At 46.8% G+C, this 72,089-nt stretch overlaps 1 protein-coding gene across 1 annotated transcript; it reads right to left on the bottom strand.

Moving 5' to 3' along the window:
• Positions 1 to 14,281: 14,281 nt before the first annotated feature.
• Positions 14,282 to 41,333, bottom strand: LOC119440448 (uncharacterized). The gene is made up of 2 exons (XM_037705354.1): positions 40,722 to 41,333; positions 14,282 to 14,347 (listed from the first exon to the last, which is right to left on the bottom strand). The coding sequence occupies exons 1-2, from the start codon at positions 41,331 to 41,333 to the stop codon at positions 14,282 to 14,284; spliced, it is 678 nt and encodes a 225-aa protein (XP_037561282.1).
• Positions 41,334 to 72,089: the final 30,756 nt, after the last annotated feature.

The raw sequence follows: 72,089 nt of genomic DNA, 5'->3' as shown, positions 1-72,089 counted from the left end.
AATGGAAGACCGACATAGCAGCAGGCATGGCTGGTGATTCACGATTCGAGACCCGGCCACAGCGAAAATTAACAATTCGACCGGTGCGAAGTGGTGAAGTGACCAGGTGTGTGCAAATGACCACAAATGGTCGGGCTGATTCGGTGACAATTCACTACCCCACTACGAGCAGCACAGGTTAGAGAGTTGATTGTGCTCATCCTTGACCTCAAGCCAACACGCTGAGGCAGCACAGCAAGGTAGTATTGATTACAGCAAATCGTTGTTCGAGCGCTGTCATTAAAAGCTACATCAAGCGAGCAGCGCACGAGCTCGCGCTGCAGCGTGATTCGCACGTACGTACGTTACTGCGAAATTATATGCATTGCATCAGTTATTTATCAATTGCTAGAGGGACACATGGCCGCTACTACAGCGCAGGCATAATTACTTGTCTAGCGGCATGCAGTCAAGAAAGATTGCAGGAGGCCCGCCGTTTCGCGGCATGTCGAAAGACCGCTGCCGTCGCGGCGCGTACGATCGTGCGCTCGAGCAGTTCGTACACCGCGGCATGCTGAAAGACCGCTGCCGTCGCGGCGCGTACCGTCGTGCGCTCGAGCAGTTCCGTACACATGTCTGCTTATCGCTGCTGTGAATTCATTTATAGAAAGCATTTCCTCGCGTTTGTGCGCCTGAATCTAGCAGCGTGCAAACCTTACCTAAGTTCAACTTCACACGTGCGTGACTCGCTTCACTTGCGATTGACACCGCGCTAAAACTTCGCCGCTTATTTCTTGAACGGCGTACACGTATTCGGCGTTGCATAATTTCTTGCCTTTACGCAGCATGCCACCCATGGAAAAATCTTCGGCGCCCGATATTCGCTGCAACCCGTGGTACAACACAACCGAAAGTGGCGAGTCCATATTGTAAACGTGCTTCCCGAAGCAGACGACCGAGCTTGGTACTACCCAGTTTCGGATTGAGGGCGCTTTTTAGCACCATTTTTGCAGCGCCCCCTGGGCAAGGCAAGAGCCCCATACCACACTGGCAAACGCCAGCCAGAAGCGCAGAGGCTCCAGCGCAGTGTCAGACGGCGACTGGACAGCGAGCGCGCGCCGGCGCCAGTGCGTCTACCACGGCTACGACGTCACTCCTCTGGAATGCGCAGACCGGCGCCGGTGAGCCGCGCGCGGCGGCGGCCACGGAGCAGGCGGCGGCGGAGTGCGCGAGAGGTGCCGGCTCCGGTGGCTCCGGTGCGCAAGCCGTGTGACATCACTGATCCTTGCGCATGCGCAGCACGGCTCTTGATGTGACGCGCGAAACGGGCTTGGCTAGGCCAGTGTAGCTAACGCTACAAAAGAAGTGCTGATTTCTGCGGGGCGCACTCCAAGCCACAAGAGGTGGCGTAAGTGTCCACTATAGAAGCAGCCTGTTGAAGGCGCTGCTCGATTTGAGCGCGGCTGCCAGAATTAGTCCAGACGGTGATGTCATAGGTGTAAAGTGCGTGTTGGATACCCTCCACCTGGGCGAGAAGAGCAGGAAGGCGTAGCATGGCCAGATTAAAGAGGAGCGGAGAGAGAACCGCTGCCTGAGGTGTGCCCCCCATGCCCATGGGGTACGGCCTGTGTTCAGAGTCATCGACGTAGATAAAAGCAGAGCGGTGAGAAAGAAAAGCGCGGATGTATGCGAACGCTTTCGAGCCGTAATATGTCCTGTTGAGATTAGCGAGGATACTACTATTTGTGACGTTGTCAAATGCACTTGCAGGTAGAACGCAAGAATGGCTGTGTCGTTGTGGCGCATAGTAGTAGGATCAATACTGTCGCGGTGAAGGTGGAGGAGGACGTCCTGCGCGGACAGATGCGGGCGCAAGCCGTACATTGCGTCCGCGAAGGTCCCCTCCCGCTCCAGGTAGGTGGAAAGGCGATCCCTAACCATCGCTTCCATGAGTTTCCCTACACAAGAGGTGAGAGAAATGGGGCGGAGGGCCTCGATGTGAACGGGGTTGCCAGGTTTTGGTATAAATGTAACGAGAGAGGTGGTCCATTCCGTGGGGAGGGGGCACCCATCCCAGAGAGAATTCATGAGGTGAAGAAGGGAGAGACAGGCCGAGTCGGGAAGGTTGGCCAGCAGGGTGACCATGATTCCATCGCGACCCGGGGCCGTACCCCGTCTCATTTTGGCCAACGCAGCCTGAAGGTCAGGCAGCGTGAAGAGAGCATCAAGCTCAGAGTTGGGACGGCCCGAGTACTGATACTCCGGCCCAACCAGGTCCACCATGCGACAGAGGTACCGGTCGCGCAGCTTGGCTGCGAGATGAGCCGAGGTACCAGGGAAACCGTGCAGAGCGCGGAGCAGTTGTTGTGTTTCCCCTCGCATGGAATAGGGATCCAGAAGGCTCCTAAAGAGGCGCCACGTCCCCCTGGAACCCATCTGACCTGCGGCCTTCGTGCAGGTTTCGACCCAGTTTGTATCATTGAGGTGGGCAGCATAAGCAGCCGCTTCCTCTGTGCGGGCAGCAATGCGCGCTTTGGGCTTGCGATTCAGCTTGTGGCGACGCCAGCGGTGCAAGGGGCCGCGGCGAGCGTCCCAAAGGTGGAGAAGGTGCGGGTCCACGGCGGGAGTAGCCTGAGTTGTCTGTATGACACGGGCATGAGAGCGTTGAGTCGAGAAGGCATGGGCGGCCCAGGCGGAATGAATGAATGAATGAAAAACTTTATTTTTACAAAGGAGGTTTCCCGGCGTAGGTGGAGCCCTCAGTCCAGGGCCCCTGTGGCCTTTGCCATGTTGCGAGCTCTGTCGATCAGCTTGAGCTGTTCTTCAGGCTTCGAGCAGCATAGCGCAGCCTCCCACTGCTCCGGTGTTGGTGTTTTGTGTACTGGCGCTACATTTGGTTTTTGGCAAGCCCATGTAACGTGGTAAAGCGTCGCGCGTTCCCCGCATAGCGGGCATTTATTGTCATATGTTGCCGGATAGATTTTGCTGAGTAAACTCAGATTGGGGTATGTATTAGTCTGCAGTTGTCTCCAGGCGACCGACTGCTCTCTACTAAGGTCTTTGTGGGGAGGGGGGTAGATCCTCCTTAGGGCTCTTTGATTTTCTAAAGTTGCTCCATAGCGTCTGGTGACTGTGTCCAGTTCCCCGTCGTGGTGCGCCCCCCGGTTGGCGTATGCTCGGGCGTTGGCGTCGGCACGCTGGTTCCCTGTCACAGTCTCATGGCCTGGTGTCCACGTAATGAAGCATCTCGAGAAGGTGATTTTTCTCCTCTTGAGTATGCGGATGGCCACAGTGGATATGCGTCCACTGCTGTACCTTCTGCACGCTTCTTGCGAATCCGTAAGTATTTCTGTAGTGGCCTCTTCGCCCTGGTGGGTGATGGCGAGTGCGATTGCCGCTTCCTCAGCCTCGAGGATGTTGTTGCCTTTGATCGACGCGCAATTGATTTCCCTAAGCTGGTGATCAACAACGCTGACTACCGCCCCGGAGTGTTCCTTGTATGTGGTCGCGTCGACGTATAACACGTCTTTTCTCCCCACGAAATATCTTTCGTGTGCTTCCGATCTTGCCTTTCTTCTGGCCTTGTGTATTTTAGGATGCATGTTTCTCGGTATCGGACTGATCTCAATGATCTCTCGAATATCTTTAGGTATGCTTTCTGTGCTGCTAATTTCTCTGCAAGCATCCCTCATGCCCACTATCTTCAGCGTGTTCCTGCCCGTGGGGGTCTGCATGAGTCTCATTTTCTGCGCGAGAAGGTGAGCTTCGATGTGTTCTTGCACGGTGTTGTTTATGCCCAATTTAAAGAATTTCTCCGTCGAGGTGTTGACCGGCAGTCCGAGAGCGCATTTATAAGCTTTCCTAAGGATTGCCTCCAATTGTTCCTTTTCCTGCTCGAGTGGGGTTTGATAGGGGACACTGTATACAATCCTACTGACCACGAGGGCCTGTACTAGCCTACATGTGTCCTCTTCCTTCATACCTCGTCGTCTGTTTGAGATTCGTGCGATCATCCTCGTGATCTGCGCTGTGGTGTTTGCGAGCTGTCTGATTGTGTGATCTAAACGACAGTTGCTTTGTATCCACATGCCAAGGATCTTAACTTGGGATACCTCCGGAATCTTCTTCCCCCCTATGTAGATGTCTATGGAGTTTTGCAGATTGTATCCTCTTCTGTAGACTCTGAGCACTTCGGATTTCTCCGGGGAGCATGCAAGTCCGCAGTGTGCGGTGTATGCGTGGACTGTATCTGCTGCACTCTGCAGAAGGTCTTGTTTTTCTCCTAAGGATCCCCTGGTCACCCAGATTGTGACGTCGTCTGCGTAGATGGCATGCCTGAGTCCTTCAATTTTTTCGAGGTTCCGTGCTAAGCCGATCATAACAATGTTAAAAAGCATAGGGGATATCACAGAACCTTGCGGTGTTCCCTTTGGGGGCGCGTTGAAGGTGTCAGTCCTGATGCCTCCTATACCAATGGTGGCGGTTCTGTTACTGAGGAAAGCTTTGACGTAGTTGTGTATTCTCTGCCCGCAACCAATGTTGCTGAGCCCCTCCAGCACAGCTCTATGACTTACGTTGTCGAAGGCCGCTTTAAGATCGAGCGCAAGCAAGATATGTTCTCCGTATTTCGGGATGTTAGCAAGCACCTCCTCCTTAATCTGCAGGAGGATGTCTTGTGTTGAGAGGCATTTTCTGAATCCAAACATAGTGTGCGGCATGAGCTCGTTATCCTCCAGGTAGGTCTCCAACCTCTGAAACACAATTCTCTCGTATACTTTTCCCAAGCAGGACGTTAGTGAAATGGGTCGCATATTTTCCAGGCAGGGAGTCTTTCCGGACTTCGGAATCATTACTATTTCCGCATGTCTCCAGTCGTCCGGGATGGTCCCCCGTTCCCAGTGTTTATTGACGAATTCTGTAAATCGTTTGATCGAGTTTTCGTCTAGGTTCCTTATCATGGCGTTGGTGATGCCATCCTTTCCTGGCGTGGTGTTCTTTGTGGCAGACATCACAGCGTGTCTGACTTCTTCTGTGGTAATGGGTTCATCTACAGCGGGATTTGCTTCACCCTTGTATGCCAAAGTGCAGTTGACGTCCGTTGTATCCCCAACATAGCGCTGCTTGATGTTCTCTAGCATTTCCCGATCTGTGCCTTGGAATCCGTGCGCGATTCGTTGAGTCGTCTTACGATTTTCGGACTTGGTCATGGTTAGGTCTATAAGAGCCCTTAGCAGTAACCGTCGGGGGAGGACAGGGGAAGGAAAGGCTGGGTTCGAAAAGCAGGCCAGTGCGGGCCGTACCCCATGTTTTGCGCACTATCCGCTTGGAGAAGGCGATGCGCAGCAGAAAGGGGTCTCTACCAAGAGACTCCTTGAGGTTCTCCCAAGTAGCGTCCCGGATATGTGTGGTGAGAGAAAGGTCCGGACACGTATCACGAGTAACCGAGTTCCCCCCCGCGTAGGGCAAGCCGGGTCCGTCAGCAACGTGAGACCGAGCGTGGAGACAAGCTCCTTGAGCTTACGGCCCCGGGCCTTCTCATAGTGGTAGTGCCGCAACTAAACGTCGCCTCCCCTCCCTCCCGTCTCCCCACGGCCTTTCGCGCGACGGAATAAGTCGCGTTTGCTCTCTCTCTCTCTCTCTCTATATATATATATATATATATATATATATATATATATATATATATATATATATATATATATATATATATGGTGATTGTAAAGGAGGAAAGAGACGCTTAATTCTACGGCCTTTCGGGGAGCACGGCTCAGAACGCGTGTTTGCTCTCCGCCGTGCGGTCGCTCCCCGTGAAAGCGCGCGTCCCTCGCGCGCTTTCACTCGCACAAATAGCATACGGCGCGCGGCGACGATTTCATCGCCGTTGACGTCATACGGAACCTCACGGCGACGGCGTCGCCAATGGCAGAAATCCGCTTTGGGGTGTCCATATAATTGCTATCGCAATAAAAAATAGTCCGTGCAAGCTTGTAACTCGCCGCGCCGAGCTCCGCCTCCACCGCCGGCTTGGCGCATGCGCTCTCCGCAGCTGGGTAGCCGCCTGACCTGAAAGACTCACCGCGCGCCTGGCTAAGAGGAACGTCGCGCTCGCTCTCATCCTGCTCCCGTGTTCGTCGTCGTCTTCCACAGCTGGCTGCGTTGCCGCTAGTAATTCGAGCGTAGAATTTCACTTCTGTCGCCGTAATATGGAGGCCAAGTTTAGGGGGGTATGAGCCATTGCGGGGGGGGGGGGGGGGTATGAGCCTTTCATGAGCAACTGACGATGTGTCCTCATGCGTTTGAGCAACGCCGCCGCGAACAGTGCTCGCGAAAGGGCTCGTTGTCAACGTGCAGATTCTAGCCTGAGGGTTTTCGAAGCCCTCACGCTATATCGAACGCGGGAGCAGGATGGGAGCGAGGCCGGGCCGTTTTCTCTGAGCGTTGCGCAGGAACGGGAGGCTTTGAGCCGTCGTCGGCAAGTGGCGTATGACCACCCCGCTGATATCGCCCGCCGACCTGCTTCACTGGAAAGGGTCCGGAATGCCAAGCGCGTGAAGCTAGCGTCGGAGACTGAGGAAGAGCTAGCTGTTCGGCTCGCAAAACGCCGGAAGCGAGACCACAGTCGTAGACAAAGGCCGGCTTTGGAAGAAAAAAAATGATTAAAAAACGAGCTCTCGCTTTGCATATCCCGGGTAATTAGCTACGCTAAGCCACGGCAATTTTTTCTTTGAGTGATGAGCAATGAAAATTCTTGAAAAACACTTGCTTAAACAACGTGTGAATGGCTGAAACTGCACAATGACAGAGCCAAGCCAGTACGTTTAATATATTTACTGTATTCGTGCAACATTAATAAAAGCTGGCAGGGAAGTAACGTAAAAGCAATCCATTATTTTTTGCTAGTCGCCCAGTTACTGCCGTGGAGCAGCAACTTGTAACTGTAGTCAATTGCATTTTTGACGGAAGTAATTGTAATTGTAATCGCTTACTTTTTTTCCATGACGTGTACAAGTCTGGCATTTGCAGACTGGCAGCTCCTGGCACGGAAATGGTCAGTCGTCGACAGCGGCTTAACGCCTTCCCCCTTGGAAACTGTTTGCAATGAAACCCGAGACAACCATCTGACGTCACTTTCCAAACAGTATCAGTGCTCCCCACTCTTCGATTCAACTGTCATTACTGGTAGAAGAAAGCGGGAATCTAGTACAGTGATAATAGAAGCCGGACGGATTGCTGCTATCGTGAAAGCATGTGTCAGTAAGCCGTCGCTGGCTCTGTCCGATAAGGAATTGGGCTTTTCGAGCATGTAATAAGCTATCACTAAAGCTTTTGTTGCTCTGATTTGTGGGACATGTACAACTGACTATGACTCATCTGACTGGATATGTAAGTACAACGTGAGTAGCCAACCGGAGATAATGTCTGGTTAACTTCCCTGTCCTTCCTCTACCTTTTCTCTCTCTCTTTCTCTCTCTCTCGATAATTAAACATTGTTGGAAGTTAGTGCCATGTGTGGCCTGTGTGTCTTCTTGTGACCAGTCTTATTCGCGCTAAAGAACTTAGATCAAGATCTAATACCAACAAGCCCACATTGCTACGCTGGTTCACTTTCCTCGCATCAAGATCAGAAAACCACTTGCCAAATGGTGCATGCAGATCACCGAAGATCCTTGTCGCAAATGGGGAACGAAATGTCATATTATTATCTACACTAATCCTTGAATAGCAGCGGATATGCTAACACTTTCTATTTTGTACCTGCTTCGGAAAAAAAAAAAAAGGGGGGGGGGGGGGGGGAACACAGCAGTTCTGCCCTAAAAGGTTTATGTCCATATACAGGTCATGAATGAGGTGTGTATCTCCTTGAAGCTTCACGTCGAGCTTAATAATGTGGCCCGTTGAGTAGGTGCAAAAGGCCAATTTCCACAGCCACTCGAATACGAGGCTACTTGACGTGGCTCGGTGCAACCCTTTTGTGCAAAGAACACTGCATTTATTTCCTAAGGCTAAAGAACCGCGGCAAAATCTTTCCGCAGATTAGCCATCAAACTGCCGGGTGTTAAGTCACGTCTATGAACACGGATTCCGGCGCTTTTACAAATTTATGAAACTGGTGATGATTGAGCCCATGCAACCTCATAACATTAGAAACTGAAGCAACAGGTTTACGAGCAGAAGACATTCCCTCGCATTTCCTACAATGGGACTGCTCATTAATTATTTACTGCAAAAGCATTAGCTTTGAGAATTCGTCAACATCAGTAGCTTCAATGATTGCCCCTACGAGTCCCTCTTTTAACTCCGGGCATGTTTTCCCCCCATGAATTCTAAATAATTTTAGCTTGCCCCAGTATTAGCTGTACGAGGACAGTCTGTTCTAGTTCTTTAAAGATGTCCTCCGCTGTTATCGTGCCATGAATGCTGCGGACTCAAGCTTGCTACATGCTGCGGATGGAATAAAGAAGTTTCGTACCACCTGAAGCTGTCTACATGCCGTAGTTTCATGGGCTAAAAGCTGGCGAAAGCTCTCTGGGCTCAGCCAACACCACCTTGGCTAAGCACGAGTGGGCGAAGTCGAGAAAATTAAGCTATACGGCGCGTCTCCTGACGTGGTGGCTGAGACCTCAAGTGAACATCACGTGAGGAGCGTCATGGTCGCATCAGGCTCCTGATTAGTTGGCGCTGCCTCTGACAAGGTGGCACCGTGGTGGGATCTTGTAACTGCCATAAAGCCGGCTCCTGCGCTTGAGCATACTTCGCGAAACGCGTGCACTCCGAGATTGCGCGCGTAAACCTGCCAGCGCGCCAAATCTTGGATTCCATGCCATAAGGGTCAATAGCACTTGTGCGCACAGCGCTCATGTCAGCATCCGATGGCAGAACGCTGCCCTTAAAAAAGCAGGAAATGCTCGAAATGCGCGTCCTTTATAAAGCAGGAAAGGCTGAGGGATTCAGCTTGTTAGACGCTCACAGAAACTTCGACAAAGTGAGCAACAGTTGTGCTTAGTCGTGTCTAGATCACGAGGGTCTGGTTGTTATAGTTGTATGGTACAAAACTGGCACTTCAGAGAAGAAGGCCTGGCGTTGTCGTTGAACTGGAAGGCTTAGAAGAGTTGGGTAAGAGCGGAAAAGAGTTCTGCGCCTACGCTCTTACACTCGCACTCCACGTATTTCGGACGTCAGAACAAGCAAAACACCCTAGAGGCGCTACAGTGCATAACAGCTACGTCGCGGCGAATTCCGCTCGGTTTCACAACGAATAAACCTGGAGGGGCTCCACCAAGAAGCGGCTCCCCCACAGAAGCTGAGAAAAGGCAGCGGGCCAACGTGCACTGCACTACGACCCGACTTATTTAGCGTTCTAAGCCTCGCGGGTAAACGCTCGTCGGTGCTTCGTTCCCGGACATCCCCTTGTATCATTGCGCCCTAGTCTCGGTGCGCGCACACCAGTGCAGTTTAGTAACAAAGAATAATGTACTTTGCAACCTTCTATCTATCGCATTCTAGGGGATCAGGGGCCAGTTTCACAAAGCTTTTCTTTCGTAAGTTAGCGTTGCCATAGGCTGGCCGCCATCGCTAATGATATGTCTGGCATCCGGATTGGGTAAAATATTTTTCTTACAAAAAATTCTAGCGTAAGAAGTTTTTGTGAATTGGGGCCAAGGTACACCGGCAGTTAAAACTGTAAAAGACAAAACAGAAAGAAAGACGTCCAATCTAAACGCTGTGAACTTACTACACAGTTATTTTTAACTGCCTAAGAGGAACTTATGCATACTTCCCATCAAGGTTGAAAAGGAAATTCGCACAAAAAAATTTTTTTGGGATGAATTGCCAGCCCTTCTTTGTTAATTCATATTGTCCTTTTCGGTGTGGTTAAAAGAAAAAAGCGCACGCCACCTTTTTTATAAGCTAGTTTGTTCGGTTTACCAGGCCACTTTCCCTGTACTGCGATGAGACTAAAAAAAAACTAATTCGTCGCCTCCTTTTTCTGCATGCTTATCAGTTAATTTAAGTGCCTTCGAAACATTGGTGAAGTTTTGGATTCCGATTGCGGTCGTGTAGACCCTGTCGTTGTTAACATACATAGACAATGGACCGATTCTGTTTTTGCTTACTGACATAGCCCGTTAAATTATGCTGTCGAAAAAGACAAAAGCGAGTGGCAGGAGCGCATTAAAATCGAAGCTCGCAGATTTTCTGCAGTTATCGTCAGTACATAATCATACCACTGTCCAACAACTCCATACAGATGGTTAACCAGCGAAGCTGAAACGTGCGGCCCCGGTGTTCATCACGGGGTTAATCCCAACGGTGATTTCACAATCATTGGTTACGTTTTTGTGTTTCTTAATGAGGTTGCACACACGTTCATTAACTTACGTGACGGACAGATTTAATTCGGAAGCAATTTAATTTTGAAGAATCGCAAGCGGCAATGCAACAACGACGAACTGTGGACACACCGTCAGTGACGTCGTTCTCTCCGTCGCAGCCGAACGTGTGTGTAACCTCATTAAGAAACACAAAGACGACACCAATAATTGAGAACTTTAACTAACTATCGGGATTCACTAAGTGATAAACACCGGAGTCGCACGTTTCAGCTTTGCGGATTAGCCATCTGCACGGAGTGCTTGGACGGCGATTGTTTATCTGAAAACGTAAACACAGAGTTTCCGTACATCGACACAACTTCAAAACACGCTCTTTTACATTGGCGTGGTCAACTGATAAGGCACGTGACTGGAAGTTCCTTTGCGCAGCAGGCTCGCTAATGCTATCTCGTGGTAATTTTTTTTTTAATTTCTTGACGAGGGCGAAACGATCTAAAAGCGCAAAACGGTTTGCGTGCGGTGAAGGCCGGCGTTTGACAGCGTGGTCGATATCAACTCTAAATGCGACGCTACGTGTGTCGAAGCCCCGAATTCGCTTTGAAACGTAACGATCAATTAATATAAAAATTATATTTACCTTGCATATTTCTCATTGCAATAGACAAAAACCTATATGTGCGTCTGTTTTAACAAATATTCAGTAATTTTTGTTTCTCGCGTCGCCTTAAACGGCTCCACGTTAAGGTCCCTTGTTTTATCTAGGGACCTTACTCCACGTTGGAGGTCCGCCAGTAGTTGTTACGGCTTCGCCGTTGAATGCATGCGGGTCGTCAGGTAGCGAGCCATGACCGCACTCGAACGCAGCAGATGCGTTCATGCGAGGCCGTGTACGAGCGAACTGAGCGCTCCTATAGCACTTCTGAAGGTTGTGAGAACTCGCCAATAAAGCTTCGCTGTCATTGCTTAACCCCTCCCCTCCCCCATCACCTATAGAAAGAAAGGACACCTTCAACCGAGAGCTCTTACTTGCGACATTAACTCCACGTGAACAATGCAGCGAAGAGCGGAAATTTCTGCCGCATCTTCATGGCGCTCTTACAGAGCAAATAAAGGAAGCAGCATAGGCGTCAGCGAATCTTCCGGCTCTGCACTTATTTATAACAAATGCGGCAGGCATTCATACAGAGGACAGCGCCATATTCGGCGCGCGTAACGTCACCTTCGTATGCTGCAGCATTAATTTTGTAATGTTTAAGTTGCCTAATGCTTTTTTTTTATTGGCCCCATTTGCCTTTTGTTGGTTATATTTTTCATTACGTCCAGTAGTGGCCAATCTCCCTCATAGTTAAGAGCCATGTTTTGACGCAACAACAACAACAAAAACAACAACAACAATTAACTTGCTGCGGTCTCGGAAATACGTGTACGCACGTCACCTCCCATTCTCTGAGTCGATGCGCTGTGCATGAAACCACGGACACATTGTAAGTTGCGAATATTCGTGCTCAATAAGTTGTATAGCTTGGGGAAAGTAAATGGCATATTAATATATGAAATACAACACACTCCCGCTACAGCAAAGGGTCTTCTTCATGATATAGTGGATAGCAAGTCATTGAGAAAATACAGGAAACGTCACTGCAGAGGACATGGCGCGCGAAGCTCACAAAGACAGAGCACTGTCGTTACTATATAGCGGCAAGTGATGCGCGTTGTGTTTTGAGCACACTCCGAGAACGAATGTCAAGAGAAACTTGGTTTACACACGGTGCTAAAAGCTCCACATTATATGCGATCGACTCCAAGAAGCGATTCACCCTACCAATGAATACCAGCCGCCTATACAAAATTATTCTTGTATAGTCAAACACGCACATATCGAATCTGAAGGGGATCACACGAAACTTTGATATATAGGTAATCGTACATAGGCATAAAATAAGAAATTCATACAAAATTCAGAGCCCTTCCACTACTGTGAAGATGGAAGCCAGCGAAGATGTGACTATGGTGGGTCTGCTATAGTGAATTTGTGTATTAGCATTATTGACAATATTGAGCATCTTCGGCATGTTCGTCAAAGAGCAAGGCCACCGGAGTCTTGTTTTCGCCCGCCACAATGGCCAAGCAGTCCGTTTGCTGCGCCAAGTCTGCCCCATCGTCGTAGACTAGCGTATGAGCCACAACGTTCATAGACACGGCACACTGCACGTGTCACGGCATCGTAAGGATCCTGACGTCAGGATCCTGGAAGATGTGGTTAAACGAGCGTCCGTCCCATAGCGAGTCCAAAGGCCAATGCGGATAACAAAGCGCGATCTCTACTTCACGAGACAAAGGGGCACAGCGATTGGTGGGAAGTGCCGCCGCCGAGCATCGCGACACTTGCGGAAAGACACATCGGTGGTGGCAAGGGGTATAACATGGGCCATCCATCCGTTTTGACACCTGCGCTAAGGCACAACTGGCGGGAAACCGCCAGGCACATGGAGCCGAAAATTGTTGATATACTTCCGGTATATCTATTTACGTTGCCGGACGCGATCTCCTGGAACCTAGCCTATAACAGCTTCGCTGTAAAAATTTTCATGGGGTTCTTACTGATGTTCGTTAAACACAATAACTCGTTACATGTAGGTTCGGTATATCCGGGTTCAATTGCATAAGGTAGGAAAAACCGACAGTGATGTGTACTGTTGTAAAGAGAGTGCAGAAGACATAGAACGTCTGCTATCACACTGCAACAATTATGATACTCACCGTAAGAGGTCATTTGCGAAAATTCATGCTCTGGATAGGAGGCCAATATCACTAGATAAAATGCATGCTGGGTGCATGGCCATCGCAACACTTACAGTACAGTGCAGCGCGAGCACGAATTATTATATTTTATTATTGGAACTTTGGTCGAAGTGAATATTTTTTTAAACATTTTCATATTTACGTGTCTCGCGTATTCGCTGACATTGCATGTCCTGTTCGTGTGATTCTTTTTGCTTGTATTTTGTGCACTCTGTTTTCCACCAAAGAGGGTCCCTTTGTTTACGTCGACGCAAACACTCGAATGCTCAGAAACAGCTTATTTTGCTCTATGTATGTGAATGTTTTAACTGCTGTTACTACAGCCTTATCTCTATTCTTTCCCTCACTTTTTTATTTTAACTCATCTGTGAATTAAGAGAGTCGCAGGCGCCGTCTAGCGAGCACCAACATCTCTTTGCGTACAGTTCATAATAAAAACATTGAGCACGAAAGTTTCATGACAGCTGAATGACTTGCACGTCCTACTTACAGTTACGCATTACCGCACCGGCATGACTTCGATCGGCAATAGTTTTCCTTTTAAATGCGTAGGCATATCTATGCTTACCCAACGAGAAAACTGTCCCTGTGTCCGCCCGTCCATCCGTCTGTCCGTCCGTCCGATCCGTAAGACGATCGCTTTCAAGATAGAGCACGCAGCGGCGAGCGACTTCACCTTTGAGCTGCCTCTCGCTTCTACGCGAACGCAACGGCGAAAACACAGCGCGCGCAGCTATCGGCAGACGGTACGGCACTCTCTGTTCATTGGCAGATCGCTTTCAAAATACGGTCCCCGCGGCCGTGCCAGAGTAGGTTTGATTGGTCTACGCCGCCGCTAGAGTCCTTTGATCAAGGTTCATAATGGTTCGGCACGAATGGACAAGGCGCTAAAGAGCAGCGATGACGGCATATCAGATTCGGAACGTCATCAGCGCAAGGCCTGGCAGTGCCACCTGCAGTACTTTCCTTGCGTTATCAGTGCACATGGCGCCGGCGTCCGCACCAGTTTGTGCCGCCGCAGCGCTGTCGTTTGTACTGGCCAGATCAAGTGTCATAACACAGATAATTGCACCGGGCTGCGTGGAGATGAGCAAGTGTCACAATGCTTACGCATACTTAGACAACTCCCAGAGGAGTTTCTGCGTGAATTTGCTTTTTTTTCTCTCTCACGGCGTCTTCTCTGCCATAAGTGGCATGCGGGGCAGGGGCTGCGGACGTAGGTCCGGCGAGAACTGCATAATGGAAGGAAGAGACGAACGGGAGGACTCCCGAAACGCACTTAGCGCGCTCTTAGGCCGCAGTAAAACGTTTTCGCCCCATGGCGCCTAGATCGCTTGCGATCATAGGCGTTTGACCAAAGCAGTAAAAAGTGAGAGCTACACGCGACGCACTCACTTCGCTGTGAACGCTATTGCATAAAAGATGAATGTCACGTCTCTCTTTTTTGAGAAAGCTAGTTCTCGGAGGGTACGAGCGGTCTCAGTTCGCGCTTGAGAATCTTGCGAAACAGCGAATATTTTAGAGTTGAAGAAAGAGTGCATAAGTTCATTCATCTAACGTATGGTGGATTTTTCAATATGAAAAGCAGATTGAAAATTGTTATACGCGTGTCTGTTATACACAATGTAAATTTACAAATTGTGAGCGATTTATCATCTCGGGTGTAGCGCCCTGCACAGCGTTTTTCATTTAAGTGAACTTGGACCCGTGTAAAGGCATAAGTATATCATGCAGTTTGCAATAAAGCTTGAGCAATAGCTCTCTGTTCTATGACAAACGCTGCGACCTGTGCCCCAGAAGGCAGAACATTATACTCATGATTATCTCTCTCTCTCTATCTCTCTGCCAAAAGGATGTCATGATGTCGAAAGAGACTTTGGGATTGACCTGAAGTGAGCATAAACGTGGCATATAAGCTCCATTTTCTCATGCATTGTGCACGAATAACTTGAGGAAGAAGTGACAAATGTCTTATCGTACTTACCGTTTTGTCGAACAGTAATCCAATCTAATACGGGAATAGCCGATATTCTCGTTGACATTAAGCGGGGAAAATGGAGCTGGGCAGGCCATGTAATGCGTAGGATGGATAACCAGTGGACCATTAGAGTTACAGAATGGTTACCAAAAGAAGGGAAGCGCAGTCGAGGACGGCAGAAAACTAGATGGGTCGATGAAGTTAGGAAATTTGCAGGCGCAAGTTGGAATCAGCTAGCGCAAGACAGGGGTAATTGGAGATCACAGGGAGAGGCCTTCGTCCTGCAGTGGACATAAATGTAGGCTGATGATGGGTCCAATACCTTGTGCGTGCTTCGCGCTAAAAAGGCCATTTCAACTTGATGAAAACGTATCAGGGCAGACAAAAGTTCAAAATTTAATGTGATTAACCAGGGCTGACAGTCCTCTCAACTACAACCATCACTATAGTCGATAGATAACAAGTACTACAACGTTCTTAGTTAAAACGCCACCATTAATTAAAATTTACTACTATCTTTTTGTCACTCAGGGTCAACCGACGTTTTAAAAGATAAGCAACTATACTGGGACATTCCTCAGGGCCTTCCGACATTCCGTCATGTTGCAGCATTAGGAGAGAAATATTTATCCGATCACGTAAGATAGTCCGTGCATCGGCTCCTAATTATTGTTCGCGTTCCATTTGTATTTTCCGGGACCAGAAGTAATTTCCACAATACCTAAATATACGACAGAAAGCTGTGTCACAAGGACGATAAATTCATGGCAACTTTTAAAACAACAGAAGGGCGACTGCGCTCTGTATGTTCCACGCTTCTCGGTGAATTGAACGAATGGAAACTACAGAACAACTTCAGTGGTCGGCCACATTAAGAATAGCGAAATTATAGTACGACACGCTCAAGTTAACCTATCTTTTTATGCAAGTCCAATGCACCTGACTACAAGAAGCAGTTCTGCACATTTGGTTGTTGTTGTTTTTGCGTTAGAAGTCATTAGCCATTGAATGACAAGAAAAGTGCTTCACCATTATTGTGCACGAGATACTCGGTCACGCGCTTTCTAAGTCAATTATTTGCCGACTTGGCATTTGTGTCATACGGTTTGACAAACGCGGAATGCCGGGCGAGTATTGTGACCGGCTTGAAATGTTCAAAACAGTTAGCTGGCGCGTGCGCAGTTCTTAAGAGTCTTACAGGGCGCTAGCGTTACTGCGCAACCTAAAACAAACACGAACCTCAGGCTAATGTACCCTTTCGCAAGGAAAGGCAGTACATTGCGCGATCTTTCTGAGACTTTAGCACTCAGAGGGCGAAGAGCTGTTGCGCAAGGGCGTGTTTATTACCCTAACAACTACAAAGAAGTATTTTTTAAGCGTTACATTAAACAACTATCATCGTAAAACGCCGCAGGTGGCCTTTCCGACGAATGCAGAGATGCTTAGCAACACCTGCTGAGCATCAGGCCTGACCACCACCGCATCGGTCAAACGGAGGCTTTTTTTGGGATATCCACAAGGGAGACCAATTACTGTTCAGACTCGCAAAAGTATTGTTGAAGCTGAGTGGGTCTACGTAATTTGGTTGCACCTGGACTCGTATAGCTCCCTCGCGACCGGGCAAAACTAGAATGGAGAATTAGGTCACGCAGCACTCCTTGATGAGCCAGCTCTCTGCGAAACCATTCCCTTCGCTTTTCTTCCTGAAAAAAACCGGCCCGAAAGGGAGGGTGATTTTCTGCATATACGTCTGCCATTTGCAAAATAAACTTAGAAGTTGGTGTTGGCGGTCCACAATGTGTTCTTACTCTAATTTGTCCTTTTTTTTCTCGCACCATTGCATCTATTATTTATGTATATAGGTCAAGCTTTTTTCAACCTTGATGGATGTAACTTTCCCATAAGACTCTTATAAGCCATCTTCTAAATGCTCAGGAAGCCGCAGGAGCTTCATTTTCACGGCTTTTTGCTCGGGGTCTATCACCAGGCAGCGCCGATTTTTATTTAAGAGCGGTCCATCGTACACAAATTTTGTTTTTGCCACAGTGATTTTGCAAGTTGCCATCGAAACATGCGACATCTGAAACTGTCCGATAGAGCTGGTCTCTTTCAGGTCAATGGTGCTACGTAGAGCATCTCTTGATGTTAGGTAGAGCCTCTCTGAATTATTTGACACGGTATGGACGTCCAGCAATGTCGGCATGAAGAAAGATGGAATGCAGAACAATAAACGGGGAAGAACGATCAAGTAACTATTAATACTAGCTGACGCTTTAGTAGTATACCTCGGCCTCAGGCCGATTGATCCTTTTCGGCGAAGTGCATCAGAAAAACCAGCCGTTAGAAACGGCATCTTCAAGTCTAATTCAAGATGATGGCTTCCTGACGGACGTTTTGACACGTTCTAAAGCGCGTTCAATTTCCTTCGCTACGTTTTCTTTGGGAATCTCAGCTTCTTAAGGTATTTTTCTACTGTCATTCTGGACAAATTATATACGAGACATGGTTCTCTGACGAATGCGCAGCCTAAGGTTACCACTCAAAGCCCTATTCTTTTCAAAAACTGTGGGTGAACGCTGTGTTAACCAAGAAGGTTGGTGTTAACATTGACGTGCATTGCTTGCATCTTCTACAGCATGCAGTCGCTGCAGTTTACTCCCTGCCGCTTGAAGAAACGTCTACATTTATTATGTTTGTATACTTATTTTTAAGGGTACTAAAGTTACTATGGGTGTGCTATTAAAAATAAACATAATGCAGCGGCATGTTTCAGGCATTCCCGATGACGCAACGTTGGTAGCCAATGGGATAGCTCGCCCAACTGACGTCACGCATGCCCACTATGTAGCAGGAGACGAGGCGGCTGAAAACTCAGGGGAGCGGCGCCGCTGCGATCGGTAGCAACGTCCATTTTTAATATCCTATAATAAATTACACGCTTTACGCGGAGCGCCTAAATGTCTCACTTAATAATCAGAAGGACCTGCCCTAACGACTCGGTACGTTTGTACAAAATCTTAAAAATCATTTAAGGGTCCCTTTAATGCTAAACGTAATTGGTTACGGGTGTTCGTGTCGAACCCTCTCACCGCTTGCGGCTTACGGCGCAGCGATGTACCCGCCGCGGTGGCTTAGCCGCTGTGGTGTTGCGCTGCTAAGCACGAGGTCGTGGGATGAAAACCCGGCCACGGCGGCCGCATTTCTATGGGGGCGAAATGCAAGAACGCCCTTGTCCCATGCACCGGGGGCACGTTAAGGATCCCCTCATGGGCAAAATTGATCCAGGGTCCGCCACTACGCCGTGCCTCATAATCAAATCATAGTTTTGGCAAGTAAAACCCCAGAATTCAATTCCATTCAGCATTGCGATATCTCTCGTTAAGAAAATACGAAGGCGTAAGCTTGGTGGTAGGTTTTTTAATTTTTTTCTGTTTTTTTAGGCAGTCAATTTCGAAACCAATGATTCAACTATCCATGAATCATTTGAATCTTTCTTCTTTTAGATACTGTATATATATATATATATATATATATATATATATATATATATATATATATATATTACCAATATGTAGTAAACTTTAGGCTTTCTTGTGCGAGCGCCTCTGCATTTCACATGTAGTGCAATAAGTAAATAGGAGTTGCACTATGTACAGTGAGCAATTCCTCTTAACGTCCCGAAGCTTTTATGCAGGCTACACGGACTACTGAAGCCGTATCGGAGTGTTTCGAGTTAGGCTTAACCATCTGTTATTGTTGAGCGCGCTCCCAATAGAGAGTTTTTACGTGGGGTCCCATACGCAATATTCTTGTCCTATTCCCAGCTTCCTCTCCGCTGCTGGCGATAAGAGCATCGAGGTAACAGCTACTTTTCGCCGTGCTGTCTTTACAACAGTGTGGTGGGCTAGATGACCCCCTGTAGCAGTTGGAGCACAGCTAAAGCTTCTTCTCGATATTACAGTGCCCGCGTGACCACGTACCACAGGGACCACGTGCCCACTTGCTGTAACTGTGACCACATGCCAGGCCAATACGTGAGTCCCGCTTTCCAAACGAATATCATTCCCTACTAATACCACTTGTGCGCGCGATGCCTGTCCACTGCAGCAGAAAAATCGCGTTCAGTGTTTCCTGTGCCCTGTCCGCTCCATCTGGAAGCCCCTGCAACACCGTCTGCCTTAATTGCGGTGAGCATGGCCGTCGAGTGTGCTGTTTTTTACCTTCTTCGCCTCCGTACCAGTTTCTCTTCGCCCTCAGCCGCAAACAAATGACATGCAGCCACTATTGTGGCGGCGGTAGCTGATGATAGCGAAAAGAACTGCAGCGCCCCCGTGCTTATATATACGGCCAAGCAAGTCCCGCTGGGGCACCAAAAAGGCAAGCGTGTTTACTGAGGCACACACGGCAATATTTGGCGCTCAGAAGCATACGACCACTAGCAGTACGGTGGTCGGCATACATAACGCTCGCCTGTTCGTCTTTATCTTCTTTTTTTTTTCTTTTGTTCTCTCATTCTGCAGCACCAGTGCGGCAAATCAACGTCGAACGTATACGCCGTCACGCGTGGCCTATTTCCCATACGACCAAACACAGAACCCGCCGGGACGTTAGCGTGTGTGGAGCTCAGAGTGCTCGTAAAGCTGCGTTAGGTTATTGCGTTTGTCCGCGATGCTCAACCGCCCTGTGAGTAGTGCATGTGTTGGACTAAGGATAAGAGAGCACGGGGATGGTGTTCTCGCGGGGCGAAATGGTTCGCTGTACATTCCCGCAGCTAGAGAAACAACTTTTCTTACCACTCTTGCGTGTCGCTTCGAGTAAGGTTAGAGTGAGTGTGTGAGTGTAGTTTATTAGGCACCAACGTAAGGCACTGACGACACTTCTCGGGACATCTTAAGATACCAGCTTGCCCTGTAAATGGCCTAACCGATTTGCAGCAGCTACAGAGTATCATTCCACTCTGACGAACGCTACGAAGTAGTAGGAGTAGAACAGTTTGTTTTCAATTTATATTTATATAGACTGCTAATATTCCATCTTCGTCTACACCCGGCTTCCTGAAAATTGACTCTCTTCGTATTGTTGTAGCTGTTTCTTTTCGCACGTCACTGTAAGAGATTGCCTGTAGAGATGTTTAAAAAAATACTGCATTTGTGCGGGCTCTCAGTGAGTGATTGCCTTCTCTTAGACCGCATTTATTTCTAGAGCGTTCAACACCAACTTCCCCATTCTTGAGTACCCACTTATGTCATGGGCTACCTATGAGCGACATTACTTCATTTGTATGCTCTGCAATGTTCTATTCTGTCTTTCTTTTTATTACGATAGCAATTATAGGGGCACTCCAAGTGCATTTTTGCCGTCGCCGATATAGTGATGTTCCGTATAAAGGCCAACGGCGATAAAATCGTCGCCGCCCGACGTGCGTTGTGTGTGCGAGTGAAAACGTGGGAGGATGAGCCGGTAACCGCAGCTTTATCTCGCGCACGCGAGAGAGGAAGCGGCCGGAAGCGCAAGGTCTTCGTTCACGCACGAGACCTGCCGCGGTGGCTCAGTCAGCTAAGGCGTTGCGCTGCTGAGCACGAGATCGCGGGATCGAATCCCGGCCGCGGCGGCCGCATTTCGATGGGTGCGTTCTGCTTACGCGGCTGCTGCTCACGAAGCTATCTTGAAAGCGATCTACGCGGCCGAAGTGTGCGCACGCGGGCGCCTCAACTTCAAAGCGAACTGCGATGGGCCAAGGAAGGAAGGAAGGAAAATAAGAGGTGAAAGGCAGAGGGTTAACCAGGCTAAGTGTCCGGTTGGCTACTCTGCATAGGGGGATGGGGTAAGGGCAGAAAAGATTAGAAAGCAAGGGAAGATTAAAAAAAAGAAAAACAAAAAAAAAACATCAGTCCGCACATTTCCATAGTTTTTCACGAAGTCCTGTTTCCTTTAAAAAGCGTACTAGCGCTTTTAAAGCAGTTCGTTCGACGTCGGCTGGGACCAGGGACCAAGAATTCTGGCTTCCGTAAGGGGTCGACGGCTGTCTATCTTGTCGAGCGTGGGTCTGAGCACTTTCCTTTGTACACTAAAACAACGACAATCACACAGAAGATGTGCTATCGTCTCTTTGCACCCGCAAGTTTCACAATCTGGACTTGCTGGCCATTCGATAAGGTAGGAGTACGCGTTGGTGAAAGCTACTCCAAGTCTTAGGCGACAAATGAGAGGTACCTCCCGTCGTGGTAAGCCATGTGGAAGGCGGAGCGTCAGATTAGGATCCAGGGAACAGAGGCGCTGGTTTTTAAAGTCCGTTAAATTCCAGTGGGCTAACATAAGCTCCCGATCAAGCGCACGGAGCTTTCGTGCTGCGTCTGTTCTGGACATAGGGATAGCGACGCAATCGGTACTGGTATGTGAAGATCGAGCGGCTGCATCCGCTTGCTGGTTTCCAAAGATACCACAGTGACTTAGCAGCCATTGAAAGACGATGTCATGTCCTTTGTCAACTGCCTGATAGTAAATTTCGCGTGTGTCCACGACAAGTTGCTCGTGGGGTCCATGGCGTAGTGCAGAGAGCAAACTCTGGAGGGCGGCCTTGGAATCGCAGAAGATAGACCCTTTCTGGGGCGGTTCCTGGTCGATAAATTTCATTGCTGCACACAGAGCTGTAAGTTCCACAGCCGTCGTCGATGTCAAGTGCGATGTCCGGAGATTTATTACTGTAGATTTTGCTGGGACAAATACTGCAGCTGCTGAACTGGAGTGCATGACTGACCCATCTGTGTAAACATATAAGCGGTCACTGTGGACCTCATGTAGTAGCAATAATACTGCCTGCTTCAATGCTGCTGACGGCATTTGTGCCTTCTTATTTACGCCTGTAATGGTGAGGCATATTCTAGGTGAATGCAGAGACCACAGTGGCAACGAAGGCCATGCTGCAGGGACGTAATTCGATGGTATCGATGTTCCGTGTATAGTCAGGAGACGGCTAAAACTGGTATTCAGCCTAGTTGTTGGCAGGCAAGCAAGATGGTGAAAGGGCGTCTTTGCTACATGTCAAATGTGCACTCTTAGAGCGTCGACTGCAAAGTACGTTGATACAGGGTGGTCACGTGCTATGGCGATTGTGGCTGCTGTGGATGCACACTTAGGGAGGCCAAGGCACGTCCGTAGAACTTGGGCTTGCATACTCTGAAGTGCTCGAAGGTTCGTTTTACTGGTGCTTCCCAGCACGGGCAGGCTGTATCTTAGGAAGCCCATAAATAATGGATGGAACAGCTGTAGCATCGACTGCACAGATGCACCCCAAGACTTTCCGCCGACAAATTTGAATACATGTGCTATTGCAGTCAACCTCTTTTTCATATATGAAATATGTGGCGTCCAAGACAAATTACGATCGATGACTCCAAGGAAGCAGTGTTTTGTTTCGTAAGCAATAACTTGTCCATTTATGCATATAACATATGGAGTCATTGTTTAGCGCGTAAATGCGACTAATCGGCACTTTTCGGAGGATAATTCTAGGCCTTTCATACGCAGATAAGACGACGTTTGTGTGACCGCCTTCTGCAGTCTCGCTCGTATCTGCGGACGAGTTACGCCGGCCGCCCAGATGCAGATATATATCATCTGCATCGATGTATATCTGGACCGTCCTTGGCAATGATCCAACAAGGCCTAGCGGTGTTACGTTGAAGAGCGTGGGGCTTAACACTCCGCCTTGTGGCACACCTTTGCTGGTGTGCTTGGCATCGGTGGGATGTCATTCCATCTTCTGTGTGTACGAAGAAGGATCTATCCTCCAAATAGCTGTGAATCCAGCGCAGTGCACGGCCACCAATGCCCACATCGATCAAAGCATCGAGGATTGCTTGGTGCACTACATTATCATATGCGCCTTTCACATCAAGAAATCGCCACCGTTAAACATTTCATGCTCTTTTGGTGTTGAATGGATGTTACCAAATCAAGCACGTTATCGACCGATGACCGACCACGCCGGAAGCCCACCATTCCATTCGGATATACCTCATTATGTTCCAAATACCATTCAAGACGCGTCAACACCATCCTTTACATTAGTTTCCCAACGCAACTGGCAAGAGCGATGGGACGGTACGATGCCAAGTCTAATGAAGATTTAGAGCTCTTAAGTAATGGTATTAGGCGGCTGACTTTCCACTCACAAGGAATCAATCCTTCGTGCCAGGATTCGTTGCATCTCTCCAAGAGTACACTGCGGGCTTTGTGGCCAAGATTTCCAAGTGCCTTGTATGTGACTCCGTCGGGCCCAGGCGATGACGACTTCCTACAAATCGCCAGCGCAGCTTCGAGCTCCTCCATAGAGAACAAGAGATCCATGGGAGAGTCCTTGGATGCCACAACATCACGTGCTAATGATACAGGTCGTGATTGTAAGCCAGCTATTCTTGCGCAGAAATCCTCAGCAACGTCGATCTCACGTCGTCCTTGATGCAGGGCAAGAGACTTAAAAGGGTGGCGCTGTTGCGGAGACGATTGTAGGCCACGCAGAGTTCTCCATATGTGGGACAGAGGCTTTCGAGGATCTAAGGACTCGCAAAAGGATTTCCACTTCTGAGATTGTAGCGTATCGATGCGGCGCTGGATTTTCTTTTGGATCCACCTCGCCTCCCTCAGATCATGAATACATTTGGTGCGCCTGTATCTTCTTTCCGCGCGTCGGCGAATCGCTCGAAGCCTTTCCAATTCACCTTCATATTCATTATACTTTGCAGAAGGCCTAAAAGTGAACATAGCCTCTTGCAGTGCATTTCTAATCTGATTCTCCAGAAATGATGGGTGGCCTTCTTGACATTCGTCTTCCATAAGTGATTAGAACTTCGTCCAGTCTGTTCTACAGAGGGCAGTAGATAGAGACTTGGCCGCTCCCTTGATCTTCAAATAGGTAGGAACGTGATCACTTCCATAGGTTTCTATGTCTGAGAACCACTTTATACTGCTTCGAAGACACTGAGAGACGAAAGTCAAGTCCAGACAGCTGCTGTAGGTTAGTCCCCGTAAATATGTCGGGCTGCCATCATTGAGACAACAAAGCTCTTGGCCCGCGAGGCAAATGCGACTAGTTTTCTTCCCTTGCAGTCCATCATCACATTGCCCCAGAGCGGGTGGTGTGCGTTAAAATCTCCACTAAGGATCCAAGGGCCAGGTGTCGCGGATAACAAAGCACCCATTCGTTGCGTGTCAAAACTACTGGTTGGAGAAATATATGCAGCGATGAGAGTAAATGTAAGTTTTTGTTTTTACAGTTAAACACACGTATTGGTCGTCGTCGTGAGGCACAACTGAATGTAGCACGTAAGTGAGCTTCATAACGCGATAGCCGGATTGTATTTTGAAGGTTTGGTTCGCAGACAACGATGATGGGAAACTTGTTCGCAAAAATGAAAGGTCGAAAATCCGAAATTCTTGATCTGAGGCCTCGAGCATTCCACTGAAAAGTAATGCTTCCTCGACATTTATGTTGTTTGATACATTGAAGCACATAAGTAACTGGAATGGCATATCAGAATAGTGGCATATCAGAATATCCGAACGGGGATATCTTACTCTCGCCATGCCGTCGTCGTCACGCTTTCTATCTCAACTCAATGATCAATGTTTTCTTATAGCTTGGGTCACTATGTGGTCGTGATGTCTTTGCGGTCGTTGTATCATCATCATTCCAGCTTTGTCATCCGATTCTTGTCATGCCGTCGTCATCCCGCCATCGCCGTCAGACAGTCGTTGTCGTCACACTGTCGTTTTATCAGTGTCATCGCTTCAGTAACGTCATCTCATTGGCCTCACGCAGTCGTCGTCACACCGCCTTCGTCATTGCATTGACGTTCTATATTTCTTCGCCATTGCATTGTAATCACACTGCCGTCATTCAATTGTGATTATACCACCTTTGTCATGCCATCATATAGCCAGTCGCAATCACCTTCATTGTCACATTGTCGTCGTGAGGCCGTCGTGGAGTCTTGCCATCATCGTCACTCCAAGTTCGTCATCCTGCACTCGTCATGACTCGTCGTCATTCCATTGTCCTCGTGCCGCTGTCGTGTCATCGTGGTCATACAGTCATCGTCATGCATTCGTTCTCATAGCATCCTCGGAATGCCGTCGAGGTCGTTTTATCGTCATCCTTCTCCTTTATCGTTATACCGTTGTCTTCATGCCATCGTCGTCACGTTGTCGTTTCACCATTGCCATACCGTCGTCATCATGCTATCTTGATCGTGCCACCGTCATTCCCGCTTCTTAATTCATCCGGTTGTCATACCGTCGTCGTCAGGCCATCGCCGTTGTGCACTCGTCATCTCATTGGCAGCATGTCGTCGTCGTCACGTTGTCGCCGGTTTACCATCGACATAATTTAAATAACGACCTCTCATTGTCGTCGTGCCATCGTCGTTACACGCCTTTGTCGTTCGAACGATAGCATTCCTCCATCATCATTCCATCTTCAGTGCGTCGACGTCATACAAACGTCGTCATGCCTCCGTGCTCATGGGCGACCTTGGCAAATGAGTCCCATAGCAAAGTGGGACTATACAGGGTGTCCCAGCTATCACGCAGCACGATTTAAAAAGAGAGGAACGACGTTACGCGAAGCCAACCTAGTGCGTATTGTTTCCAGTACAGTGAAGTAGCCACCAGTAATTTTTTCGTTACTGAGGTTAAATTAATTATTGTAAATAATTATCTAACTCGAGAAGTACTGTTCTAATTATCAAAGTGTCAATGAGAAAGTTGTAGAGCACCATGAAAAACTCCCGATACAGCTTCTCATTGCTCAATACGTACTACATAAATGTGTTTTTCCGATAATGAAACAAGCCCGCGAATACGCGCAAAGTGCCTCGAGCGGCCAGTCGCGCGGCAATTCTGCGTGTATTCGCGGGCTTCTTTCACACTCGGAAAAACACATTTATGCAGAACGTATTGAGCAACGGAAAGCTGTATCTGGAGTTTTTCATGTTGCTCTACAACTTTCTCATTGACACTTTGATAATTAGAACAGTACTTCTCGAGTTAGATAATTATTTACAAATAATTAATTAAATCTCAGTAACAAAAAAATACTGGCGGCTACTCCACTGTACTGGAAACATTACGAACTATGTTTGCTTCGCGTAACGTCGTTCCTCTCTTTTAAATCGTGCTGCGTGATTGCTGGGACACTCTGTATATGTGGCATATAGCCGAAGCAATGAAATTCTCGTAATTTCCACTACCCGTGTAAAATAAACGTGACCTCAGGAAAATGGTCCGTCGCTACCCTGCTCGATTGCGATTCGCATTACCATCGACACTCATCATGAGATGAGTTCTGCCGTAATTTTTTTTATTCTTGTTCTCTCCAACTTTTTTTTTCTTTTCAGGTTAATGCGAGTTTGGACTTTGGAATAGCGGGCCCTAAGAATATATTCAGGTATATGTGTGCTATACGCCATGCTATGATATGTAACATGCGGTAGATGCGGGTTATATGGCCACAACATTCTATCACTAAAGTTGCTCAGACCAGGTCTTACATCTTTACAAAACTATTTCTCATAATTTTGAGAATGATAGCCCACAAACAATTGTCATGAAGCAAAACACCGACAGCGCATGCCTTTTATCTTAAATCTTCTAAGGCTTAAATATTACAAGCGCGAAACAATAACAGAGTTCCGACCTGAAAATGACGTAATTTTATTGGCGCGGCTGTGCACCACCTTCGGGATCGGCCCAGGAAAGAAGTTTGAAACATACTCGATGCAGAAAAGTGGTGGTAAAGTAGCTAAGAAAGAGGTTGGCTTTAAATAAGAAACATAAATGAAATTGTCCGATTGCAGGATTACGTTTACTTCAATTGATACTGCCACTACAGCTACGAGTCATGAACTCGTGTAAGACTATTACACAAAACGTGTAATATTCTAAAGTATTGCTATCACATTCATTGCTTCGCCCTCGTGGTGAAACTGTCACATTTTTTTTCTTTTGGAATTATAAAAGCACTAACACAGTTGAACTTCTTCTCAGGCTAACTTTAGTGGCTTTAATGTATAACCAAAGCACACTTCAGGAGCGTTTTTTTTTTTTTCATTCCGCCGCCATAGGTATACGTTGCCGCCACGAGCGGGAATCGATCACGCAAACTCATGCTCAGTGGCAGAACGCCAAAGACTCTGAGTCTCCTCAGTGGATAAATTGAAATTTTCGTAAGCTGTCTGAAACTAATAAGGCACAGCCAATAGTTTAGTGTACGAACTACATAAAGGCCTTTTTTCTTTTCTTTTTGGTTTTGTTTCTTGTTCTTGAATGTGAAGGCCGCCTGTGTAAATATAACATCATTGTGTCATAGCTCACTGTAAACCCCCCCCCCCCCCCCTCCCCAATCACTCTGTCAAAACTACTTGCTAACGCGCTAAAAAAACTGGACGATCGGACGCTTTCCGTGCAGGTGCTGCTGGAACACCGCCCCCATCGCTCGTCGGCCCATAAAGCGGTGAAGGCACTTTTGTGCTTCTTGAGGACGACGGGCTTGTGTCAACGTCTGTGACTATTAGTGCACTAACACACGCGTCAGCGAACTAACCGCTCATTTCTCTTCTTTCCTTCCCTCCTCTCTCCACCTGTCATCTTTGTGTCCCCTCTTCCCATTCCCCCGGTGTAGGGTAGCCAACCGGACGTTATCCTGGTTAACCTCCCTGCCTTCTGCCTTTCTCTTATTTCCTCCTGTCAAAACTTTACTTTTTTATTGCCTTTTCATTCTTTGTGGCTTAGAAACTCCAAACTTGCATGACAAGTACGACGAATTGAAGCAGCCGATATGGTGAGGCATCGTCAAGTGCAAATCAAAAATGCGCAAAACAACTAAAGAAGGCGTCACTTCTTTTTATTACTTTGCGAAAAAACTTCCATGAGATGACGAAGCTATTTTTCTTTGCTTTCTACGTGCCTCTAGATGATTGGGTTCTGGCAAAGACAGCGCAGGCTTCCCAGCGCATTAATATTGATCCCCCTTCCCCGAGAGAGAGCTTGAATCCTGGATTTCTCCTCACTGGGGGATTACTAAAATGCGCTCCAACAAACTAGTTCGGAAAACTAGTTAGGTAATTCATTTTTGAGCAGTTCTTCTCGGGAACTAGTTAAATCACTCACTCGTTGTGCCTGCATCTGCCTCAAACACGTGCGCTTTTTCGAAACCTAATATAGCTATCGGATAATATATACAGTTATGCGGAAAGTTTCAGAAAACTGTTCACAAGGTATTCGTAACAACTTAAGAGGGCCAGAATACACACACGCATGTACGCACGCAGCCACCCAAGAAAGAACCCCCTTTTACATAAACGCTGTAAAGTTGTTGCCAAGATGAATTACTATCACAGGCCAGCTACAAGTTCTTCTATATGTTCAGTAGATTGTTGTTTCGATGGAGTATGCGCACAGCCTGGCTGCCCGCGAACTAATCAAGACGTGCGTCCGTCTATGCCACTACGCCCGTCTTCTCTTGTACTGGCTGTAAAAGCGCATATCTGTACAACTAGTTATTTAAAATGTTACCTCATTAGGAAATAGAATGAATTATATATTTCGTGCGTATGGAAAAAAGGAAAAAAGAAATATATGACGAAATTTTAGGAATACAAACACTGTTACCCATCAAGAAAAAGTAGAACAACGTGTTCATTTTTCAACGAGCCTACACTTCAATTAAAAGCTATAGAAATGTTCCGCTACGATTTCCTTCACTTCATTACCTGTTTGCTTCTTATGGTTGTGGCAGCTCCCTTTCTAGTCGTTCACTGTGCACCTTTAAGTTGCTTAAAGGCAAGGGTGAAACCGCGGCCTCAAGAATAGGAACGAAAAGGGCCACACGAACTCCGACTATCAACTGAAAGATCGCACAGTGGCTCAAAAGAAGGAAAACTAAAAGATACTTGCCTAAGCAGATCAGTCTGACGTCTTTCTTCTTTTCTAGGCAGATAATCTTTGTGTTTTCCTTCTTTTGTGCGACCTTTCACTTGATAGCCGGCGCTTGTGTCGTTCCGTTCATTCCTATAAATGGTGGTCGTGCTTGCCTCTGTCTGGTCTGCATTTCAGTAAAATAAATCCCTAACTTGCTCAGCCTTCAATGGTTCTAGTGTTCACCTTTATTTCTAGCCATGAAACAAAAAAGCATTACAATATTAGTTGAGTTCAAACGTAATTGGTAATCTAATTATTCAGTACGTGGTTTTCTGAACTATTGACACCCAAAACTTCACTCTTGCATACTACTCGTAAAAACGGGACTACGGGCTTTGCATTAAGCTTCCCGTGCTTAAATTGGCATTTGGAGGTGTCACACTCAGTGCGTAGCATATGTGATACGTTGGCCATTGCAGGGTTAAATACGGTTGAATACCTGATCTTAACCTAGATACGCAGATACGCCAACAGCAGAGCTGCCCCAGAGGTTGCTATAGAAGCTGTGTGTCACACCACAGCGATAACGGAAATTCGTACATTTGTAAATCAAGCGAGGAACCTGAATCAAGTATATTCTTCAATACTGCTGCGTATCTTCGGCTTTAATATTATTTTCGCTTCATTTAGTTATTTCATATATAACAGAACATTTGGAACAATGCAAAGAAACACCAATGAAAAAAGTACATGAGCACAGAACGACGTGAAAAAAATAGCGAATAGAACTTTTTCGCGGAGGTCCGGAGAAACGAGATGTTGCTTTGGGCGGTGCGCCGCACGTTGCCTCAGCGAAAGCGCATGAATACGAAACCATGACAGCTTCGTCCTGCTTCTGTCCAATCAGCTGCTAGAAATGCAAGTGGGTGTTCGCTTACGCACTGTGCTCCATTCATGCTTGAAAATGTGCAGCGGTAGAGGGACGACGTGCGCTGTAGTTGGTTGCAAAAATTGTGACTGGCATGTCAAGAAATTGAATTAATCTGTGTGACGAAGTTCACAGACTGCCGCTACCTACCTAAGGGCTGCCTGTGTGGCATGCTCTTCGCGATGCACGGCTTTTTTTCGCTGATAAAAAGAAAGTCCCAGTTTCGCCCGAAAGGCGAAGCATCGATTGTGATCGCATATTAGTAGACAGCTGTACGGAATAAGGATAGTAGTTTTATCGGCCGTATAAAGTTCTAAATATTTGCTTACTATCTAAATAAACAAGCACGGTGTCACGCTCGTAAAGGTAAACATGAACACATCTCTCTCGATGACCGCGGGAGCTTGTCAAAACGGTGGAGTTAGAAAGCGCGCCAGCGGCAGCGAGCAAATCGACCTTTGCGCTGGCTCTCGCTTCAACGCAAACTAAACGTTGAAAGTGCAGCGCATACGAAACTACCGGCACTCGGCGAATGCAATTAGGCCCATCGAAGTTCGCTTTGAAGATAAGGCTCCCGCGGGCGCACACTTCGGCCGCGTCGCAGGTCGCTTTCAAGATAGCTTCGTGAGCAGCAGCCGCGTAAGCAGCGAATCTATCGCAATTAAACACACCCGCGAGCAATTAGGCAGAAAATAAACAAACACATTAGTGACCGCACCGAGAAACCTTACTGAGTCACAAACATTACAAGCCGCTGCTTCAAAGTGTTTGTCAAATAAAGAACGAAGATCGAAGCACTCCGACTGATTTAATTCATAAGCGGAAATTTCGGACAGCTTGAAATACATTTCTAGCCCCGCTTTTAGCCCAAGCACCGTATACGCTGCTCACTCCATCTGGACAAGGCGTATCGAGCTCAGAAAGCGATTTTACATTTCCTCTGAAGCTGTGGCCAAAGCTTCGTGTCGTTCGCGCAGTCGCCGTCCACGATATCCACCGAAACAGAGGTTTGCCGAGCCGCACCTTGGCACAGTGCACAGTCATTGTAAACACGGAGGCCGCTGAGGCAAACAATGGACGCTTCACCACGTGATAAAACACGCCCGCGAGATCACCGCGAAAAGGGTCTATTGCGTGCGGGAAAACAAACGGCGAATAAAATGTTCACGAATACATCATAACTACTACCAAAGCGCAGTAAGTTCGGCCGGCAAACCGTTACACATCTCAAAGACATTTGACAAAGAAATTGTTTCCATGTGCCGTCTTGTGTACTTCCAGGAACTCACTCAAGAGAGATGGCAGGGTATGAGATGATGAATCACTGTTTTTAATGGTACTATATCTCCTCGGTTTGCACTGCATGACTGTTAATTTTTTTCTAGCCATAAATAACTGCAGTGACTGTATAGCGGGAAAAGAAAGTCTGGGCACCCGCGCTAGCTCGGAAACAAAGCGTGCGCACGGTCGTAAACAACTACCTTTCGGAGCGTATGGGGGACGCAGCGTCTGCGTTATCTGCGCTTTGCAAGTCCATTTTAGCGAGCGAACAGAGCAAACAGCTGTGCAGTCTACCCACTCAGATCTGTTCTCACGGCGCGTAATGAGTTTCTTCGCATCTAGTACGGGCTGACAACTAGACAGAGAAATTACAAGTAAAAACTTAGTAAAGGTTACAAAAATGGAAGGAGAAATAACAAACCAGTGTGAACAAGTAGCACTTGTGCTGGCACTTCGTTTTACATGGTGATTTATATTATACAGCTTTTCTTCACATTACGGGATATTTATGGTGCGAACACCAAACCCAAACCTCTCTCTCTCTCTGTCTTGTCTGTCTCTTTGAAGTGCTGTTGATGGTAAAAACGTTTTTAGCATGGTTTCAGAACACCTCCCTGCGTAAGTTAATATTTGCGCATACGGGCCAAAATGATTAAATATTGCCGTGGGGCTCAAGGCAACAAAGACGTTTTGGTGTTTTCCTCAGATGAGGAACGGTGCAAGAGAGGTCACTAGGGCTCCAGCTTTGTTTCTGTTTTTCCTCTGTCATCTTAAGTTTACAAATAGTTGTAAATAGACACTTCCTAGTAACTATGTGTTGAGTTTCCTGTGCTCTGTTAATGAGCGCGAGAAGTGAATGCTGTTGAAGTAAATGTGCCATGGTGAACTCTTTCTTTTTTTTTAATTTCGCCGACTTTACTATAATGAGGGTTCGTCAAAACAAAACGAAAGCGCCTCCAGAGGCGAATAAAGAAAGATAAATTTGGGGGTTGTACGTACAAGAACCACGATCTGATTATGAGGCGCACCGTAGTGTTAGACTCCCTTTTACTTTTGACCAGCTGGGGTTCTGTACCATGCCCCCATTGCACGGTACACGTTCGCACGTACCCCTGCATACTGACACAGTATAGGAAACAAAGAGAAGCGTACCCGCAACCGCACAAATAACTAGACAGATCTCAAGAAACAGTTTGGAGAAGGTTGCAAACCATAAGCTTCCGAAACCCAATACACTTAAACAGAGTAAATTCCAGACAATACCCAGAAGCAAGCTGTGATCTCTGCAAGCGCTAACACGCAGACATGGCACACATCTTACGGAAATGCACAGAGATAAGAGCAATATACAGAGAAGACAACATAGAACAGGACCTTCTCAAGGAGCGATGGCTAAGCGCTCTGACTAGCTCGGATCTACGCGACCAACTATGGACAATCCAGCGGGCCCGGGCAGCGATGCAAATGCTGTGCCTCACCGCACATAATGCCCGCGGGTGTACTGAGCCCGGGCCGGCAACCTCGCAGGTGCTTTTCTCAATACAAGTTTTTTTTCCCGTCTGTCCGTTCTTGCATTTCACCCCGATTTAAATGTGGCCGTCGTGGCCGGGAAATGAACGCGCGACCTCGAGCTTATCTGCGCAACTCCATAGCCACTAAGCCACCATGGGTGGTGGGTTGAATGGGGTGCAGTTATTACGAGATGTACTGCGCCGTGGCATCATTTGGCAGTTGTCGCTGGGAGCGAGATTGCCCCTATGTGCGTTTAGGCGGCAATATGGTGTTTCGCTACGTTCGTTTAATGCTCATCGCATCGAAGTCGACATTCCTCTTGCAATGGGATCTACCGGAATTTGTTTTCTCGGTTAATCGTTAGAGCTCTTTACATGACATAAAGCTGCACATAAAGTCCAACTCTATTTCGGTTCAACTATCTAATTCTCAGTCCCTGCACAGTAACGTCGCTGTTTGGCATTGTGCCTTTGATAGAATGCTTCTCGAAAACTGCTCTTCTGTATATCGGAAGAAATTACTAACGCCTCCTCTATTTTATGAACGCCAGTGCCATCGCTCGCTCCGCAATGGGACCATTGGTACAGTGTACTACTAGTACACTGTACCATTGGTGCGCCTTAGTTCAGTGAATTGCCGCGATGTGACGCTACCTAGAGGGTACGACTGCTTGCGTCACGCGTGCGTCTGAGCCACTGAGCGCTCGCCGCTGCCGTTCCGGAGGAGATGCGGTAGAGGCTTCACGCGTCTGTCAGGATTACTTTCTCCGACTTCCGTCGTGAAGCGCCACCTAGAGGGTACTCTCCCCCACGACCGTAAATTAGACGCGAACGCTAGCCGACGAGGGACAGTAGGAAAGGGCGAACGGAAAGGGTGGTGAACGGTTGGATCGGCCGCATTTGGCTGGCATTGAAAAAATAGAGGAGGCGCTGCAACTAAGTACAGTGTTGAGGAGGATCTGCAGTCATATAAACCATATTATTCAGCGTCAACAAAATTATTTGACCAGACATCCACTGAAAAACATAGCTAGCTCGAAACGATGAATTCTCCATCTAAAGAAAGAAAACGGGTTGAATAATCATATGGAGAACTGCATTTACCGAAGACAATATCATGAACCATTTCCCTCTGTGAATGTGGATGACCAGCGAAGCTGTTTAGCGGATGACACAAAGGTGACACAGAATTTTGAACAAAGGTACGAACATACGTATTGTCGTGATCAGAGAGTGGTCATCGGGATGATTAGTACGCACACACATTCTCATGTCACCTCTGGTATTAAATCTGTCTCACGTAAGACGGACCTACCCCCTTAAGCAATGGCTCATACCTCCGTGAACGCGGCCTGCCCATACTTTAGAATAAATAGAAGTCGGATACATTAGAATGGCAATACTCGATTTAAGAATTAGACAGTTCCATCGCATGCGACCGAATGTATCGGTTTGCCGCAATAATTCTAGTGAGCCAGCCATTGAAGAAAGGTTGGTTCATGTGTCGGCTGCCCAGCCACTGCTGCCTGCTTGTGCATGGTGCAGGCCTACCTTGCCATAATTTTTTTGAAGCAGCGGGGGATGAGGAGACGCTGTTTCGCACAGGACACGTTTACTGGGTATGCTTAATTTGAGACATTTTTATGGCAATAACAATCCCACCTAAACGATAAACTTTCGCTTCAACCTCCCTTGACATTTATGATTTTTACTGATGCACTATTTTAGTTTTTCATAATGAACTTCGCAGTTACAGGTTCCAGCAGCTACTTTATGACCCTGCCGAGAGCTACGTTCCTTTTCCTATAACCAACCGGCAAGTAAATTTGAATCTTACATTATTATGTTCCCGTCATAAGCTTCCACGTATGCGCCTGTACAGCCGCGTGACATATATATATTATCCTGCTAATGTTGCTTTTTTTTACCTTTCCGTGAACAAAAACCTATCATACTTACCTCCATAATCCAATTCGTATTTCTCACGTATTTGTGTTGCCCTCGACAATTTCAGGATTTGAACCACCGACGATTGAAGGTTCCGCGAATTTTGCCGCGATGAAACTATACGAAAATATTTCTCCAGCAACTGCACTTTCCCGCTTGTTAAGTATTCTCGTCTTAAGGGATAAGATTGCGCTAGATCGTAAGACAGGAGAAATTTATTCGCTGTCAAGTGCGCATAATTTACGATCATTACCAAGCAGTATATGCACCCGGGTAAGAGCCGTACGTCTCCTCGTATGCCTTCGGAAGGGTGCGTAATCGCGGAAAATACTCGCGACACGAAGAACGCCGCGTTTGGTTACGGTCACAGCGTCGTCGCGTGCGCCTATATATATAGTCTCTAAGTGTCGAGAACGAGAACATATCGGGTAGCACGTCGTCTCCACCGGCGCAAAAATAATGAGGTTCCTTTGCTCTCTGCCGCCACCTTGCTTAGAGCGCACAGTGATAAAGGAGTCGATCCAGCGCTTCTAAGAAGGCAGTGATGTGTGCTTGATCCATCGAAACAAAGTTCCATATCAGGTGAGCTGGGCATAACTTAATCCCAGCACTGATTTTGGTGAGCATAGCAGAGAAGTGTTTCCTCGCGCCAGTGATAACGAGAGGAACCGACGGGCTTCATTTTTGTTAGTCACGACCCTATGAAGCCAACAGAGAATGAAGCCCCGCAATGCATATGTATAGGGGAAGTTAATTGCCACGTTTAATTGTAATCCAGAAATTATAACGTAAATGGAAATGAAAGAGGACGAAAAGACAACTTACCGCTTGTGGAAGCCGAACACATGCGCATTTTTCGCATTATGTGTGTGATGCTCCTCCAATTTAAATATGATAGCGGAGGTCCTCACCTCCACATTTTATTGCGATAGCAATTCTACGGACACTGCATGCGCATCTCTGCCATAGGTGTCGCCGTCGTCGTCGCCGTCGCCGTGAATTTTCGTATAAAGTCCAAGGACGATAAAATCGTCGCCGCGCGCTGTATGCTGTATGTGCGCGTGAAAGCACGCGAGGGACGCGCGCTTTCATGGGAAGCGAACGCACGGCGGAGAGCAAAAGCGACGTCTTCCGTTGCGCGCAAGGCCGTGGGGGGATGGGAGCGAAGGAGGGGGGCGACGTTGTGCGGCGGCTCCAAATGCGTATCTTGCGACCAGGCGCAATGGGAACTAGAATCTCTCGCACGAAAGGAGGAAAGCGGGAAGGCAGCGCGGGAGGGAGGGTGTGCGGTTTGTGCTTTGCGAGCAACTACGTACATGTACGTTGGGCGGCTGCGGGCGGTCGCGCGCACGTATCTTGAACGCGATCTGCAACATGAATCCTACCTTTGTATGCGCTGTGCTTTATCCGCTCAGTTTCTGTTGAAGCGATAGACCGCACGAACCTTCGCTTGCTGCTGCTGGCGCGCTTGCTCATGCCAGCGTTTTGACAGTGGTTGTGTGCGGTCGTCGAGTGTGATCTATTCATGTTTGCTTGTGCGCGCTGACACCATGCTTGTTAATTCAGTTAGTAAGCGAATGTGTCCAAGTTTATACAGCCGATTAAACTACTATCCTTACTCCGTATAGCTCTCTACTAATTTGCTATCGCAATTGATGCTTCGCCTTTCTGGCGAAACTAACTTTTTTGAGTATTTCTGTGTAAGTTTCGAGTATTTGTTATATATGAAGCGTCATTCATGGGCCATTACATTGTATGTGGAACATCATAGGTCGCATAACGTAAAACTATTCCATTCAGATCTTATTGCAATCTCCTGACGTCAAATTTATGAAACCACCGACGCAAATGATCGGGCGGTGACCCGCAGCATTGTTTTAACATCCTAATCAAATGCTCTGCTCGTTTGTAGAAGGTCACTTTTGTTGCTTTCAAAGCGAATAGCAGTGCTTAACGTGACAGATTTTCTTTATCTAATTAGATAACCGTGAGAAGATAGTGGTGCCGGCGTCTTCGATTGGTCAGTTTCCTCTTGCATAGCTAGCTGAAGGCTCGTCGACGGTTGTGGTAGCGTGCAACAGGGCGTTAAAACTTAAAAGTGCCGTGAAAACGGATCCTCGGTGAAGAAATTTTGACAGAGAGATGTCGCATACGTGCCGGAAGAAATCGACAACGTTATCCTGCCACGCAAAATTTTAATTATGCTGAAAGAAATGAACTCGCCGGCAGCTCCGAGTAGCCAGTGCCAGAGCAGTCGGCGGGCAGCCATCTTCTATTCCTTTCGAAACAGGGTACTCTCTGGCTATTCTAAAAAAAGTTATGTTTTGTTTAGCATATTATTGATATCTTTAGTGTGTACACGTCACCTTGACGTGGTGAGTTTTCATGGATTTGTGACGGCGCGTGACATACAGGGTATAAGTAGGCGTGGCGCGAAAACACTGTCACATAGCCGTAGGCTAATGGTGACAAAGGCACAGAACATGACATATTTTTTTTTCGTTTTGCTCGACCTAATCATGCACATGTCAGTGTGTACACGTAATCTTGAGATGAGGAGTTCTCGTGGTTTTCCTGACGTCTCGTGACAAACAAGCGAAGTGGGCATTGTAACAAACTTTTGACGAACGCGGAGACGTTGCAAAGGAAATGGAATAGAAACGTATTGGAATAGCTTTACCCTGTACATATAGCCCCCATTTTAACCGCAGGCGCCACGCAGTACGCGAATATCGGCGTATAGGCAACTGACCGACTCCTTGCAGCTGGCCTTCGTTTGCTACCCGAAAGCATCAAGGCTACTAGAGTCGAGACACGAGATAACTTATCGGCAGCGCAAGCGAAGCGCTGGTTCGCCTCCTTGTCGCTCTAGATGTATTTGTTAAGTTTGCTTCAGCGTAATGGGTAATAGTTGTAGTGTAATATGATGTGTCATGCTACCCCAGCCTCCCGCTGTACGTTGGAAGCGTGGAGTCTTTCTAAACATCCTTATTTGTCTCGGAACAAAGTAGCAGATCGATTGATTGATTGAATAATTGATTGATTGATTGAAAGAGGAGGCAGTGTTCCCGCAACATACTCAATAATTAGGGACATTTCATCGGATGCTAACTGTTCGACCACTACTCTGCACTTCGTTGCCCTTAGAGGTTCAATTTCACTCGATGACGCAAGCGTGACGTATATCATCGTGCGCGATAAATCGGCGAACTGAACAAACAGATGCGGTGAACAAAATTATGCCTCGGTGATGTAGCGATAGTTGTGCATCGCACAATGAAGGGCCACCTTCGAATGGTAATTTCAGATAATGTCCTCTCAGCACTCCGAATATTGTAAACATGTAGCAAGAAGTTGCACTAAATCGACGAGTACGTCAGGAGACCACGCGTTCCTGAATGGCGGGCATTCAGCGTGTTGCATCTGAATTGCGGCCCGTTATCTGTTACCACTTCTAAAGGCAGACCATGCCCAGCAAACAGCGATCTAACCACTGCAACTGTCATAGTGGCCGTCGTCGTGTTACACACTTTAACTTCCAACCACTTACTATAAACATCAACTGCTAAAAGGAACATTTTACCTTCTTTCTCGGCAAAATCAAGATGCACCCTTTCCCATGGGTGCTCACACGTTTTCCAGGGAGTCAGAGGCGCTGGCTGTGCAGCAGTTTGCACACTTTGACAGATGCTGCACTTTCGCACCGTTTCTTCAAGTGCCTCATCAATTCCTGGCCACCAGATCATTGACCTTGCTACCATTTTCATCTTTACGATTCCCAGGTGCTGTTCATGCAGCAAGTTCCGTACAACATTCTGTAAACATTTCGGAATGATTACTCTATTGGTCCAAACGACGCAACCAGCTTCAACAGACAGTTCAAAACGTCGAACCCAAAAAGGTTGCAATTCCTGAGAAACAGCTTTTGGCCAGCCATGCTATATCATGTCGCGAACTACCGTTAGTAGTTTGTCGCGTGTTGTTTCACGCTCGATGTCCTTTGCTGTCAGAGGAAGATTGTCCAGAGTGGAAAAATAAAAAAAATCTTCAGTTTTCTCAGCTATCTCGGGCAATGGCAGTCTAGATAAAGCATCTGCATGACCAATTGCCGTTCCGGGCTTGTGTGCTATCTTATAGCTGTAGTTAGCTAGGAAAGCGAACCACCGGTGTACCCTAGCAGTGGCCACAGCACTGGCTTTCCTTTTCGGGTCGAAGAGCACGGTTAGAGGTTGATGGCATGTTAACACATTGAAAGCTCGACCATACAGATAGTTGTGAAATCTTTTCACACCAAACACAATGCTCAAAGCTTCTTTTTCGATCTGGCCATAATTACGTTCAGCGGGGGATAGTGACCGCGACGCAAATGCAATTGGTTTGTCTTTTCCGTTCACGACATGCGACAAAACAGCACCAAGACCATATTCGGACGCGTCACACATTAGCTGTATTTCTTTTTTGACATCGTACAACTCGAGAACATTGTCATTTGTCAGCATTTCTTTGCAAGCTTTAAATGCATCATCACACTGACGCGACCAATGCCACGCTGTTTCTCTGCGCAACAAGTCATGCAGGGGTTCTAGAACCGTAGCCATGTTAGGCAAAAATTTTGAGTAGAAATTTATCAAGCCCAAAAAGGCTTTCAGCTGGGTCACATTGTCCGGTTTTGGCGCATGCTTTATGGCTGCTACTTTATCCGCAGTGGGATGCAAGCCATTTTTGTCAACTTCATGACCCAGGTATCTTATTCGTTGTTGGAACAACTTGCACTTATCAGTGTTGACCCTTATGCCATGTTTTCGTAGGCATATGAGCACCTGCTCCAACCTGTCATAGCGCTGCTTTCGATCTTCGCCTGCGATGATGACGTCATCTAAGTAACAGGCCGTGCCAGACAGCCCGTGTAGGATTTGGTCCATCACTGCTTGAAACACTGCCGGCGCGCAGGCTACGCCATATGGCAACCGTCGGAACCTGAACAAGCCCAAGTGTGTATTGACAGTGAGCAGTTCTTGCGCTCGCTCGTCCAATTCTAGCTGCAAGTACGCCTTGGACAAATCCAGAACAGAAAACACGGCTCCGCCATGTAACGTTGCAAATATGTCCTCTGGCAGAGGGAGTGGGTACTGGTCAACCTCTATTGCACGGTTTACCGTGACACGGTAATCACCGCATCGCCGAAGCTCCTTGCTGTTTTTCTTTGGAACAATCACCAGAGGGGTCGCCCAAGTACTGTGGCGCACCCGGTATACGACTCCAGCTTTTTCCAAGTTGGCCAATTCCTGCTCGACTTGTTCGCGCAGCGCGTACGGCACCGGTCGTGCCTTACAGAATACCGGTGAAGCGTTCTCTTTAACAACAATGCTTGCCTTGAAACCTGTTATTGCTCCGTAACCAGGCTCGAACACTTCGCGATATTTGTCAGTCAAGGGTATTTCCTTTGTCAGTGCGTTCACTTGCATTACTTCATGCCACCGGATTTTGACTTTACAGAGCCAGTTGCGGCCAAACAACGTAGGCATTCTCGCGCCTTTAGTCTCTTTAGCAATTACTAAAGGCAAATGAAAGCACTGCTCATAGTATCTCACTTCAACATCAATTATTCCTATGGTATCAACCGGCGTGCCATTGTACGTAACAAGTTTGATATCAGCGTGCCTGAAATTAGCGCTTGGGAAATGCTTCGCGCACTCTGCTTCCGACATTACGGAAACTGCCGCTGCTGTGTCTAGTTCCATGGGTACCCCTTTCCCGTTCAACCGTACATTTATTAAAATGGCAGGACTGCCCGAACGGTTATCGGTGTGACAAAGCGTAAGCAACTCTATGTCCGGAGGTTCCGACTCTAATTGATGTACAACTCTGCTTTTGCACATTTTCGCAATATGACCTTCCTTTTGGCACTTATAACAAGAGCTGTTCAAGAACGGACACTTTACAGGTGCGTGCCGCCCCCCGCATCGATGACAAATTGACTTAGCTCTTTGCATCGAAGTCCTTGGTGTCGGATTGTCGGGGCCGTGGCCGCTGGATGCCCCTGCCTCTGAGCGCGGTCGCAGCTTCGATGATTTGCTCTGCCAGTGGACGTCGCTGCTGCTGTACAACTGTGCAGCGCTGTTTTCCGCAACCATTCCCAATGCATCTCTCGCTGCCATCTCCATGGCTGTAGCGATGTTGAAAGCACGGTCCCAGGTGAGCTCGATGTCGGTCATCGCCAGCAACCGGCAACGTATGGCCTCGGAATTCAGACCGGCTATCAGGCGGTCCCGCAATGATTGTTCCAGGAAGCTGCCGAAATCGCATGAGGCTGCCAATTTCTTGAGCTGGACCACGAAGTCTGTGACACTTTCTTGAGGCGCTTGCTTCCTTTGATTAAAGTGGTATCTTTCGCTCACCACTGAACGCCTTGGGGAATAGTGCTTCTGCAGCGCCGCCACGACTTCCTTGTACGTCGCTGTGCTGGGCGTCTTTGGGAGGAGCAGGCTTCGGAGCGTCACGTACGCTTCTTCTCCGATCGCGCTCAGGAATAGATGTAGCTTCTTGGCCTCGGCGACCTCATTAGCCGAGGTGTACAGTTCGAAGCGTTCGACGAAGACGTCCAAGCTTCCGCTGTTGGAATCAAATTCCAGTAGCTTGCCGACCACCGTTGCCATCTTTCGTTTTTTGTTCTATCCCATCCTCGTCGCCAGTATGTTGCATCTGAATAGGGAGGCACCGGTTTCAAGGAATGGCTTTATTGTCCGTGCTGCATACTGGCAGCATAAAGCAACAAGTCACGTAGTACCAACATGAACAAGAATATATATACAGCCAAAGATACACTCGCGCATGCGCAACAACATGGTGCTGTCACTATCACTTCATCATCCAACAGCGGTAGACACACTTGCCGTATTCCAGATAGCGACACAACAAGCGTACAGACCAACTTGTCATTTGCGTGCTCAGAAAATTCATCCGTTAATGTGCATTTTGGCTGCTAACACATACTGAAAGAAACATGCAATAGGCGCGGTTCGATACGATCCTGCGCGTAACTGCCAACGCAAACCTTTCGAAGCTCGCGATTTGACAGATTGCGACATAGTCAAAATTTATTCCGAAAGCACATGCAGTTGGATTCGGGGTCACGCACGTTTCAGGTAATATGGATGCGAAAAAGCAGATAGTTCCATAACTTCGCATGATAAAAGTTGCAAGTAGTGGTATAGTGGAGAATGCGGTCAACGAACAAATGAATACACGCATTGAAACGTCGCGACACGAGCGGGAGCCTGTCATAGAAGCCGCGGTACATTGAGGGACCAACCTAGCATCATTACCAAAAAGGACAAAGAAAAATTGGGTGAGGTTTAACTCTTGTAAACCTAGTTATCACGAGCGAAAGGTCTGGTTGGCTTAGTTTTGCAAAGATTACGCACACTGTGTTTCATTATTGCATGCTTCCGCGCTTGGTAAGCTTCTCTATAACGTGCTAATCTGGCCTCCCTTTGCTTCGGTATTTCAGCAGCCAACTTTGCTTGATATTTCGCAGCCTGCCGTCTAACTATATCTACTGGATGATCGGATTCAGCCTGTCGCTTGCGCTGAAGCACACGCACAGACGCCCCAGCCAGCGCGCCATCCATGGCGAGACTTTTAGCGATTAAGCGCCGGCGAAGCAGCCGTTAAGCCCTCGCCTAGTCACGTGGTACCGCAGCGCCGAGGCTCCGAGCAAGCGCAGCTGCGACACCTCTCCGCAGAGGATCACGTCGCGTGACGTCACACTTGCCACACTTGCGCTCAGGCGGCTCAAGGTCATTGCGACGCGATGAATGACCTTGCGAGACATCGCGTACTACAGCTTTCGCTCTAAAAACTGCCGAAAGCGATTACCTTGACTTTTCATGCAAGGCAAAGAGAGAATACCGATTCGTAAAACACAAAGCCTTAGCACGAAATATGAGTAGTACCGAAAAGTCGTGTGTCTACGTATCATTTCTAAATTTTCGCACGTCTTATTTCCAGATACAATAGCGTATATAAATCGGCTGGTTGGTGCATATCCTTGCTTGCAGGTAACACCGCTGAAGACATGACGATGACGAGAAGAAACAAAACCGACGGTGTGTTTGTTTCTCGTCATCCTCGCGTCTTTATGGCTGTTACTTTCAATGTTCAGATACAATTTTTGTTTCATTTATTCTTTTGTGGAAACGAAATGCGCTCATATAACGTGTAAAATGCAATAACCCGAAGTGAAACAGCAAGCGCCTTTCGATATTCACTTTGAGTTACACAGGCGCTGAAGTAGGAACCTCTAGCAGGCGCCTTGTGGAAACTCTCGTTATCTCTGCTCTCGGCTGTTTTAAAACTTCGTATTTTGTTTCTCTTATTCCTGATTTCCTCGTTCCAAAATGCGAAGGCTCAAGCTGCCCGCCCATATAGCATGCAGGACCCCAGTTTGGTGGGTAAACAAAGCCGAGCGTACTCCATAATTTAAGCTCCGACCCGACGTGCCGGCTTTTTCTCTATTACTGTTTCCTTCTTCTAGGCTGTCGTGTTCGAGCCGTCGTTGAGGCAGGGGTCGCCTGATGGTCGCTCCGTGTCAGGGCGCCACGTTTTTCCTGCTCTCTCGTTTTCTATCTGCTTATTTGCTGGCTATATGCAACAGCCCTCCGTGCTCCGTGCTGCATTCGCGTTATTGTAATTCTGTGCAGTCGGCGTGACGGACATACGTAGCCCCGATGCTTCTCCCTTCATCGAAGAAGTGTACCTATAGGGTGCTTGAATTTCGAAAAGCCCAGAGGAACTTTTCCTCCCACACCCGACGCAATAGCTCAGAGGCTATGCCGTTGCGCTGCTAATGAGCACGTGGACGCGAGTTCGATCGCAGTCGTGGTGGACACATTCCGAAGGAAACGGAATGCCAACGCAATCGTGTACCGTGCGTTTGGTGCACGTTATAAAAGCCCAGCCGGTCAAAATTATTCCGAAGTGGCCCACTACGGAATCCCTCCGATCAGATCGTGGTTTTGGAGCATAACACCCCCGAACTTAGTTGTTCTTTTTTTTTACTTTTCCACGCGCGTGTCAGCTATTATAGACGATGTTATCAGATATTTCCTCGCAGTGCTCGTTTCTCTAAGAGAAGGCATGGATGTCTGAAAGAAGCAGCCTCTAAACATGGACGTCAGAAAGAAAAAAACCTCTAACGTTACCGGTTATCGGTGGATCACCTTCGTTCATGTAACAACAACCCCCATTGTGCTGCACGCAAGTGCTCGGTAAAGAATGCACAGTGCCATCACGCCACCACGGATCTCGATGAAGTATTCATGAATCCGCGACGCCGAAATTCCTTTTGAATAAACAGGCGAAGAGATTTCTCCTAGGACGCTGCAAAGGGTGAATCATGTGCGAGAATGTTCCGGTGAAAGAACTGCGACCACTATCCCGAGAAACATCAAGCCAACACAGCCGCAAAACTGAGCACGTAAGAACGGGATTCCTTCAGCTGCTACAATCCCCCCGCCTCCCCCCCCCCCCAAAAAAAAAAAATCGCGGAATGACGAAGCGTTAATGCCGTTATCGCTTCGATAATTTTGTGACCCACGTTCAAGCACAATCAACAAATTATGGTCATGGTATAGAACGGCTTCTCCTTACAAATACGTGAAAATTGTAGAGATGCGAAAACTAGTTTAAGTGTATAGGCTGCCCTTTCGATGTTCTAGAACGCCGTGAACTTTTCATTTGGCATAGAATGATGCTGCTGCTGCTCCTGCTGGACTGGCTATGTGGATGTTTGTGTGCGTGCGTGCGTATGCATGCGTTTGCGTGTGCGCGTGCGTTTGAGTGTGCGCATGCATGCGTGCATGCGTGCATGCTCTTTTAAATGCGAATGCATTTCTTAGTCGGGGCATGTCAGGCGTCTGTCGGTGTCCGCGCGCCGGCAGGTGTTATCTCTCCGCTCTCACTCCCTCTCCCATAGCAACAGCTGTGGGCGCGCGCGCTTATCCTCGCCCCTAGCAACCGGAGCAAGTGCTGCGGGCGGAGAGTGAGTCGAGAGAAGGAGCGCGCTCTGGCGTGTGAGGGCGCTCACATCGCGGGAACTCGTCGGAGCTCCCGCGTGTGTGGAGAGAGTGTAGGAGAGGGTAGGTGCAGTGCTTCGCCGCTCCTTCTCTCGCCGTTCGCTCTCTCTCCTCCCTGCGCCCCACTCCCGTTCGCTCGCTCGCACGTATATATAAATGGAGTGAAGCGCGCGTCTCACTCTCGACCGTTCGCTGGCTGGGCGCCTCTCAAGGCGATGGCAGAAGTCGGTGAAGGCGAATGTCTGACGGCAACGGTACCCCTAGCAAGAAGTGTAATACAATCCAACCAGAGCATTACACCTCTCGCTGGAGGTGACGTCACTGCAGTAGCTTCAACGTCATCATCAACCGGAGGAGAAGCGGAAGACAAGGCTGCGAAGCGAAGAGCGCGTGATGCCGAACGCAAGCGAGCGAAGCGAGCTGCCGATACCGAACTCCGTGCTCGGAAAGCCGCTGCGAAACGCCAACGCCGAGCCGAAGATCCGGAAATGTGTGCTCGATACGCCGCTGTGAGACGTCAACGGCGAGCCGAGAACGCTGAAGTTCGTGTTCGAGACGCGGCGGAGAAACGTCAACAGGTGCTGATGAATGTGTAAATAAATGGTTACGGTACAAATCCTCGTCTCGTCATTAATGTACGCCATTAAAATTACTACGCCGTGTACTCTCGGCGCAAGAAATGCATTCGCATTTCCTCACGATTCCCTTCGGGGAGGTGGGGGCAATTTTTTTCTAGTCATCGTTTAGTACCCTTTTCAAGTAAAGTGTATCCCACCCGGTTCAACCGGTTTAACCTTCCAGCCTTCACCTAGTCACTTATCTCTTTTTTTTTTTGCATAATTATGGTAGAAAGGCACAAACCGACGGTGACATCTAGAACACAGAAACGTTAGGAGTTTTTACTTAGCACAATATTAAAATGTGGAACCAACATGTTTCATTATACGGCCGGTCGCAGATATATTTCATCTACTTTTGGGAAGAAAAACGTAAATGTTCGGCCCATGGAATGACATTGCCCGTTTGCCTGCCGCACCTTTGTATCACTACTGAAAACGGGTCTTTAGGTGTCTAAAGCGAAGCCTCTCTCGGGAAATCACACAAAAGGAAGGACTGTGCATTTTATTTTTTTTATTTTTCGTCGCGGCTCTCTTGCGCAGATTCCAATAGTTCTTTCTTTTGTCCGCACAAAGAATTCCAGAGATTCGACTTGCAAAAAGGCGATGCAAGGCAGGAGAAAAGTGGTGGCTGAAGCACTTCCGCGAAGTTTCCTAATGCCTAAAAGCTCGCGCGAATTGTGACAGGGATGCTCTCCTCCTGTTCCCCCTTTTTTATCTATCTTCGTACTGCCACGTCTCATTCGACTGGAAATTAGATAAGTGACAATGGGGCTCTTCCGGAGAAAGCTTTGTGTTCTCAGTTGTCGTTTTCTCAAGTGTCTTCGACCGAGTTTTTCGAGGACTCAAACGACTGCGTAGCTTTACTCTCCGGCGTTCACCGTCTAAATTGAGAAAGCGTAGAAAAAAAAAGAAAAACATTTCCCGGCACTTTTGAAAACTATGGTACCGTGTTATGTAGTCTCTTCTAAAAAAATGGGGACGACGTTTAACTTCGCTTTTAAAACTGGAACACGATAGCATTCAAAGATACCTGACTGCTTCTCACGCTTCCCGGCAACTGCAGCTTATGTAACCGTAATTTTTAGTGGGAAACGCTGGCGGCGAACGCTGTGCACGAAGGCGAGCTTTCTGGTAGAAACGCGGTCTATTGCGTGGGCTGATGCCGGAGGAAGTGCACAGCCGCGTCAAAAAAAATTACATAATTGTCAGGTTACTGTTATTGTTCTTGCACTTTTAATATTTCAAGCTGAGAAGATTGAACATAAAAGGCATGTGCTGTCAGTGTTTTGTTTCATAGCATTTGTTTGTGCGCTGTCATTCTAAAAATCCCTAGGAATAACTTGTCGACAATGTCGTTTGACTATCATAGAGGATAAGTTCGAAGGGCACCGATTCTAAACATCGTATGTTTTCCACGCTCCTAGTGGCGTTTCCATCCCAATGAAGTTTTAGTGCTGTCATGTGCACCCTCCTATACACCTTTCACCATTCCACAACCCCCAGGGTTTCAATAGCTGTGTTGACAGCAAATAACTTAATTACATTCATACAACGACAATGCTTATGAGCACCATGCATGGCGATCTTTTCCTCTTGCGGCTTGGCGCGAGTTTTACGCTGCATGTTTGCCAGCTTTAAGTTTTCATTGATTTGTCAGTAGTGTTTCTCGCACTGTGGCTTATAAGCCGGTTCAAATTGCAGAACACCAATTTTGCCCACTTATCCGGCATCATCACACAAATTATTTCATAAGACGTCTATTGTTTAAGCGTGCGTGCACTATGTCGTGTTAAATTTGCTTTAATTCCGCATACTGCTGCATCGCCCCTCAAGACACTTTTCCAAGACTTGTGCAGCTCGGTATATTTGTCCCACGTTGAAATTGCTTGCACGAAACCTCTTTTATTTTACTTTTTCACTTCATTCTTTCTTTTGTTGTATCCATAAAATTAGAGGAGGTTAGGGGAAAAAAGCAGAAGCGACTATAAACACCGCTAACTATCAGACAATGTGAGTTTACAAGAATGCAGTGAAAGGTCACATTTTGCTACCGAGACATTATAACAATAATTATGGTGTGATATTATCACATGCAAGTACAAATTAATACAGCGCTATATATGTAGATTTAAAATGAGTCTGCAGAACAGGCGCTAATTTTACGACAGCAACTCGTTGGTGATGTCCTGCTGGCGTGCCTTCGTTAGAGGTGCTTTTCTGACAGCATACGTATGCTTCAGCATATTGGCACATGCTGATTCGTCTTTCTGCAGCGGTCCCTTTTTCACCGTCTAGCCAGTGTTACGAAGTTATCGCTCGGCGCAAAACGCGTCATCATGCACATGAAATTCCCAAAATGATGTTTTCTATTGTAAGTGAAATAGCCTTATCTAATCGGATTGCGCGGCATGCGCGAATGGTGCCTAATATGTACATTTTCTAACATATACACGAGTCTTGCAGATCATGTTTCGACGACTGACGACTCTGCTAGCCGCTATCGTTGTGCTTTCAGTGTGACTTGTTTTGGCTGGGCACAAGTTCGGTGCCCATTAAAGCGTAATTTTTAACTAGCGCTTTTTTTTTTGGCAGTTGCATTCCTCACCGGCACCATACAACGTCACAATGTGAATTCCCAGTGCGTGTTTCATCTCGAGTTGGCTCGAACCTGCATCCACTCCGGCTTTTTCAAATCAGGTACACGCTATAGTAACTGTGGACTTGGGCGACGACGTCGTGTTGCTGCCTATAGCTTGCGACGTTCTGAGTCTGCGTCGCAGTGCCGGTTTCTAAACAGCGGCGTGAGGAGAACCGATGTGCGTGACTGCGGGCGTAATTTGTGTGTTTCCGTACGCGGACACGCAGAGACATTGGAGAGGTCAGGTGGGCCACCAGCGAGCTTATTCGCTCCAGTCATGCAAGTCAGAATCTGTATATACCTTGCATGTCACTGTGCCTCTAGCATTATTCGCTGCAGCAGCATTGCCTAAAGAATAAGGTATGCTTCGTCAGCTCGTGAACGACTGTTTGTGGTTGAGACAAGGAACCGACTTGAACCCGGCAGAACCGATAAAATGAAGAGGGCTATAGCATGCAGCAGTTGATTTCGGATAGCTTGTTCAGCTTTACTGTTTTCTGTAGCAGCAATTTGCCAATACCTCAATAGAAGGAACGCTTGATCCCGTGTGAAAATAAAAAATGTGGTTGATCCCTCTTATATAGGAATCGGTATAGAACACGAAAGTGAAACGTGTCTTCACAGAAGTAGTGTAATGTTTATTGCACATTGATATATAATGTCTATTGGTGTTTTGTGGCTAAAGCGCCCTTAGGCGTTGATGCACCCACGCTGACGCCTGGTGGCACGTCTCCTCCATCACGACTACCAACGTCGATGACCATGAGCAACCGTCGTGCATATGGAAGCTGCACTACGCTGCACACGCTAGCACAACGCGAAAGACGAAGCACGTAACTGACACACTAATACAACGCGCAAGACAAAGCACGTAACTGAATCGTCACCGAGTCAAATCAGCGCGTACAGCGCGTCGTAATTGCAGCCTCCGCGATCAACTTCAGAAACATTTTCAGAGCTAATTGCGGAGGCCACGCTCCGCTGTGCTGAGTACGGTGAACGCCACCTAGGTGGCGTTGGTAGTGCTTCTTGATGCCAGCGTCCCTTCGAATGCTGGCATCGAGGCGTCGTAGTGCTGAGACCACCGAAGCGTTCACTGTCGGTGCGCGTTAGTGTCATAATGCAGTACTTCTCTTTTCTGCTCGTAGGCGGCGGCACCGCCCCGAGCAAGAGCGCGGGTACACGGAGGAGTGTTAGATATATAAGGCGCGTCTGTGTAGCTCTCTGCAAATGCGTTTAAGGCGCCATGGGTTAAACGCTCGGCGATCTATCGTCGCGGACCGAGAGGTCGTGGGTTCGATTTCCAAATTTTGCATGTTTGTGGAACTTTTTCTTCTGGTTTCTCTCTTTGTATTATGTTCTATGGCGTATTTCCGTGACGGAAATACGTCAGTGAAGTCTTGGTGGACCCCGGCATAAAACACTTTCGTGTTAAAAAGCTTTTGAAACGGATTGTTTTCAACAGATTAGGGATATTACTATATCACTGCTCACTGTAAGAAGTTGCATCGTCTAGGCAGAGTTATCCTTGCGAAAAATTGCCAGGACATCAATTCTGCGCCTACTAAAATAATGTTTTCTTAATGTATTTGCCAGTACTATACCGGGTGCTTCTGCGAAGACCTTAAGCAATTTTGACATCGCCTGTGGCAGATAACACATTTTCAGTGCTTGAACTGGTCCACTCGAAGAGGCGGACATTGCTCGCACGAGAAACCAAAATGCACAATCGACTCATTAAACAAAATTCACTGATTATCTGGTGACGTAATTATTTTCGGTAATTATTCCGATTCGTGAATTGTAGCCAGTGAGTTCGCAAGGCGTATCCACTTGGAGCGAATACTAAGGATGGCACCGGTTTCGAGATGTGCACCGTCAAACTTGAGGTAACAATGCAGTTTTGTTCCACTGACTTCTTTAGGAAAACGTAATTTTATGCATTGAAACGCAAAAGTAAGTGGGACGCCCATGTATTTCGTCGCCAACTTAGGGAATTCTTATCTCGAAACTGGTGTCGTCCTCAAAATGCCTTCCAAGTGGATGCGCTTTGCGAACTCACCGGCTACAATTCGTAAATTGCAATATGTGCCATGAAGTAAATATTTCAAAAGCTAATTAGTCATTTTTAATTAGTCGAATATGCACTTAGATTTCTTGTGCAAGTAATGTACGCTTGTTTTAGCAAAATTGCTTAAAGATGAGAGTTGTACTATCGGCAACAGGTGATTTTAAAAAACTTGTTAATGTCTTCACAGAAACACCCGGCATACGTAGTGACATGCACTATGACTTGCACTTGTCATCAAATCGGCCCAAAGCAAATCAAAAGTGATACTTTATTCTCTTTGCGCTTGCATGTAACGTTACATTTTTATAATAAGTCAGTATTTCTTATAAGTGGCTTCTACCTCGTTCTGTCAGTCAGCGCTTAGCTACTCCCTCTGCTCTTTTCTGGAGAAATCCTGCATGAGTTTATCTCGCCACACAGTTTAATGAACTTTTTGTTTACTGATACTAGACTGAACGATCAGTCTCTTCGCTGAAGTAGCTGTTGTGTCTTCTCACAACCGTGAGCAGTCTTTCCATCGAAAACTTTGCACCAATTTACGGTAACGTCCTTCATCGGGGTTCGGATGTAGCCATTCCAGACAGAATTTTTATTTGTCCTTATACACATTGACCTAAGCATCCTCAGTTCAATCACTTGTATAACCTGAATATCAGAATTTTTACTGAAATGACTTCTGCTCTGTGTCAGCTATGATGCTCATACCACTGTTTTTCAAGCTTGTCCTTGTAACGTGGCTGAACAAACTTGGCGTGGCGATACTGCAACCATACTTTGAGCGATTATAAGCTCCAGCCTGTCCACCACTGCGCCTCTCCACTCATCTATCTATAGCTCTCCTGACTTGTCTTTCTCTCCAAAGAACAACAGTGCGCTCAGCAATAAAACGTTCGTTGTCCAGCTACGTGCGTCATCTGTGGCACTCGATGTCAACTGGGACAGCACGAAACTTATAGTGTGCACTAAAATATGCAGCCATAGTAATCCCATTATTAGCGGGGCTACTCAGCAGGCAATGCACAGTGAAATGGCTGACAGCAAGCCCAGTTAGGTTATACGCAACTCAGACGTAGGAGGTAATGTTACTAAACTAAACTGACAGGGAATAGAGCAGAGAAACATGACACAACGCGCGTCACGGGATATGTCAGTGTGCTCTTCCCTGTCGGTCTAGCTTTGTAATACTGTCGAATACAGTTGCCTTTGGAGTTCAGCGCAAACCGAGAGAAGCCGAGCTGAACACTTCCTTTTCGTAATTTCTCCTAACGTGCCTGTCTCCTCTATGATCTTGTAAATGGCAAAGCCTTATATTGGCAGCGACTGCCTGTAATTAGGGGAACCTCGGTTAAAAATGAAAAAGAAAACGCGTCATTGCGCATTACGAAGATGTCATAGCAGACGCCTATTCGGAGAGAGGAAAATCCTCTTAAAGATCTTATATTTAATTATCTACGTGTACACTCTCTGCATGTTGTTCAGGAAAATGACAGTCAAGTGAGCATAGCAGCAGAGCTCCTGCTGGACTTTCCACTGGCGTTCATGCGTACTCAAGGCACTGCAAAATGTAGCTATAGTTGTCTGAATATTTCCTAATAGCAATGGGACCACTGGTTGTGTTTGGGAAACTTCATAGCACTTACGTTAACGAATTTCGTTGTGCAAACGTCGTACCGTATACGCCTACTTTAATCACACGTGGCACCAGCAAGACGTGCCATCCAGAATAAAATCCTGCGCGTTGTTTTCATAGCCTTTGCATACACAGCCAACGGGGTGAACTAAACGTGAAATTAACAATAAAGTTGATATTTTTTCGCCAAATTTCTCAGTCTAATTTCTTATGGCGTAAAAGGTGCACTGTGTGCTTTTCGTCACGTAATGTTATAAGAAACTACGAAGCGAATGGGACAAGCAATAGCAATAAGACACCATAGTTTCATCTCAGAGCTCAACTGGTGCGCAACCAAAGAACTCCAAGCGCTGTTCACATTTTTATCATTAGTTCGGTTTCATGCTTTACCAAAACGGAGGGCGGAAACTTACTTTTGCTGAGACGACTGTCTTGCGCTTGCTTTGATATCTGATCTCTCGCGGCGAATTTCGGCGGCACACTTGTCGTTCTAACGATCCTGGTAACTTGAAGGAAACCAGCCTAAAGCACATAAATTTTGTTTTTCGTCAGGTCAAACGCTTCCTTTTCAAGATTTCCTTGTCGTGAATGCACTTACACATTTGATGTCATTAGCGCCTAGTGCGACATCCTTCAGAAAAATTAAAAAAAAAACATTTAAAAACAGTATTTCTTCGAGAAGCACAGCAAAGTGTATCTGGACGCCGTGCAAAGGCGTAGAATGTGTGCATGATAATGTTAGGTGCGTATTTTTCTCTTGGAGTTGAAGAATAAAAACATATTTCTACAAACAGTTGTTTGTTCATATCCGCTATTTAGGGCACATAAATGCCTGCTATATCCAGCAACACTTTGACGAGACATACACCTAGCAGTCAATAACTATAGTCTCAGTTTCAGGTTGCACAATAATATACAATCCTTTTTCTTTCTTTCTTTCTTTCTTTCTTCCTTTCTTTCTTGCTTTCTTTCTTTTTTTTTTTCTTTTTTCATTCGATTTTTGCGGCAGACGAGCATGCAGTAACAGCCGTGTTACCTTTTGCGCATGCTGCGCTACCGTTCTTGTGATATGACAGCAATTTTTTTTTAATGGAGTCATGGCCGTTTCTGAATGCCGTAGCAGTTGCGTCTCCCATATTTGAAAAGACACTAAATAGAAAAATTAATCTGAGTCATACTAGTCAATTACGCTTCTACAATCCTGGAGAAGGTATCCTGACCCTCTGAGGAGGTTTGTTCAGCCAGAAAAAAAAAAACGAAATAACAAAAAAATTACACTATCTTCCCGCAGGGGAACCCTGAGTAGTATGCGAAGCAGCCATGGGGTCGACTCAAGTTCCCATTAGTTTTCAGATCGGCCTGTCGCCGCTGCCGTTTCGTGGCAGCGGCTCGAGCTCTCTTCTGCGCGGCGCTGTCCACGGCGCTGACACTGGCGTTGACGCTGTCGCTGTCCGTGGCACTCATCGCGGCGTTGCGGGAGGAGAATGAGAGGACGAAGTGAATGATGATGAGTGGGCGAAGCACCAGGGGATCATTCGGGCAAAACGCCGGAAGCGTTCTCTGGAAGCCGGAAGCTAGCTTCCAGAACCGGAAGTGGAAGCGGAACCGCAAGTGGAACCGGAAGTGGAAGCGGAACCGAACCGCAAGTGGACGCCGCACGGCGGAGGGAGGGATGGAGGGAGTGACATAGCCCATAGCATAAGATGCTTCGCATCTAAAACAGGTTCTGAGAGCACCTTCGAGTTCCCGCAACAACTCTCCATGATGTCATAAATTTTCACGGGGTCTGCTTGGGAGTAGTTAATTGTTTATCCTTAAGTATGGCCCACATTGCACTTTATAGAAGCCCAAGACTGAACTCAGCAAGCTTAAAGAGCCTTGACTTCATCACAATGGCCTAAACACAATAAAATACATCAAAATCTATGACGTCACATGGCCGTAGCAGAAGTGAGGTTCCTGCGTGAATTTGACAAACTTTTGGTGGTTTCGCCCAAAGGGTTAAGCATTGTGAGCGATAGCAAGCTTTATAGCGTTGCACTTGGACTTCCGCGAACGGTGTTCTAACCCTTCGCGAGTGCGACATATCGGCGCGCCGCAGCATGCTAGGCAACTCCTGCTAAGTATAGAAGCACGGCCGTGCTCGAACACAGCAGCCAGCACGCAGCATACGGCCCTCCCACTGACGGCGTTCCCCAGCCTTTCAATTCCGCAGCCTGGTTTCGGTTGCTGCCACCAGTGGCGCTCACACCCAACTTCAGGGGAAAATGCGGTTTTTATTGAAGATACGAGTAATTCCGTGGTATTAATTCAACAGCAAGTGATATCCATAGTCAGTCGGTAGTATTGCAGCGGAATGCAGCAATTTTGAAATATAGATCGCTTTGGGGCTACAGAAAATACGAGGTGGTGCGTGGAATCTCGAAAGGAGTAATGGTGCCAGTGCTAACGTTTAGCGCCGATGGCATAACCACTAATGAGGTGGTGCAGTGTGGCATGGGTTCGGCGTCTTTTGAAGTCAGAGAAGCACAGAGCAAAATTATTTTTGAAGAAAGACTCAGAAACATGGATGAAAAGAAATGGTCGGCTAAAGTGCACGAGTATATGTACCTCAAAAGCGTGGACACAGAATGGAGGAAGAGGTCAAGAAAGTTGGCAACCATGTAGAGTATAATTGAGAGGGTAAATGGACAACCAGCCGTCATTAAAGCGAAAGTAATAGAAACAGACACAACAAATTGGATGCAAAGAATGGAAACAAGATATACCATGGAGATTTACAAGAATGGCGAGAAAGAAATTAGAAGGGAAAATCTATGCGATAACACAAAGGTCAGTGCCTTCATATCGAGGCTCAAGATAGTCGCCTAAGGACTCGAACTTACCGGATCACATATTCGCAACAAAATGAGGCACGCGTCTGCTGCAGCAAAAATCCGGAGACTTCTCGGCACATCCTAATGAAATGCGATGGTATTCACCCAGTGAGACCCGTGTGTTCTTTCTGGTTCTTTTTTTTTTCTTTCCTCCGCACGGCCGGCGCAGCCGCTGCCCCGGATGCACGGGAACCAGAGCCATCTGGTGGTAATGCTAGGAACGCAGCGGTAGTGACGTGCGCCTCATCCCCTGTGAATGGTTGGCCTGTTCAGCAAAAGAACAGCCACGCAGCTCCCACGGTCACGAAAACCCGGCGATGTTCGCAAAATAAAGCTTCGCTTTTAAGACATACTGTATATAGCATATGGAGAGCATCGGGAGAGCATATGTCGCCTTGAAAGAGACAAGTCCACTTGTCGAAATGTTGGCTCCTGCTCTCACCTTTTTCTCGTGTTGCTCATAGCAAATCTGATTAACTCAAGCAGGCTAGGAGACTATTTGTCCCCACCCCGTTTCAAAGGTAATGGCAATGGATCATCGTCAAATCATCAGCTGCAGCAGCAACTTCAGCTGAAACGTGTCCGGCCGGCGTCTGAAGCGACGCTACAGCCGAGTTTGCAGCGCTGGCGCCTGGCCAGCTTCTTAACAGGTTCAGATATATATCAGATACAAACAACATATCCTAGACGAAGATGGAAACAAACGGAAATGGGACGCGGCATGAAATTACATACGAAAAATAACATCCGAATCATTGCAATGCAATGGCGAGGTGGTTTCTGAGAAAAAAAAAAGAGCATGAACGAGAACCAGATGGAAGAGGAGCTGGTGCTGAGAAATTTCAACTGGAAGAAAGCTGAAGAGAAAATTCCTAAGCGCACAGCCACATGTTTAGACGAGGTTCCCGTTAGGCTGATTAATGAACTAGGACCAAAAAGTAAGGAAGCTCTGTTGAAAGCAGTAGCAAAATGCTTACAACATAGGCGAATACCAAACAGTTGGTGGCAAAGTAGAATGAATTTAATATAAACGTAAGGGGGAAAAAGACCGCATTCACTCATACAGGCCGTTGAGCATTACATCGGTAATACGCGTATACAGATTACCAAAGCAGGCGATTAAATTAAAACTGCAAATGTCGGCAGAAGATAATGGCATATTGGGAGAACATCAGAATGGCTTCATAATTGGCAGACGTCTGGATGATAACTTATTTGTTCTTAGTCAGTGTATTGAAATATCCAGAGAAGAAAGGAGACCGTTTCATGTTGCTTCTTAAGACATTACCGGAGTGGAGCGTATGACAACGTAGAGCGCAACATTTTGTGGGATATTCTGGAGGGGGAAGGCATAGCCTTAACGACTGTATACAGCTTTTTAGGGAGCTTTACCTAGAAACTACCGTTTGCGTTGAATTGGAAGAGATGAGGAGCAAGGAGAAAGTTTATATCACCAATGGACGGAGACAGGGGTGCCCTCTCCACCGCTGCTGTGTATGATGCACATCATAAGGATGGAAAGGGCGCTAGAGGGAAGCGACATCGAGTTTAATCTCTCATACAAACAGGCGGGCACAATAATGGAGCAGCAGCTTCCAGGTTTGTTTTATGCGGACGACATTGTGTTGCTTGCTAACAATCAAAGTGATATGCAACGTCTGGCTAATATATGTCGACAGGAATGTGAGAATTTTGGAATAATGTTTCGCGTTAGAAAATCAGGTTTTATAGTGTTCAATGAAAACCGTGTACGGGCAGTGTCTATACAGGGCCAGGAATTACCTCGGGTAAAAAAAATACAAATACCTTGGCGTATCGATAAACGAAGGCAATAGATTATGGAAACACAAGAAAAAACAATAATAGCAAAGGGGAAGAGAAATACGGCCATAATGAAAAACAGTACGCTATGGGGATACCATAGTTACGAGGTGCTCCGGGGTATGGGGAAAGGTGTAATGGTTCCAGGACTTACATTCGGAAATGCTGTTGCTTGCTTGAAGTCAGAGTTACAATCAGGACTCGACGGCAACCAAAGGTCAGTGGGACGCCTTGTATAGGTCGCTGACGGGAAGACTACAAATGAAGCTGTGCAGGGTGATATGGGCTGGTCAAGTTTTGGAGTGAGGGAAGCTCAGAGTAAATTTAATTTTGAAGAACGGCTGGGGAATATGAAAGAAACTAAATGGGTTGCGAGAGTTTTCAGGTATTTGTGCAGGAAGAACATTCACTCAAAGTGGAGCAAAAGAACGAGGAAGCTTACCAGCAAGTATGTGACCGATATGGTCAGCAACACGGCAACAAAGAAAGTCAGACGCAAAGTGAGAGAGGCTGAGACAATGTCATGGGTGGCGGCAATGGAAAAGAAACTTCCCACGACTAACTATCTCAGAGGGGAAAAAAACGAAATCAGGAAATAAATCATTTATGATACTGAAAGGGACGCGCCTTGCTTTTCGAAGCGAGATCGGGATGCCTTAAAACGCGTAGTTATAAAACGAGGTACACTAAGGAAGAAGAAGCATGTGCTTGCTGCGGTAAAGCTAGGGAAACGATGGAACGTGTTTTATTGGAATGTGAAGATTTTTATACCCAGATGTCGGTTTAGGCTCCTCTGGCCTCCTTGAAGCCCTTGGTTACGGTGGCTAGATGGGTAGGTGTGCCGACCGGCGCCTCTGGAGCGTAGTTCACCGCTTCTCCGCGTCATGACGCGAAATTGGCGCTGTGGTCAGTAGAACGGTAAAGCCCCTCAATTTATTGAGGGGCTTTATAGAACGGTTCCGCAGCACGCGTCGTCTGCTACAGGGGGCTGGCGGACTGGCGGCGAGCAAAAAAAAAATAAAGCCCGTATTGGAATAGTTGTATGTCGTCTGTTTGTGTCAGTTTCAAAGGGGAAGAGCTCCGCATCTCTCGTACTGTTTGTAAGTTCCTAAGCGATTGGGAATGTTCCAGGTAGGAAAAATGACCGGCGAGATTAGCGGCGGCGTTGCTCCACCAAAGAAGACCACCAAGGAGACCTACTGCTTCGCTCCAAACGGCAAATCGGGCTCTAAATTTGTGAGAAAGACAGCGGAAATGTTCGCCCCGAGCTGCTCAGTAGCTTGCTCAGTATCGGTACGGTGGCTAGATTGTATCGGCGACGTTAATGAGCAAGCGGTACACCGAAAAGCGTACGTCCATGAGCTCCTCGACGTTGGAAATTTGTAAGCCGCACATGAGGTGCTCAGCGCCTGCGACATCGAGCACCGCTGCGCTGCTACAGGGAAAAGAAAAGTGATTCTAGGCTGATATTCTATATAGCAGGCTATGTAGCAAGGAAGTTCCTGCAAAGAACCAAGTGCTCCGATTGCTCAGGGACATTACTGAATTCAACAGAATGAGTAGGTCAGGGCTGTTGCTCCCTTCTGAAGCACTAAAAAACTGGTAGCATCGCTCGAAGACGCCTTCACGCTGTGCTTCGAGTTTAAATGAATTACGAAGGAACAGTGTATCGCCGACTTTGCATCCTTTCTGCAGCTGAATCCCCCGAATTTGATCGGCTGTAAGCGGCACAAGAAAGAGCTCACAAACGATGTTGTAAAGTTCTATTCAATTACACGCCTTTACTTTCTTGTCAAGGGCAATAACATGGCGCGCGAAAGCAACAGGGAGAAGAAGAATCACCTGAAGTGGAGGCGTGTGCTGCGAATGATGTTATGATGTAGTGGACCAACGTTGTGGCCTTGCTGGCGCTAGGCTATTTATGTTGGTGCGTTTGCTGACTCAATTTATGAGAGCGTTTCTTGTATTTTAAATATATTCATGAATTTAGCCCAAGACGTGTTGCTTTATTTCATTGCAACGAAACAGTGAACCATATGCACTTACCAACACAATTCGTCTCTTAACAATTTAAATACCGTAAATGAGGCAGCAATAAACACAATAGCTGGATTTCTCGAAATTGAAACATTAGAACTCACTAAATATCACGTAAACACGTTTCCATGTACCGTATAAAACCACTGCAGTATTGTTTTATGCATGGAAAAAATGCATCTACGTACTTAATGCAATGGGCTGGAGCGCCGCGTTTATACCAATAAATGCGACCAATCGCCAAGCTAGAAAATTAACTTCAGCATATCGTGTCTTCTGACTAGACGACAGCAACAAATTACCCATTCTGGCTTTGCCTACACTGCTCAAAATGTCATTGTATAGCGCGTACTTCAAAGCTAGAGCAGAGGCAGAGATACTATCAAACACGCGCCTCGTCTACACAGCGCAGCCGCCGTTGCGCGCCGCTGAACCGTTCTAGTGTCCGCAGCGCCACTTTTGCGTCATGATGCGGAGAAGTGGTGAACTACGCTCGGTCGGCACACCTACCCATCTAGCCACCGTACCTTGGTTTCAGCGATAGCAGGGGGAAGTAAACAGGTACGCAATAGAGATTAGTAAGAGGTCATTCGGCGTTTGGTGGAAAAGAAGTAAGGAGACTACAAACAACGGAGGCGTACAAAAATAAAGTTCCAAGCAGTGGTTCGGAAAGTTTGATGCTTGAAATGCTTTGTTTGTGTAGTATGGGTTTTTCTTCTTTTTTTCTTCATAAAGATAGGTAGGCAAAGTTAGGCAAAATAAGAACAACAACTTGGTGGCGCAACCCACCACTCCGTTTCAAAGAGGACGCTCATTGCATCCATCCATCCATCCATCCACGGCAGCGGTGGCGTTGGCCGTGCGGGGGAAAGAAAAAAAAAACAAAGCTCACCTTCGCGCATCCACGGCAGCGGCATTTCATTAGCCTCTCGGCAATGCCTGAATAAAGCCTTCCGTGTCACTTTCAATAAACAAAAACTCGTGTTTAGACTTTATGCACTCACACGAAGCTTCGCTACATATAAATTCCAACTCGTTGGATCTGTTGCATTTTTTATTTCATCTACAAATCAACCTCTTACTACAAAGTAACAATGTTAATAGAGTCTTGCAGAAACATTTTGTCATTCTCAAGTAATTTACCTTTAGTATGAATTTAACTTCATTTTCAATAGCTCTCTGCCGCCTCGACGAAGTGTGTTTGCCCTGCATGTGCCTAATCGTAATGGACGTGCTCCACGGAGGGTTAAGGAACACTCTAAAATTGAGTGAAATATGGTAGGAGCGATTGCTTCCGCAAAATAAATTACGACCACTCCCTTAAGTTGTGGCTGACCTACTCCAGATCTTGCTACCGCTCGAACAATAATCTGAGATAGATGAGATGGCAGATTGGGCAAGTTCATTTATTCATGATCGACAAAGAACGAAACACACAAAGACATTTTACGAAATAAAGCGCGAGCTCACAGTGCTGACTCGCCACTAAAATATTCATTAGTACCCCACGGAGTATAAATATGTCCGAAGCAAGAGGCTTGGAAGTGAAATTGTTGCATATTTTACTTTTTTTTAACCCTTTGAAGGCTTTGTCCACGAAGGTAATGCACCACGTGTGCTGCCAATCAATATTTAAGTTGGGAGCGCTCAGTGCATGTTTCCCCTTGGAATACTGTCTTTGCGTGCACTCTTTTTAGTCTAGTGTGCTCATCATATACGCATATGTGTGATGGCGCCTTTTAACGTTCAGTCGACCCCGTCAATATATACATAATACCATCTAGAGATGCTAAAGAGACGAGCCGCCGCGAGAAAGACGATGAAGTGTGTCTGGGCTTTTGGCTCGAGCAAGGTGTCGGCCTGGCGGTTTTGGTTCCAGTGTAAATATATTGTAAATAGCTTCTTTCGTGTGTGTCTCTCCACACGTAACATTCTGGTGGAGGATTGCGATCCCCGTCCTCGCCGCGGAACTCCGAAGTGGTCGGTACATCGAGCTTGTCACCATGCCTCCCGGTGACGAGACCACATCTGCAACGGCTTCGGCTCGTCCACCTGCTCCACATATGAATATATAGCTATATATTCTATATATAGCTATATGAATATATTGTATTCAATTGTATATTGAATATACAACGTCAACGTCAACGTCAAGAAGGTTTTGATGCGTAGGCAACGTGAGCAGAGGATTTGAGGGCAGGGTCGACAACGCAGCTTCACCTCCAGAAGCTGCAGTGGTTAGTTTTCCGGCTGGATCCGGGAGGTGATGGGCGGCGAAGAAAATCGGCGGGGTTGGGGCGAACGAGACTGATGGCGTCGAGGTGAGGGCGAGCGGCTGTAGCGAAGGTTCGGAGATGGGGCGTCAGCGGCAGCGGGTTCGTGGCGGGTAGCATAGGGAACAGTAGGTCGAAAGGTACGGGAATAAGCGTCGGCGTACGTCCGAGTAGGTGGTGGCCATCGGTTGCGGCAGTGACGAGCGACGTGGCCAATGCGACAGCAGTGGAAGCAGATCGGCTTGTCATCAGGGGTACGCCATTCGGACGGGTTGCGGTATGGAACAGAAAAGGACGGCCGGGGACGAGGAGGGCCGCTAGAGAACTGATGAACGCTGGGTTGAGCCGTTGAACACACGGAGTTCAAACCCATGTGCTCAAATTCCTGCCTGACGACGGCCTGAATCATGGCAATCGTGGTTGCAGGCGGATCGGGAGGCGTCGCGGAGAAGGCTGGCGAACTGGTGGCCTCGAGCTCGCGGCGAACAATACGGGTTACGTCGTCACAGGTGGTCGTCTGACGCAGTCGGCCCTCACATGTCGACGTAGCAGCAGTGTTTGGTAGCCGCGTGATGTGGTGTGTGATACGGCGGCTCTTAGCCTGTTCAAGGCGACGGCATTCTTTTAAATGGCGTCGATAGTCGACACGTTGCCGAAAACAAGCAAATGGAAAGCGTCGTCGGCGATGGCCCTTTAGCACATGTGCCACTTTATCTGCTTCAGACATGGTGTCGTCAGTTTTGCGGCATAGAGCCAAAACGTCGAGGATGTATGAAACGTAGGGCTCCGTAGATGTCTGAACACGAGACGCAAGAGCCTTTCTCGCGGCAACCTTGCGCCCAATGGGGTCGCCGAACAGTTCCCGTAGCTTTTCTTTGAAAATGTCCCAACTGGTTAACTCATCTTCATGCGTTTGGTGCCACACGCGGGGGGTGCCGCCGAGGTAAAAGATGGCGTTGGCGAGCATAATCGTTGGGTCCCACCTGTTATTAGCACTGGCGTATTCATATAGCTATATATTCATATAGCTATATATATAGCTATATATTTGAATAGCTATTGTATTCAATATATACAAAAAGAAATGCTGCGATAATCAGTGATATCTGCATACGGTAAGTGAAACACAATCATCCCCATGCAAGGCAGAGCATACTTCCCAACGATGCACAAATTCTATCACTGCTTCGCACACCTATATGACAGGACACAGCGTGAAGTAAGAAAACTATCTGCTAAGAAAGCCGCGGAGAGTATCACTGTAGTTATTCTTTCTTTCTTCCTTTATTTATTTATTTATTTATTTATTTATTTATTTATTTATTTATTTATTTATTTATTTATTTATTTATTTATTTATTTATTTATTTATTTATTATTCCTTACATTTATAAGACGTTCCTTAAGTAAAACACATGGAATAGTAAGCACTGGTTAGATCCATGACCTAGTACGGTGCCCAAATTAAAATGTGTAAGTACAGGCCACAGATCTTGTTCAAATGCAAAAAAAATATGGGTACCCAACTTTTATGATGTGTCTGTCCTTAATACAAAACATCAAACAGGGATACCAGGCGCTGTAAGCTAATTTATAAAGCAACGCAGAAAGGCAAATCAACAAGTACTACATGGATCTAACCTTCAAGAAACTATATCTACATAAACTGCACTAAATACATTACAACCGCATTACAATAAACTTCTTATAGATGGACAGTTATTATTAGTATTAGGTAAAAAATGGAGCAGACTTGTGCAACCTTGTGGAATCGCAACTCAATTTTTAGCAAAGCTGTTTCTTTTGTAGAATTGTAATAAACATTTCAGTTACCTGTAAATAAATCACGTACTTTAAAATGTTCATAGTAAAAGCAGTGCAACAAGAATGGAAGCACAAGACCGAGAAGTACAATGGACATGCGTTGAATTAACAACTCTGACTAACCTAAATGAACAAACAACAGTTGTTAGTTCAGCGCCTGTCCTGTGTATTTCTCTATCTTGTGTAGCCGTTATTTTTGCGCTGCATTTACTATGAAGATCAACTAACTGGCCCAGTTTTCCTCTCTATTTAAAATGTTGCCGTATATTACTGGTCCGTTGAAAACCTTCGCAGCATATCATGGTTTCGAGCACTTCTTAAGGAATGTTTACGAAGGCAGTGATTTATCCACGCACAATTTTCTACGCCAGAACATTGACCATAGTGTACCACCCCGCCCCATTTTCGCTAAATTTGAACTAGGCTGCTTTCACAGTCCTCCCAAGGCAACGGGATAAATTGTGCGTTGTTTGTGAAACGCACTTATATAGAGCTCCAGATCACTTGCAAACGCAATGTACTATCGACCAAAAAACGTTTACGGGCCAAGGGATCTGACAAAAAGTTGATTATCTCCGCAGCCTCAAAACGCAGCCTGGTATTCCCATTTCCCGCCTCTACTGGCATATGCGAACAACATTGTGCTGTGCGGTTTTACTGGCTACATTTAAAAGCTGCTCGGATATTTAGCGTTTTTTAACTCCCGTGGTCCGTAAACTTTTTTGTTCGACAGTACTTATAACGCCGCGCACTTCGATATATGCCGACACATTACCTCGAACGGGCCCCTTAGTTTCACAAAATATAAACAAGGTGCCTTATTTATTTCCCCGAGGGCGCCGGAGAAACCAAGCGCGAACGTTGTGTGTCGCATTAAATAGGGAGAATATGAGAGTTCACGAAATATTGGCGATGCTTCTAATTAGGCCAGAAACGTGAAAATGTTGTCAAACACTGCCCTTACCGTGGTTCCTATTTCCTCAGAATATAAACCTGGTGTAACTTACAGTTATGTCGAGACATTTCGAAGCATAGCCAACAGCGGCTGTATGACACTTTCTAACAATTGATTAAGAATATTTTTCCAAGAACTGTATTCCATCCACAAGCCTTTACCTTCTTGCAGAGATTTGCCATTGCTTTCCACCCATTTCCTCCAAAATTGATCTCAGTGGACATTTTAGTTCTGCCAGGGCAACGGGCTAAATTCTGCGCCGCTAGTAAGACTCTCCGGAGCGTTTGCATGCACAATTGTTTGCAAAGAACGTAATTAACCGACACACATCGAATTTTACGTACGCGTCACCCATTAGGTGGTCCTTAGCTTCACTAAGCGTAAACAAGGTTGGTCGGCTGGTAAAAAACTTTCATTAAGTGTCCTGCAGGTTGATCACCCGGGCTCAGGTCTCCTACGTCGGGACGTCCAAGCCTTGCCTAGTCGCCGCTTCGCGGGCCTGCTAGACGGCCCAGGTTTGGTCGGCGAGCTTGGAGCTGTGCAGGAGATCGGCCCACCTCGCCGAGATAACATCGAGATTAATGCATGCTTTTAGTCTTTGCCTCACATTCCCAGAGCATGTGTTTTAGTGTAGCAGGTTGTATGCCGCAGACCTTGCAGGTTCTGTCGGGATATACCTCAGGGTAGAATCTATGATACGCTAGCGGGTTTGGATAAGTGTCAGTTTGTTGCATCCGCCAGGTGGTAGCTTGGGCTCTGCATAACGTGTTGTTAGGCGGAGTGAAACTTCGTCGCGCCAGAAAGAAGGCCTTAGTTATTTCATTGTAGCTCGTTAGCCTGTCCTTGTCTGCGTCAAACGCGAGAGCTGTTTCGTAACGGTCAATTATGTCGCGTGCAGCGGAGTTTGCCGTCTCGTTCAGGTTGGTAAGTTTAGGACAGACTACGCCCATGTGGGTGGGGAACCAGATCACGGTGATAGGGGTTTCCCGAGCTTGAGTTCTGCTTTGGAGAATCCGGAAAGCTTCCGGCGAAATTCTTCCCTTGGCGTAATTTCGGACTGCTATGTGCGAGTCGCTCAGGATAACTTGGGTTTATATGTCACACATAGCAAGGGCAATAGCCACTTCCTCAAACCAGGGTGCCTCATTGATTTCACCGACCATACCGAGATAGGTCCATATAACGCATGTTAAAATTTAAAAAACACGGGTTCAATAAATACCTTTAACTCTCCTAAATGAGCCAGAAGCGGTCAAATTTCCCGATAGATTACACTTAAGATGTCCCACATTATAACTGAATATAAAGTTTGTGTAACGCAGAGTTCTCTCGGGACTTTGGAAACGGAGCTGATAACAGTGGCGTTACACATTCCCACACTTGCTTTAGAAAATTTTCGCAAAAGCTGTAGTTGATCCTTATGCATTCGAATTTGCAGACCGGCTTGCCATATATATATATATATATATATATATATATATAGAGAGAGAGAGAGAGAGAGAGAGAGAGAGAGAGATAAACTTTATTTGTCTGGAAAATATTTTAAGTAGCGGTGGTCGGAGCCCCTCAGTCCAGGGCCCCACTGGCCTCTGCCGCCTGCCTGGCCTGGCTAATTAAGGACTTTTGTCCTGCCAAGTCGGAACGGGCGAGCTGTGCCTCCCACTGCTCCATTGTGATATTATTAGTTGGCCTATGAGAGTGCTCCTCAGTTACATGTATTAGTGTAGGTATGCCACCGCACCAAGGGCATGTGGCCCTATAGCGGGTGGGATACATGGCGTTTAGCAGTTTTAGAGGGGGGAATACCCCGGTCTGTATTTTGCTCCAATCAGCGGCCTCTTCCCCGCTAAGTTGTGGGTGAGGCGGCAGGTATTTTCTGCGGACTCCGCGCTGATGAGCAACGTTTTCTTTGACATTTACATTGATGAGATTTTGTGAGGGATAGTGTGAGGGGTTGCGGTTCGAAGAGGACGCCATCGCTCGGTTAGTGGACGCTCGAGCTAACGCGTTAGCCTGTTCGTTCCCCTGTACTCCTGCATGTCCTGGGCACCAGAGTAGGCGATGGCGGTGGTTGAACGATTTGGGGATTATCGCTAGGCTAGCCGCAGTCACGTGCCCCTTTATAAACATGCAACATGTCTCCCGGGTGTCAGTGACCACAACCGAGTCCTTTTCCAAACGCTTCGCGCGAACGAGCGCGATCGCCACTGCTAACATTTCGGCCGAGGTGGGAGAGCCCGCCGTGGTCGACGTGGTAATTTTCTGCTGGCTGATCGCGTTCACGACTGCCAGGGCGTACCTCCTTTGGTAGCGCTGCCCGGTAGCCTCTGCATACGCAGCTGCGTCCGTGCAGTACGTATTGTACCTAGCGTTATTGGAGTACATCGATTGAATATGATGTGCGTGTGCTTTGCGCCTTTCCTTGTTGTACTCGGGATGCATATTCTTGGGAATTGGAGCTACTGTAATTTTGGATCTCACCGAAGGAGGGAGAGGTACGGCCTGTTCGGTGAGGTAAATAGGGTATGCTGGGATATTAAGTCGTGCCAATATTGCCCTGCCAGTTTTTGTGAAGCTGAGGCGCTCCCTCTGGCGCATCAGCTGAGTTCGTCTAAAGTGTTGTGTACTCCCAAAGCTAGCATGCGTTCCGTGGAGGTACATTTGGGCAGGCCCAGAGCCGCCTTGAAAGCTGTTCGAATTATCGTGTGATCGAATAGTGATCGGCACCATTTTTCTTAGTTTGATCTTGGCGGTATTTGTAGTTATACCAAAGCAGCGTGCTGGATATTGAGCTGCTGATTAAATACGCTATTAACGCTCTGGAGCATTTGTATACGTAATTTCAATTTCGCCTGCACAATGGTCATATTGCGCCCCTCGTTTTCACCACATTTTTGCCAAGCTTATCTGGTGCACTACATGGGAGTGAACATCAAAGAGAAATTTGTTTCGTCGAGTAAAGAAAGGTGGCCTGTCGTTGTGTTGCTTGTTTCTTCAGCAAGGTTAATCGCGCCTTATATATATATAAGATATGAAAGGGACCCTTTTTTTGTGTTTTCTTCCAACCCATGCTAACAGATGGCATCCCTGATTTTTTTGTCTCTTCCGCCATTGGCACACGTTACACAGTGTCGTGATTTTTGCTCGAATTTGTGCCATCCTATCTGTTCCTCAGTGCAATATTTTCACTTCAGGAATTATCCAACGTCAGAAGAAAGCGGCTTATGAAGGACTTTGAGGAGAATGTGTTCCATGTACCCTTCTATCGGCTAGTGGTCCAACAAGGGCGTGGGCAAGACATGCTCAAAAGGGCTTAAAAATCTTGACACGATCGAAAGACATTTTTATTCAAGCTTCATACCGGAGCCTTATCTGATAAAGCGTGGTTATAAGAAATAAGGATTTATGTACCGTGGGGAAAGAAGTTCTAGTGCAACAAACCTCAAACTATTGAACATGTGTTCATTGATTGTAGTAATGCTACTTTCTTTTCGGATATATTACAGATAACTTTAAAGAAAGTCCTGCCCCTCGAACCACATGGCTTTCGTTTTTGGCCACCTGAACGTGATTTTCAACCGATGGACATTATTTTCTTGTTGGGGCTACATGTGCTCTCGCGTAGTCTGTTCGCGTAAACTGTGGTGTTAAATGCCGATCTGTGCATGAATACTTTGTGAAACGGTTGACAAAGCTGTGCGATGTGTATAAGATGACTGATTGCAACGAAGATGTTATGCCAGTGGTTGATGCTCTAACACATATAAGACAAGCGTGATGTGCGGTCACTAATGTTGTTTTAACTTGTAGCCAAACAGGAAATACAGAGAAAAAAAGATTGTGGCCTAATGCTGTGCTGGGAGACCGAGGTTTGATTCTACCGTTGGGTACGTAATTCATTTATCTGTTTTTACAGCGAAGCTGGTCAGGCTCAGTCTCCGATGGTCGTGCCCGCGTGTGGAAAAAAAAACTCTCATTGGCCGTATGCTGTATGTGCGAGTGAAAGCGCGCGAGGGACGCGCTCTTTCAAGGGAAGCGAGCGCACGCCGGAGAACAAACCTCACTTCTTCCTTCGCGCGAAAAGCCGTGGGGGGACGGGCGGGAGGGAGGGGAGGCGACGTTTAGCTGCGGCACGAAATGCATATCTTGCGACCAGGCGCAAGAGGTACTGGCGATTTCAATCACCCTCGCGAAAGGAGGAAAGCGGGAAGGCAGCGCGGGAGGGATGGAGTGCGGCTTTTGCTGTGCGAGCAATTAACTGTGTTCTTGTACTTTGTGCGGCGACGGGCGGTCGCGCGCACCGTATCTTGAAAGCGATCTGCACCACGGTGCCTACCTTTGTATGCGCTGTGCTTTCGCCGCTTAGTTTCTGTTAAAGCGATAGAGTGCATGAACCTTCGCTCGCTGCTGCTGGCACGCTTGCTCACGCCAGCGTTTTGACAGCGCAAGTCAGCAACGCGCACAACTGTTGTCGACGAAGGCGGCGTTTTGTCCGCGTTCGCACCGAACGCGCGCGGCGTTGGTGACGTATTTATGAAGAACGTGCCAACCTTTGCCGTACACCCTATGGCGGTGTACAGTAGCGACCATAAGGCTAACGTCCCTGTGGTCACTAAATAAATTAAAACCACAGGATCATATATAGTTCTCATTCTTTAATAGCTCAAATAACCAATTACACCACCACATCTTAATAGTCATAATTGGAAATGCATAATTACCACCATAGTACAGCTTCGCTGGTCTACCATCTCCACCCCAGTGGAAGGGCTGACAGTTTTTTAAGTGAGCTATTCGGGAAGACAGCAGCAGCACCTAGCAGCCCCGGTCAGTAAAGCCCAGGAGGGTTCACAAAGAAGGCTTTGTTTAAAAAAAAACACATCATCACGTGCAGCTAAAACCAATCGCCACACTTTAAGAAAAAATGAGTGCATTGTGTCGGAGATGAAGGGATGCGCAATACTTGACTACATTTTCGGGAGTTTTCGCAACTCCCGAGCTTCATCATAAAATGGAAATTTCGATTCTCATACCACGCAGTAGAGAACTGGCAGCTAGCTAGAAACACCGATATTGCGTGTACTAACGTGATCACTGTTTAATGTACTACCACCTAGGGTAAAGATTCACAGCTACATCAGTGCAGCACCATCACTGTGAATTTTCGTCTGGCGAGCTACGTGCATAGCCCGACACTACCTTGCGACACGGCAGCAATGCAGGGATATTTATCATGTCGAACCTATTTAACATTTGCGGTTACAATGGCGACTTTGTTCGCCGTATGGTATGTTGCAGGTTTAGAAGAACAAACAATCCAAGCGCTCTGTACCTGTCGATGACATCGTGGCAATTCCAGATACAAACGCTAGTAGCGAACGAAGCTCAGCGCCCCTCAGTGAGCTGGCACTTGGTTTTGTTTTTAAAGGGGACACTGAATATGACTATTAAGTTAAATAGTGCATTTTGCTTCTGCTATAACGAAATAACTCCTCGTTCTACGAGAGGAGGCTTGGTCAAACAAAGAAAGAATTGCAGATATCAGAGAAGAATGATGAGGTCACCCTACAATTCATGCACCAGCTGGTCGTTTCGTCATGTATTTCCACAGCGTCTACTCGATCCGCGTTAATTGTTTATCAATAAAGAAGGACTACATTACCATCGAAAGAAAGCAAAGGTTGAGGCTAGCAAGTTTTGAGAACTTTTGCTGCCCCAAAACGACCCTAGTGCAAGCAAACTTCTCGAAATCAATGACGTCACGCTGACTCACCAGCACTAGGTTTTCAGCGCGAAACCCAAGAAAGTTTGATCAATATTTCCTCTGCTAGTAATCAATACTTCTCCGCCAAATGAATGCAAGTAGTTTCGTAAAAATATACTTTATCAGTAGAAACTTATTTGGAGTTGCAATTTGGGTCCCTTTTAAGAGCAGCCTGAAATGAACCACTACGGGTATGGATGCGCACCAATCATTATTGTGCGCTTTTGTTACACGCTACGTTACGTAAAGTTACTAGTAATCCCTGCTACTCGAGTTATGTCGTAACCTTGACAAATTGCTGTGCATCTTTACAAGAAGCCGCAATATGTAAAGGTCACAATGTTACTTATATTTTAGAAGTTCTCGAAAAAATTATTAATGTACACCTTTATTAACCCGTTATTTACAGGTGTTGCGTACAGGGCCGGTATTTTGTAGCGATGCCTTTCCGGTAATAATGCCTTTTCGTGCTTATCGTGCTTTGTCAGTGGTCAGAGCGACGGTCCACTCGCGTTATCAACGGGATCAGCCGGCCGTGAGCGGTGGATGATAAGACTAGTATACAGGTTTCCTTTTCTTTAGCGGCACCAAATTTCTTAAATTAGAAAAACAGATATCTTGGTCATGTTATGTTTAGCATTCCAGTGTATTTGGTGGCCTCGAGATACAGAGCAATTTCCGCACTTCCCTTACAAAAATGAGTTTAGACTGTCTGTAGAATGTCTATAGACTACTTGTAGACAACTTTGCCTTTTTATAGATTTGTTCTTTTGTTGATAAATAATCTATAGACTGTCCATATAGACAAAAGTTGATATGATTTTTATTTATTTTTGTCTACTCACTTTCTATAGACAGTCTATAGAAAGAAGTCGATAAAGTGTTTGTTTCTTCTTGTCTACTTCCTCACTATAGACTATCTATAGAAAAAAGTCGATACAGTTTCTATTTATTTTTGTCCATCCATTGTCTATAGACTGTCTATAGACAAAAGTTAGTAAGATTTTTATTTCTTTTTGTCTACTCCCATTCTATAGTCGGTCTACAGAAAAAAGTTGATAAGTTGTCTGTTTATTTTTGTCTACTTCCTATCTATAGACTATCTATAGAAAAAAGTTGATACAGTCTCTTTATTCTTGTCTATTCATTGTCTATAGACTGTCTATAGACAAAGGTTATTAAGATTTTTGTTTCTTTTTGTCTACTCCCATTCTATAGTCTGTCTACAGAAAAAGTCGATAAGATGTTTGTTTATTTTTGTCTACTTCCTCTCTATAGACAACCTATAGAAAAAATTCGATACGGTCTCTATTTATTCTTGTCCATTAATTGTCTATAGACAAAAATTAATAAGATTTTTATTTCTTTTTGTCTACTTCCATTCTATAGTCGGTCTACAGAAAGAAGTCGATAATTTGTTTGTTTCTTATTGTGATCTTCCGCTCTATAGACTACGTATAGACCAAAGTCGATACCGTGTCTATTATTCTTGTTCATTCTGTGTTTAAGGACTGTCTATAGGCGACAGTCGATAAGGTGTTGATTATTTTTGTATACGCCTGGTTTACAGATTTTCTATAGGCGAAAGTTGATAAGGTGTCTACTTCTTTTATCTATTCCCCGTCTATAAATTTAGTCTTTACAAAAGTCGTTAAATTGTGTTTTTTGTCTATATTAGAGCACTGCACGGGCTCGGGCTTACCCGAAAGCCCGAGCCCGGCCCGGCCCGTGGGCCGGGCCGGACCGGGTAGAACAGTTTTTTCACGGGCTCGGGCACGGCATGTGCTTTTTGACCCGGGCCCGGGCCGGGCTCGGGTTTTTTGACGCGGGCCCGGGCCGGGCTCGGGCTTTCTGGTAGTGTGCATGTAAGGTGCAGCGAGTTATTCTCGGGCGTCTCAACTCTGAAAAAACATTATTTTTCGGTCTCGGGCCGGGTTCGGGCTCGTTTCGAGTCGGGCTCGGGCCGGGCTCGGGCCTAAGGTAAAGGGGTGGCAGGCTGGGCCGGGCGGGTAACGTAGATTATTTGCCCGGGTCTCGCCATAAAAGTTTTGATCGGGCTGGGGCGGGCTGCCCAACGTAAAAACGGGCCCGGGCTGAAAAAATCGGCCCGTGCAGTGCTCTAGTCTATATACACCGTTTATACGCAAAAGTTTTTCTGTTTGCTCATTCTTTAGCCGATTGCCAGTTTATAGAATGTCTACAGAGAAAAGCAATAAAGGTCACCATGGCATCTCTGTCATTGAATTACGCAGTTCTTAATTATTATTTTACCAGATAATTAGGTGTTTAAGAGTCTGCTCGCCGAGTTTCATCCAGTATTGCACTGGTTTTTAACATGTAACCTCTGGGCCCGGCACCCTAGTTAGTCGGGAATGCATCCCCGACGATAATTTTTCCTTGCGAACCACACGGAGGCGGAATATATACTTCTATGTGATTGAAATTATTCTTTAATGGTTTCCTATATCCCCCCCCCCCCCCGATGAACGCTATAGGGTGGGACATCACCAAAGATCATGTTAACTCGAGCGAACAGACCGTATACCGATTGCGGTAAGCTGTGAGATGAACTAAAGGACAGCCGATATTGTAAACGTCTTATTGCTTCAGATTTACTTGCCGTCTATAGACAAAAGTCGTTAAACTCGGCCCAACCCGTGTACGCTGTAACCAAGTGGGGGTACAGGCGGATAATACGGAGCAACGTTTGATATAAGCCACTGGGATTGTATATACTGCTGACATTTCTTTAAAGCCTTTTTGTAGAGTTTATTATAGATATGGTGTATATACTTCCGCATTTGTTCACCACATTATATGACCTCCG

This window comes from Dermacentor silvarum, chromosome 2 (genome assembly GCF_013339745.2).
Source record: "Dermacentor silvarum isolate Dsil-2018 chromosome 2, BIME_Dsil_1.4, whole genome shotgun sequence".
NCBI lineage: Eukaryota > Metazoa > Arthropoda > Arachnida > Ixodida > Ixodidae > Dermacentor > Dermacentor silvarum.
Note: the sequence above shows the minus strand (reverse complement) of the source record. Positions and strands in the feature narration are given on the sequence as shown.

Coding starts and splice junctions, on each gene's coding strand:
- LOC119440448 (XM_037705354.1), bottom strand. CDS start 41,333: ATGGCAACGGTGGTCGGCAAGCTACTGGAATTTGATTCCAACAGCGGA. Junction 14,348..40,721: donor AGCTGCGACCGCGCTCAGAG/GCAGGGGCATCC, acceptor TCCATTATGCAG/TTCTCGCCGGACCTACGTCC.